Raw genomic sequence first — 72,089 nt, forward strand, 5'->3', positions numbered from 1 at the left:
ATATTGACCACTTTTTTGAACGTTCGACTGGTCTGGGGTCATCGTTTTTCATAATAAAATTGATTTTTTGGACTCTACCAAAAATAATTCAAAAAGTCAGTTGGATCAGGCCTCATGTTGAATAACCATTTTTTAAACCCTCACAGTGACCAAAATTGCCATTTTTACAGAGTTTTCGCTTACTCAAAAGCTTCAATTTTGACAAATTTCAGGCACAGAAATGACTTTAAACACACTTATTTTAGTTGAAAAAGTAATAATTCACATCCAACCGTCATTTAAAGTCAAAAGATTAAATGTTAAAATTTCATCAATAATGACCACTTTTTTGAACGTTCGACAGGTCTGGGGACATCGTTTTTTATCAGAAAATTGATTTTTTGGACTCTACCAAAAATTATTCAAAATGTCATTTGGATCGGGTCTCATGTTGAATAACCACTTTTTAAACCCTCACAGTTACCAAAATTGTCATTTTTACAGAGTTTTGCTTACTCAGAAGCTTCAATTTTGACCAATTTCAGGCACAGAAATGACTTTAAACACACTTATTTTAGTTGAAAAAATAATAATTCACATCCAACAGTAATTTAAAGTCAAAAGATTAAATGTTAAAATTTCATCAATATTGACCACTTTTTTGAACGTTCGACTGGTCTGGGGTCATCGTTTTTCATAATAAAATTGATTTTTTGGACTCTACCAAAAATAATTCAAAATGTCATTTGGATCGGGCCTCATGTTGAATAATCACTTGTTAAACCCTCACAGTTACCAAAATTGTCATTTTTACAGAGCTTTGCTTACTCAGAAGCTTCACTTTTGACCAATTTCAGGCACAGAAATCCCTTTAACACACTTATTTTAGTTGAAAAAGTAATAATTCACATCCAACAGTAATTTAAAGTCAAAAGATTAAATTTTAAAATGTAATCAATATTGACAATTTTTTGAACGTTCGACTGGTCCGGGGTCATCGTTTTTCATCATAAAATGGATTTTTTGGACTCTACCATAAATGATTCAAAATGTCATTTGGATCGGGCCTCATGTTGAATAACCACTTTTTAAACCCTCACAGTTACCAACATTTTAATTTTTACTGAGTTTTGCTTACTCAGAAGCTTTAATTTTGAAATTTCAGGCACAGAAATGACTTTAAACACACTTATTTTAGTTGAAAAAGTAATAATTCACACCCAACAGTCATTTAAAGTCAAAAGATTAAATGTTAAAATTTCATCAATATTGTCCACTTTTTGAACGTTCGACTGGTCCGGGGTCATCGTTTTTCATCATAAAATTGCTTTTTTTGGACTCTACCGAAAATGATTCAAAATGTCATTTAGATCGGGTCTCATGTTGAATATTCACTTTTTAAACCCTCACAGTTACCAAAATTGTAATTTTTACAGAGTTTTGCTTACTCAGAAGCTTCAATTTTGACCAATTTCAGGCACAGAAATGACTTTAAACACACTTATTTTAGTTGAAAAAGTAATATTTCACATCCAACAGTCATTTAAAGTCAAAAGATTAAATGTTAAAATTTCATCAATATTGACCACTTTTTTGAACGTTCGACTGGTCTGGGGTTATAGTTTTTCATCATAAAATTGATTTTTTGGACTCTACCAAAAATAATTTAAAATGTCATTTGGATCGGGCCTCATGTTGAATAATCACTTGTTAAACCCTCACAGTTACCAAAATTGTCATTTTTACAGAGCTTTGCTTACTCAGAAGCTTCACTTTTGACCAATTTCAGGCACAGAAATCACTTTAACACACTTATTTTAGTTGAAAAAGTAATAATTCACATCCAACAGTAATTTAAAGTCAAAAGATTAAATGTTAAAATTTCATCAATATTGACAATTTTTTGAACGTTAGACTGGTCCAGGGTCATTGTTTTTCATCATAAAATTGCTTTTTTTGGACTCTACCAAAAATGATTCAAAATGTCATTTGGATCGGGCCTCATGTTGAATAACCACTTTTTAAACCCTCACAGTGACCAAAATTGACATTTTTACAGAGTTTTGCTTACTCAGAAGCTTCAATTTTGACCAATTTCAGGCACAGAAATGACTTTAAACACACTTATTTTAGTTGAAAAAATAATAATTCACATCCAACAGTCATTTAAAGTCAAAAGATTAAATGTTCAAATTTCATCAATATTGACCACTTTTTTGAACGTTCGACTGGTCTGGGGTTATCGTTTTTATCATAAAATTGATTTTTTGGACTCTACCAAAAATAATTTAAAATGTCATTTGGATCGGGCCTCATGTTGAATAATCACTTGTTAAACCCTCACAGTTACCAAAATTGTCATTTTTACAGAGCTTTGCTTACTCAGAAGCTTCACTTTTGACCAATTTCAGGCACAGAAATCACTTTAAACACACTTATTTTAGTTGAAAAAGTAATAATGCACATCCAACAGTAATTTAAAGTCAAAAGATTAAATGTTAAAATGTCATCAATATTGACAATTTTTGTACGTTCGACTGGTCCGGGGTCATCGTTTTTCATAATAAAATAGATTTTTTTGGACTCTACCAAAAATAATTCAAAATGTCATTTGGATCGGGACAGATGTTGAATAACCACTTTTAAACCCTCACAGTGACCAAAATTGTCATTTTTACAGAGTTTTGCTTACTCAGAAGCTTTAATTTTGACATTTCAGGCACAGAAATGACTTTAAACACACTTATTTTAGTTGAAAAAGTAATAATTCACACCCAACAGTCATTTAAAGTCAAAAGATTAAATGTTAAAATTTCATCAATATTGACCACTTTTTGAACGTTCGACTGGTCCGGGGTCATCGTTTTTCATCATAAAATTGCTTTTTTTGGACTCTACCGAAAATGATTCAAAATGTCATTTAGATCGGGTCTCATGTTGAATAACCACTTTTTAAACCCTCACAGTTACCAAAATTGTAATTTTTACAGAGTTTTGCTTACTCAGAAGCTTCAATTTTGACCAATTTCAGGCACAGAAATTACTTTAAACACACTTATTTTAGTTGAAAAAGTAATATTTCACATCCAACAGTCATTTAAAGTCAAAAGATTAAATGTTAAAATTTCATCAATATTGACCACTTTTTTGAACGTTCGACTGGTCTGGGGTTATAGTTTTTCATCATAAAATTGATTTTTTGGACTCTACCAAAAATAATTTAAAATGTCATTTGGATCGGGCCTCATGTTGAATAATTACTTGTTAAACCCTCACAGTTACCAAAATTGTCATTTTTACAGAGCTTTGCTTACTCAGAAGCTTCACTTTTGACCAATTTCAGGCACAGAAATCACTTTAAACACACTTATTTTAGTTGAAAAAGTAATAATTCACATCCAACAGTAATTTAAAGTCAAAAGATTAAATGTTAAAATTTCATCAATATTGACAATTTTTTGAACGTTCGACTGGTCCGGGGTCATCGTTTTTCATCATAAAATTGCTTTTTTTGGACTCTACCAAAAATGATTCAAAATGTCATTTGGATCGGGCCTCATGTTGAAAACCACTTTTTAAACCCTCACAGTGACCAAAATTGACATTTTTACAGAGTTTTGCTTACTCAGAAGCTTCAATTTTGACCAATTTCAGGCACAGAAATGACTTTAAACCCACTTATTTTAGTTGAAAAAGTAATAATTCACATCCAACAGTCATTTAAAGTCAGAAGATTACATGTTCAAATTTCATCAATATTGACCACTTTTTTGAACGTTCGACTGGTCTGGGGTCATCGTTTTTCATAATAAAATTGATTTTTTGGACTCTACCAAAAATAATTCAAAAAGTCAGTTGGATCAGGCCTCATGTTGAATAACCATTTTTTAAACCCTCACAGTGACCAAAATTGCCATTTTTACAGAGTTTTCGCTTACTCAAAAGCTTCAATTTTGACAAATTTCAGGCACAGAAATGACTTTAAACACACTTATTTTAGTTGAAAAAGTAATAATTCACATCCAACCGTCATTTAAAGTCAAAAGATTAAATGTTAAAATTTCATCAATATTGACCACTTTTTTGAACGTTCGACAGGTCTGGGGACATCGTTTTTTATCAGAAAATTGATTTTTTGGACTCTACCAAAAATTATTCAAAATGTCATTTGGATCGGGTCTCATGTTGAATAACCACTTTTTAAACCCTCACAGTTACCAAAATTGTCATTTTTACAGAGTTTTGCTTACTCAGAAGCTTCAATTTTGACCAATTTCAGGCACAGAAATGACTTTAAACACACTTATTTTAGTTGAAAAAATAATAATTCACATCCAACAGTAATTTAAAGTCAAAAGATTAAATGTTAAAATTTCATCAATATTGACCACTTTTTTGAACGTTCGACTGGTCTGGGGTCATCGTTTTTCATAATAAAATTGATTTTTTGGACTCTACCAAAAATAATTCAAAATGTCATTTGGATCGGGCCTCATGTTGAATAATCACTTGTTAAACCCTCACAGTTACCAAAATTGTCATTTTTACAGAGCTTTGCTTACTCAGAAGCTTCACTTTTGACCAATTTCAGGCACAGAAATCCCTTTAACACACTTATTTTAGTTGAAAAAGTAATAATTCACATCCAACAGTAATTTAAAGTCAAAAGATTAAATTTTAAAATGTAATCAATATTGACAATTTTTTGAACGTTCGACTGGTCCGGGGTCATCGTTTTTCATCATAAAATGGATTTTTTGGACTCTACCATAAATGATTCAAAATGTCATTTGGATCGGGCCTCATGTTGAATAACCACTTTTTAAACCCTCACAGTTACCAACATTTTCATTTTTACTGAGTTTTGCTTACTCAGAAGCTTTAATTTTGAAATTTCAGGCACAGAAATGACTTTAAACACACTTATTTTAGTTGAAAAAGTAATAATTCACACCCAACAGTCATTTAAAGTCAAAAGATTAAATGTTAAAATTTCATCAATATTGTCCACTTTTTGAACGTTCGACTGGTCCGGGGTCATCGTTTTTCATCATAAAATTGCTTTTTTTGGACTCTACCGAAAATGATTCAAAATGTCATTTAGATCGGGTCTCATGTTGAATATTCACTTTTTAAACCCTCACAGTTACCAAAATTGTAATTTTTACAGAGTTTTGCTTACTCAGAAGCTTCAATTTTGACCAATTTCAGGCACAGAAATGACTTTAAACACACTTATTTTAGTTGAAAAAGTAATATTTCACATCCAACAGTCATTTAAAGTCAAAAGATTAAATGTTAAAATTTCATCAATATTGACCACTTTTTTGAACGTTCGACTGGTCTGGGGTTATAGTTTTTCATCATAAAATTGATTTTTTGGACTCTACCAAAAATAATTTAAAATGTCATTTGGATCGGGCCTCATGTTGAATAATCACTTGTTAAACCCTCACAGTTACCAAAATTGTCATTTTTACAGAGCTTTGCTTACTCAGAAGCTTCACTTTTGACCAATTTCAGGCACAGAAATCACTTTAACACACTTATTTTAGTTGAAAAAGTAATAATTCACATCCAACAGTAATTTAAAGTCAAAAGATTAAATGTTAAAATTTCATCAATATTGACAATTTTTTGAACGTTAGACTGGTCCAGGGTCATTGTTTTTCATCATAAAATTGCTTTTTTTGGACTCTACCAAAAATGATTCAAAATGTCATTTGGATCGGGCCTCATGTTGAATAACCACTTTTTAAACCCTCACAGTGACCAAAATTGACATTTTTACAGAGTTTTGCTTACTCAGAAGCTTCAATTTTGACCAATTTCAGGCACAGAAATGACTTTAAACACACTTATTTTAGTTGAAAAAATAATAATTCACATCCAACAGTCATTTAAAGTCAAAAGATTAAATGTTCAAATTTCATCAATATTGACCACTTTTTTGAACGTTCGACTGGTCTGGGGTTATCGTTTTTATCATAAAATTGATTTTTTGGACTCTACCAAAAATAATTTAAAATGTCATTTGGATCGGGCCTCATGTTGAATAATCACTTGTTAAACCCTCACAGTTACCAAAATTGTCATTTTTACAGAGCTTTGCTTACTCAGAAGCTTCACTTTTGACCAATTTCAGGCACAGAAATCACTTTAAACACACTTATTTTAGTTGAAAAAGTAATAATGCACATCCAACAGTAATTTAAAGTCAAAAGATTAAATGTTAAAATGTCATCAATATTGACAATTTTTGTACGTTCGACTGGTCCGGGGTCATCGTTTTTCATAATAAAATAGATTTTTTGGACTCTACCAAAAATAATTCAAAATGTCATTTGGATCGGGACAGATGTTGAATAACCACTTTTAAACCCTCACAGTGACCAAAATTGTCATTTTTACAGAGTTTTGCTTACTCAGAAGCTTCAATTTTGATCAATTTCAGGCACAGAAATGACTTTAAACACACTTATTTTAGTTGAAAAAGTAATAATTCACATCCAACAGTCATTTAAAGTAAAAAGATTAAATGTTAAAATTTCTTCAATATTGACCACTTTTTTGAACGTTCAACTGGACCAGGGTCATCATTTTCATCATAAAATTGATTTTTTGGACTCTACCAAAAATGATTTAAAATGTCATTTGGATCGGGCCTCATGTTGAATAACCACTTTTTAAACCCTCACAGTTACCAAAATTGTCATTTTTACAGAGTTTTGCTTACTCAGAAGCTTCAATTTTGACCAATTTCAGGCACAGAAATCACTTTAAACACACTTATTTTAGTTGAAAAAGTAATAATTCACATCCAACAGTAATTTAAAGTCAAAAGATTAAATTTTAAAATGTCATCAATATTGACAATTTTTTGAACGTTCGACTGGTCCGGGGTCATCGTTTTTCATCATAAAATTGATTTTTTGGACTCTACCAAAAATGATTCAAAATGTCATTTGGATCGGGCCTCATGTTGAATAACCACTTTTTAAACCCTCACAGTTACCAACATTTTCATTTTTACTGAGTTTTGCTTACTCAGAAGCTTCAATTTTGACCAATTTCAGGCACAGAAATGACTTTAAACACACTTATTTTAGTTTAAAAAGTAATATTTCACATCCAACAGTCATTTAAAGTCAAAAGGTTAAATGTTAAAATTTCATCAATATTGACCACTTTTTTGAACGTTCGACTGGTCTGGGGTTATAGTTTTTCATCATAAAATTGATTTTTTGGACTCTACCAAAAATTATTTAAAATGTCATTTGGATCGGGCCTCATGTTGAATAATCACTTGTTAAACCCTCACAGTTACCAAAATTGTCAATTTTACAGAGCTTTGCTTACTCAGAAGCTTCACTTTTGACCAATTTCAAGCACAGAAATCACTTTAACACACTTATTTTAGTTGAAAAAGTAATAATTCACATCCAACAATAATTTAAAGTCAAAAGATTAAATGTTAAAATTTCATCAATATTGACAATTTTTTGAACGTTAGACTGGTCCAGGGTCATTGTTTTTCATCATAAAATTGCTTTTTTTGGACTCTACCAAAAATTATTCAAAATGTCATTTGGATCGGGCCTCATGTTGAATAACCACTTTTTAAACCCTCACAGTGACCAAAATTGACATTTTTACAGAGTTTTGCTTACTCAGAAGCTTCAATTTTGACCAATTTCAGGCACAGAAATGACTTTAAACACACTTATTTTAGTTGAAAAAGTAATAATTCACATCCAACAGTCATTTAAAGTCAAAAGATTACATGTTCAAATTTCATCAATATTGACCATTTTTTGAACGTTCGACTGGTCCGGGGTCATCGTTTTTCATCATAAAATTGATTTTTTGGACTCTACCAAAAATGATTCAAAAAGTCAGTTGGATCAGGCCTCATGTTGAATAACCATTTTTTAAACCCTCACAGTGACCAAAATTGCCATTTTTACAGAGTTTTCGCTTACTCAAAAGCTTCAATTTTGACCAATTTCAGGCACAGAAATGACTTTAAACACACTTATTTTAGTTTAAAAAGTAATAATTCACATCCAACCGTCATTTAAAGTCAAAAGATTAAATGTTAAAATTTCATCAATATTGACCACTTTTTTGAACGTTCGACAGGTCTGGGGACATCGTTTTTTATCAGAAAATTGATTTTTTGGACTCTACCAAAAATTATTCAAAATGTCATTTGGATCGGGTCTCATGTTGAATAACCACTTTTTAAACCCTCACAGTTACCAAAATTGTCATTTTTACAGTTTTGCTTACTCAGAAGCTTCAATTTTGACCAATTTCAGGCACAGAAATGACTTTAAACACACTTATTTTAGTTGAAAAAGTAATAATTCACATCCAACAGTCATTTAAAGTCAAAAGATTACATGTTCAAATTTCATCAATATTGACCATTTTTTGAACGTTCGACTGGTCCGGGGTCATCGTTTTTCATCATAAAATTGATTTTTTGGACTCTACCAAAAATAATTTAAAATGTCATTTGGATCGGGCCTCATGTTGAATAATTACTTGTTAAACCCTCACAGTTACCAAAATTGTCATTTTTACAGAGCTTTGCTTACTCAGAAGCTTCACTTTTGACAAATTTCAGGCACAGAAATCACTTTAAACACACTTATTTTAGTTGAAAAAGTAATAATTCACATCCAACAGTAATTTAAAGTCAAAAGATTACATATTCAAATTTCATCAATATTGACCATTTTTTGAACGTTCGACTGGTCCGGGGTCATTGTTTTTCATCATAAAATTGATTTTTTGGACTCTACCAAAAATGATTCAAAAAGTCAGTTGGATCAGGCCTCATGTTGAATAACCATTTTTTAAACCTTCACAGTGACCAAAATTGCCATTTTTACAGAGTTTTCGCTTACTCAAAAGCTTCAATTTTGACCAATTTCAGGCACAGAAATGACTTTAAACACACTTATTTTAGTTGAAAAAGTAATAATTCACATCCAACCGTCATTTAAAGTCAAAAGATTAAATGTTAAAATTTCATCAATATTGACCACTTTTTTGAACGTTCGACAGGTCTGGGGACATCGTTTTTTATCAGAAAATTGATTTTTTGGACTCTACCAAAAATTATTCAAAATGTCATTTGGATCGGGTCTCATGTTGAATAACCACTTTTTAAACCCTCACAGTTACCAAAATTGTCATTTTTACAGAGTTTTGCTTACTCAGAAGCTTCAATTTTGACCAATTTCAGGCACAGAAATGACTTTAAACACACTTATTTTAGTTGAAAAAATAATAATTCACATCCAACAGTCATTTAAAGTAAAAAGATTAAATGTTAAAATTTCTTCAATATTGACCACTTTTTTGAACGTTCAACTGGACCGGGGTCATCGTTTTCATCATAAAATTGATTTTTTGGACCCTACCAAAAATGATTTAAAATGTCATTTGGATCGGGCCTCATGTTGAATAACCACTTTTTAAACCCTCACAGTTACCAAAATTGTAATTTTTACAGAGTTTTGCTTACTCAGAAGCTTCAATTTTGACCAATTTCAGGCACAGAAATGACTTTAAACACACTTATTTTAGTTGAAAAAGTAATATTTCACATCCAACAGTCATTTAAAGTCAAAAGATTAAATGTTAAAATTTCATCAATATTGACCACTTTTTTGAACTTTCGACTGGTCTGGGGATATAGTTTTTCATCATAAAATTGATTTTTTGGACTCTACCAAAAATAATTTAAAATGTCATTTGGATCGGGCCTCATGTTGAATAATCACTTGTTAAACCCTCACAGTTACCAAAATTGTCATTTTTACAGAGCTTTGCTTACTCAGAAGCTTCACTTTTGACCAATTTCAGGCACAGAAATCCCTTTAACACACTTATTTTAGTTGAAAAAGTAATAATTCACATCCAACAGTAATTTAAAGTCAAAAGATTAAATGTTAAAATTTCATCAATATTGACAATTTTTTTAACGTTAGACTGGTCCAGGGTCATCGTTTTTCATAATAAAATTGATTTTTTGGACTCTACCAAAAACAATTCAAAATGTCATTCGGATCGGGACAGATGTTGAATAACCACTTTTTAAACCCTCACAGTTACCAACATTTTCATTTTTACAGAGTTTTGCTTACTCAGAAGCTTCAATTTTGATCAATTTCAGGCACAGAAATGACTTTAAACACACTTATTTTAGTTGAAAAAGTAATAATTCACATCCAACAGTCATTTAAAGTAAAAAGATTAAATGTTAAAATTTCTTCAATATTGACCACTTTTTTGAACGTTCAACTGGACCGGGGTCATCGTTTTCATCATAAAATTGATTTTTTGGACTCTACCAAAAATGATTTAAAATGTCATTTGGATCGGGCCTCATGTTGAATAACCACTTTTTAAACCCTCACAGTTACCAAAATTGTAATTTTTACAGAGTTTTGCTTACTCAGAAGCTTCAATTTTGACCAATTTCAGGCACAGAAATCACTTTAAACACACTTATTTTAGTTGAAAAAGTAATAATTCACATCCAACAGTAATTTAAAGTCAAAAGATTAAATGTTAAAATTTCATCAATATTGACCACTTTTTTGAACTTTCGACTGGTCTGGGGATATAGTTTTTCATCATGAAATTGATTTTTTGGACTCTACCAAAAATAATTTAAAATGTCATTTGGATCGGGCCTCATGTTGAATAATCACTTGTTAAACCCTCACAGTTACCAAAATTGTCATTTTTACAGAGCTTTGCTTACTCAGAAGCTTCACTTTTGACCAATTTCAGGCACAGAAATCCCTTTAACACACTTATTTTAGTTGAAAAAGTAATAATTCACATCCAACAGTAATTTAAAGTCAAAAGATTAAATGTTAAAATTTCATCAATATTGACAATTTTTTTAACGTTAGACTGGTCCAGGGTCATTGTTTTTCATCATAAAATTGCTTTTTTTGGACTCTACCAAAAATGATTCAAAATGTCATTTGGATCGGGCCTCATGTTGAATAACCACTTTTTAAACCCTCACAGTGACCAAAATTGACATTTTTACAGAGTTTTGCTTACTCAGAAGCTTCAATTTTGACCAATTTCAGGCACAGAAATGACTTTAAACACACTTATTTTAGTTGAAAAAATAATAATTCACATCCAACAGTCATTTAAAGTCAAAAGATTAAATGTTAAAATTTCATCAATATTGACCACTTTTTTGAACTTTCGACTGGTCTGGGGATATAGTTTTTCATCATGAAATTGATTTTTTGGACTCTACCAAAAATAATTTAAAATGTCATTTGGATCGGGCCTCATGTTGAATAATCACTTGTTAAACCCTCACAGTTACCAAAATTGTCATTTTTACAGAGCTTTGCTTACTCAGAAGCTTCACTTTTGACCAATTTCAGGCACAGAAATCCCTTTAACACACTTATTTTAGTTTAAAAAGTAATAATTCACATCCAACCGTCATTTAAAGTCAAAAGATTAAATGTTAAAATTTCATCAATATTGACCACTTTTTTGAACGTTCGACAGGTCTGGGGACATCGTTTTTTATCAGAAAATTGATTTTTTGGACTCTACCAAAAATTATTCAAAATGTCATTTGGATCGGGTCTCATGTTGAATAACCACTTTTTAAACCCTCACAGTTACCAAAATTGTCATTTTTACAGTTTTGCTTACTCAGAAGCTTCAATTTTGACCAATTTCAGGCACAGAAATGACTTTAAACACACTTATTTTAGTTGAAAAAGTAATAATTCACATCCAACAGTCATTTAAAGTCAAAAGATTACATGTTCAAATTTCATCAATATTGACCATTTTTTGAACGTTCGACTGGTCCGGGGTCATCGTTTTTCATCATAAAATTGATTTTTTGGACTCTACCAAAAATAATTTAAAATGTCATTTGGATCGGGCCTCATGTTGAATAATTACTTGTTAAACCCTCACAGTTACCAAAATTGTCATTTTTACAGAGCTTTGCTTACTCAGAAGCTTCACTTTTGACAAATTTCAGGCACAGAAATCACTTTAAACACACTTATTTTAGTTGAAAAAGTAATAATTCACATCCAACAGTAATTTAAAGTCAAAAGATTAAATGTTAAAATTTCATCAATATTGACAATTTTTTGAACGTTCGACTGGTCCGGGGTCATCGTTTTTCATCATAAAATTGCTTTTTTTGGACTCTACCAAAAATGATTCAAAATGTCATTTGGATCGGGCCTCATGTTGAAAACCACTTTTTAAACCCTCACAGTTACCAAAATTGTAATTTTTACAGAGTTTTGCTTACTCAGAAGCTTCAATTTTGACCAATTTCAGGCACAGAAATGACTTTAAACACACTTATTTTAGTTGAAAAAGTAATATTTCACATCCAACAGTCATTTAAAGTCAAAAGATTAAATGTTAAAATTTCATCAATATTGACCACTTTTTTGAACTTTCGACTGGTCTGGGGATATAGTTTTTCATCATAAAATTGATTTTTTGGACTCTACCAAAAATAATTTAAAATGTCATTTGGATCGGGCCTCATGTTGAATAATCACTTGTTAAACCCTCACAGTTACCAAAATTGTCATTTTTACAGAGCTTTGCTTACTCAGAAGCTTCACTTTTGACCAATTTCAGGCACAGAAATCCCTTTAACACACTTATTTTAGTTGAAAAAGTAATAATTCACATCCAACAGTAATTTAAAGTCAAAAGATTAAATGTTAAAATTTCATCAATATTGACAATTTTTTTAACGTTAGACTGGTCCAGGGTCATCGTTTTTCATAATAAAATTGATTTTTTGGACTCTACCAAAAACAATTCAAAATGTCATTCGGATCGGGACAGATGTTGAATAACCACTTTTTAAACCCTCACAGTTACCAACATTTTCATTTTTACAGAGTTTTGCTTACTCAGAAGCTTCAATTTTGATCAATTTCAGGCACAGAAATGACTTTAAACACACTTATTTTAGTTGAAAAAGTAATAATTCACATCCAACAGTCATTTAAAGTCAAAAGATTAAATGTTAAAATTTCTTCAATATTGACCACTTTTTTGAACGTTCAACTGGACCGGGGTCATCGTTTTCATCATAAAATTGATTTTTTGGACTCTACCAAAAATGATTTAAAATGTCATTTGGATCGGGCCTCATGTTGAATAACCACTTTTTAAACCCTCACAGTTACCAAAATTGTAATTTTTACAGAGTTTTGCTTACTCAGAAGCTTCAATTTTGACCAATTTCAGGCACAGAAATCACTTTAAACACACTTATTTTAGTTGAAAAAGTAATAATTCACATCCAACAGTAATTTAAAGTCAAAAGATTAAATGTTAAAATTTCATCAATATTGACCACTTTTTTGAACTTTCGACTGGTCTGGGGATATAGTTTTTCATCATGAAATTGATTTTTTGGACTCTACCAAAAATAATTTAAAATGTCATTTGGATCGGGCCTCATGTTGAATAATCACTTGTTAAACCCTCACAGTTACCAAAATTGTCATTTTTACAGAGCTTTGCTTACTCAGAAGCTTCACTTTTGACCAATTTCAGGCACAGAAATCCCTTTAACACACTTATTTTAGTTGAAAAAGTAATAATTCACATCCAACAGTAATTTAAAGTCAAAAGATTAAATGTTAAAATTTCATCAATATTGACAATTTTTTTAACGTTAGACTGGTCCAGGGTCATTGTTTTTCATCATAAAATTGCTTTTTTTGGACTCTACCAAAAATGATTCAAAATGTCATTTGGATCGGGCCTCATGTTGAATAACCACTTTTTAAACCCTCACAGTGACCAAAATTGACATTTTTACAGAGTTTTGCTTACTCAGAAGCTTCAATTTTGACCAATTTCAGGCACAGAAATGACTTTAAACACACTTATTTTAGTTGAAAAAATAATAATTCACATCCAACAGTCATTTAAAGTCAAAAGATTAAATGTTAAAATTTCATCAATATTGACCACTTTTTTGAACGTTCGACTGGTCTGGGGTTATCGTTTTTCATCATAAAATTGATTTTTTGGACTCTACCAAAAATAATTTAAAATGTCATTTGGATCGGGCCTCATGTTGAATAATCACTTGTTAAACCCTCACAGTTACCAAAATTGTCATTTTTACAGAGCTTTGCTTACTCAGAAGCTTCACTTTTGACCAATTTCAGGCACAGAAATCACTTTAAACACACTTATTTTAGTTGAAAAAGTAATAATGCACATCCAACAGTAATTTAAAGTCAAAAGATTAAATGTTAAAATGTCATCAATATTGACAATTTTTTGTACGTTCGACTGTTCCGGGGTCATCGTTTTTCATAATAAAATAGATTTTTTGGACTCTACCAAAAATAATTCAAAATGTCATTTGGATCGGGACAGATGTTGAATAACCACTTTTTAAACCCTCACAGTGACCAAAATTGTCATTTTTACAGAGTTTTGCTTACTCAGAAGCTTCAATTTTGATCAATTTCAGGCACAGAAATGACTTTAAACACACTTATTTTAGTTGAAAAAGTAATAATTCACATCCAACAGTCATTTAAAGTAAAAAGATTAAATGTTAAAATTTCTTCAATATTGACCACTTTTTTGAACGTTCAACTGGACCAGGGTCATCATTTTCATCATAAAATTGATTTTTTGGACTCTACCAAAAATGATTCAAAATGTCATTTAGATCGGGACAGATGTTGAATAACCACTTTTTAAACCCTCACAGTGACCAAAATTGTCATTTTTACAGAGTTTTGCTTACTCAGAAGCTTCAATTTTGACCAATTTCAGGCACAGAAATGACTTTAAACACACTTATTTTAGTTGAAAAAGTAATATTTCACATCCAACAGTCATTTAAAGTCAAAAGATTAAATGTTAAAATTTCATCAATATTGACCACTTTTTTGAACGTTCGACTGGTCTGGGGTTATAGTTTTTCATCATAAAATTGATTTTTTGGACTCTACCAAAAATAATTTAAAATGTCATTTGGATCGGGCCTCATGTTGAATAATCACTTGTTAAACCCTCACAGTTACCAAAATTGTCATTTTTACAGAGCTTTGCTTACTCAGAAGCTTCACTTTTGACCAATTTCAGGCACAGAAATCACTTTAACACACTTATTTTAGTTGAAAAAGTAATAATTCACATCCAACAGTAATTTAAAGTCAAAAGATTAAATGTTAAAATTTCATCAATATTGACAATTTTTTTAACGTTAGACTGGTCCAGGGTCATTGTTTTTCATCATAAAATTGCTTTTTTTGGACTCTACCAAAAATGATTCAAAATGTCATTTGGATCGGGCCTCATGTTGAATAACCACTTTTTAAACCCTCACAGTGACCAAAATTTACATTTGTACAGAGTTTTGCTTACTCAGAAGCTTCAATTTTGACCAATTTCAGGCACAGAAATGACTTTAAACACACTTATTTTAGTTGAAAAAGTAATAATTCACATCCAACAGTCATTTAAAGTCAAAAGATTACATGTTCAAATTTCATCAATATTGACCATTTTTTGAACGTTCGACTGGTCCGGGGTCATCATTTTTCATCATAAAATTGATTTTTTGGACTCTACCAAAAATGATTCAAAAAGTCAGTTGGATCAGGCCTCATGTTGAATAACCATTTTTTAAACCCTCACAGTGACCAAAATTGCCATTTTTACAGAGTTTTCGCTTACTCAAAAGCTTCAATTTTGACCAATTTCAGGCACAGAAATGACTTTAAACACACTTATTTTAGTTTAAAAAGTAATAATTCACATCCAACCGTCATTTAAAGTCAAAAGATTAAATGTTAAAATTTCATCAATATTGACCACTTTTTTGAACGTTCGACAGGTCTGGGGACATCGTTTTTTATCAGAAAATTGATTTTTTGGACTCTACCAAAAATTATTCAAAATGTCATTTGGATCGGGTCTCATGTTGAATAACCACTTTTTAAACCCTCACAGTTACCAAAATTGTCATTTTTACAGTTTTGCTTACTCAGAAGATTCAATTTTGACCAATTTCAGGCACAGAAATGACTTTAAACACACTTATTTTAGTTGAAAAAGTAATAATTCACATCCAACAGTCATTTAAAGTCAAAAGATTCAATGTTAAAATTTCATCAATATTTACCACTTTTTTGAACGTTCGACTGGTCTGGGGTTATCGTTTTTCATCATAAAATTGATTTTTTGGACTCTACCAAAAATAATTTAAAATGTCATTTGGATCGGGCCTCATGTTGAATAATCACTTGTTAAACCCTCACAGTTACCAAAATTGTCATTTTTACAGAGCTTTGCTTACTCAGAAGCCTCACTTTTGACCAATTTCAGGCACAGAAATCACTTTAAACACACTTATTTTAGTTGAAAAGTAATAATTCACATCCAACAGTAATTTAAAGTCAAAAGATTAAATGTTAAAATGTCATCAATATTGACAATTTTTTGAACGTTCGTCTGGTCCGGGGTCATCGTTTTTCATCATAAAATTGCTTTTTTTGGACTCTACCAAAAATGATTCAAAATGTCATTTGGATCAGGCCTCATGTTGAATAACCACTTTTTAAACCCTCACAGTGACCAAAATTGACATTTTTACAGAGTTTTGCTGACTCAGAAGCTTCAATTTTGACCAATTTCAGGCACAGAAATGACTTTAAACCCACTTATTTTAGTTGAAAAAGTAATAATTCACATCAAACAGTCATTTAAAGTCAGAAGATTACATGTTCAAATTTCATCAATATTGACCATTTTTTGAACGTTGGACTGGTCCGGGGTCATCGTTTTTCATCATAAAATTGATTTTTTGGACTTTACCAAAAATTATTCAAAAAGTCAGTTGGATCAGGCCTCATGTTGAATAACGATTTTTTAAACCCTCACAGTGACCAAAATTACCATTTTTACAGAGTTTTCGCTTACTCAAAAGCTTCAATTTTGACAAATTTCAGGCACAGAAATGACTTTAAACACACTTATTTTAGTTGAAAAAGTAATAATTCACATCCAACCGTCATTTAAAGTCAAAAGATTAAATGTTAAAATTTCATCAATATTGACCACTTTTTTGAACGTTCGACAGGTCTGGGGACATCGTTTTTTATCAGAAAATTGATTTTTTGGACTCTACCAAAAATTATTCAAAATGTCATTTGGATCGGGTCTCATGTTGAATAACCACTTTTTAAACCCTCACAGTTACCAAAATTGTCATTTTTACAGAGTTTTGCTTAATCAAAAGCTTCAATTTTGACCAATTTCAGGCACAGAAATTACTTTAAACACACTTATTTTAGTTGAAAAAATAATAATTCACATCCAACAGTCATTTAAAGTCAAAAGATTACATGTTCAAATTTCATCAATATTGACCATTTTTTGAACGTTCGACTGGTCCGGGGTCATCGTTTTTCATCATAAAATTGCTTTTTTTGGACTCTACCAAAAATTATTCAAAATGTCATTTGGATCGGGCCTCATGTTGAAAACCACTTTTTAAACCCTCACAGTGACCAAAATTGACATTTTTACAGAGTTTTGCTTACTCAGAAGCTTCAATTTTGACCAATTTCAGGCACAGAAATGACTTTAAACCCACTTATTTTAGTTGAAAAAGTAATAATTCACATCCAACAGTCATTTAAAGTCAGAAGATTACATGTTCAAATTTCATCAATATTGACCACTTTTTTGAACGTTCGACTGGTCTGGGGTTATTGTTTTTCATCATAAAATTGATTTTTTGGACTCTACCAAAAATAATTTAAAATGTCATTTGGATCGGGCCTCATGTTGAATAATCACTTGTTAAACCCTCACAGTTACCAAAATTGTCATTTTTACAGAGCTTTGCTTACTCAGAAGCTTCACTTTTGACCAATTTCAGGCACAGAAATCACTTTAAACACACTTATTTTAGTTGAAAAAGTAATAATGCACATCCAACAGTAATTTAAAGTCAAAAGATTAAATGTTAAAATTTCATCAATATTGACAATTTTTTGTACGTTCGACTGGTCCGGGGTCATCGTTTTTCATAATAAAATTGATTTTTTGGACTCTACCAAAAATAATTCAAAATGTCATTTGGATCGGGACAGATGTTGAATAATCACTTGTTAAACCCTCACAGTTACCAAAATTGTCATTTTTACAGAGCTTTGCTTACTCAGAAGCTTCACTTTTGACCAATTTCAGGCACAGAAATCCCTTTAACACACTTATTTTAGTTGAAAAAGTAATAATTCACATCCAACAGTAATTTAAAGTCAAAAGATTAAATGTTAAAATTTCATCAATATTGACAATTTTTTTAACGTTAGACTGGTCCAGGGTCATTGTTTTTCATCATAAAATTGCTTTTTTTGGACTCTACCAAAAATGATTCAAAATGTCATTTGGATCGGGCCTCATGTTGAATAACCACTTTTTAAACCCTCACAGTGACCAAAATTGACATTTTTACAGAGTTTTGCTTACTCAGAAGCTTCAATTTTGACCAATTTCAGGCACAGAAATGACTTTAAACACACTTATTTTAGTTGAAAAAATAATAATTCACATCCAACAGTCATTTAAAGTCAAAAGATTAAATGTTAAAATTTCATCAATATTGACCACTTTTTTGAACGTTCGACTGGTCTGGGGTTATCGTTTTTCATCATAAAATTGATTTTTTGGACTCTACCAAAAATAATTTAAAATGTCATTTGGATCGGGCCTCATGTTGAATAATCACTTGTTAAACCCTCACAGTTACCAAAATTGTCATTTTTACAGAGCTTTGCTTACTCAGAAGCTTCACTTTTGACCAATTTCAGGCACAGAAATCACTTTAAACACACTTATTTTAGTTGAAAAAGTAATAATGCACATCCAACAGTAATTTAAAGTCAAAAGATTAAATGTTAAAATGTCATCAATATTGACAATTTTTTGTACGTTCGACTGTTCCGGGGTCATCGTTTTTCATAATAAAATAGATTTTTTGGACTCTACCAAAAATAATTCAAAATGTCATTTGGATCGGGACAGATGTTGAATAACCACTTTTTAAACCCTCACAGTGACCAAAATTGTCATTTTTACAGAGTTTTGCTTACTCAGAAGCTTCAATTTTGATCAATTTCAGGCACAGAAATGACTTTAAACACACTTATTTTAGTTGAAAAAGTAATAATTCACATCCAACAGTCATTTAAAGTAAAAAGATTAAATGTTAAAATTTCTTCAATATTGACCACTTTTTTGAACGTTCAACTGGACCAGGGTCATCATTTTCATCATAAAATTGATTTTTTGGACTCTACCAAAAATGATTCAAAATGTCATTTAGATCGGGTCTCATGTTGAATAACCACTTTTTAAACCCTCACAGTTACCAAAATTGTAATTTTTACAGAGTTTTGCTTACTCAGAAGCTTCAATTTTGACCAATTTCAGGCACAGAAATGACTTTAATCACACTTATTTTAGTTGAAAAAGTAATATTTCACATCCAACAGTCATTTAAAGTCAAAAGATTAAATGTTAAAATTTCATCAATATTGACCACTTTTTTGTACGTTCGACTGGTCCGGGGTCATCGTTTTTCATAATAAAATAGATTTTTTGGACTCTACCAAAAATAATTCAAAATGTCATTTGGATCGGGACAGATGTTGAATAACCACTTTTTAAACCCTCACAGTGACCAAAATTGTCATTTTTACAGAGTTTTGCTTACTCAGAAGCTTCAATTTTGATCAATTTCAGGCACAGAAATGACTTTAAACACACTTATTTTAGTTGAAAAAGTAATAATTCACATCCAACAGTCATTTAAAGTAAAAAGATTAAATGTTAAAATTTCTTCAATATTGACCACTTTTTTGAACGTTCAACTGGACCAGGGTCATCATTTTCATCATAAAATTGATTTTTTGGACTCTACCAAAAATGATTCAAAATGTCATTTAGATCGGGTCTCATGTTGAATAACCACTTTTTAAACCCTCACAGTTACCAAAATTGTAATTTGTACAGAGTTTTGCTTACTCAGAAGCTTCAATTTTGACCAATTTCAGGCACAGAAATGACTTTAAACACACTTATTTTAGTTGAAAAAGTAATATTTCACATCCAACAGTCATTTAAAGTCAAAAGATTAAATGTTAAAATTTCATCAATATTGACCACTTTTTTGAACGTTCGACTGGTCTGGGGTTATAGTTTTTCATCATAAAATTGATTTTTTGGACTCTACCAAAAATAATTTAAAATGTCATTTGGATCGGGCCTCATGTTGAATAATCACTTGTTAAACCCTCACAGTTACCAAAATTGTCATTTTTACAGAGCTTTGCTTACTCAGAAGCTTCACTTTTGACCAATTTCAGGCACAGAAATCACTTTAACACACTTATTTTAGTTGAAAAAGTAATAATTCACATCCAACAGTAATTTAAAGTCAAAAGATTAAATGTTAAAATTTCATCAATATTGACAATTTTTTTAACGTTAGACTGGTCCAGGGTCATTGTTTTTCATCATAAAATTGCTTTTTTTGGACTCTACCAAAAATGATTCAAAATGTCATTTGGATCGGGCCTCATGTTGAATAACCACTTTTTAAACCCTCACAGTGACCAAAATTTACATTTGTACAGAGTTTTGCTTACTCAGAAGCTTCAATTTTGACCAATTTCAGGCACAGAAATGACTTTAAACACACTTATTTTAGTTGAAAAAGTAATAATTCACATCCAACAGTCATTTAAAGTCAAAAGATTACATGTTCAAATTTCATCAATATTGACCATTTTTTGAACGTTCGACTGGTCCGGGGTCATCATTTTTCATCATAAAATTGATTTTTTGGACTCTACCAAAAATGATTCAAAAAGTCAGTTGGATCAGGCCTCATGTTGAATAACCATTTTTTAAACCCTCACAGTGACCAAAATTGCCATTTTTACAGAGTTTTCGCTTACTCAAAAGCTTCAATTTTGACCAATTTCAGGCACAGAAATGACTTTAAACACACTTATTTTAGTTTAAAAAGTAATAATTCACATCCAACCGTCATTTAAAGTCAAAAGATTAAATGTTAAAATTTCATCAATATTGACCACTTTTTTGAACGTTCGACAGGTCTGGGGACATCGTTTTTTATCAGAAAATTGATTTTTTGGACTCTACCAAAAATTATTCAAAATGTCATTTGGATCGGGTCTCATGTTGAATAACCACTTTTTAAACCCTCACAGTTACCAAAATTGTCATTTTTACAGTTTTGCTTACTCAGAAGATTCAATTTTGACCAATTTCAGGCACAGAAATGACTTTAAACACACTTATTTTAGTTGAAAAAGTAATAATTCACATCCAACAGTCATTTAAAGTCAAAAGATTCAATGTTAAAATGTCATCAATATTTACCACTTTTTTGAACGTTCGACTGGTCTGGGGTTATCGTTTTTCATCATAAAATTGATTTTTTGGACTCTACCAAAAATAATTTAAAATGTCATTTGGATCGGGTCTCATGTTGAATAACCACTTTTTAAACCCTCACAGTTACCAAAATTGTCATTTTTACAGTTTTGCTTACTCAGAAGATTCAATTTTGACCAATTTCAGGCACAGAAATGACTTTAAACACACTTATTTTAGTTGAAAAAGTAATAATTCACATCCAACAGTCATTTAAAGTAAAAAGATTAAATGTTAAAATTTCTTCAATATTGACCACTTTTTTGAACGTTCAACTGGACCAGGGTCATCATTTTCATCATAAAATTGATTTTTTGGACTCTACCAAAAATGATTCAAAATGTCATTTAGATCGGGTCTCATGTTGAATAACCACTTTTTAAACCCTCACAGTTACCAAAATTGTAATTTGTACAGAGTTTTGCTTACTCAGAAGCTTCAATTTTGACCAATTTCAGGCACAGAAATGACTTTAAACACACTTATTTTAGTTGAAAAAGTAATATTTCACATCCAACAGTCATTTAAAGTCAAAAGATTAAATGTTAAAATTTCATCAATATTGACCACTTTTTTGAACGTTCGACTGGTCTGGGGTTATAGTTTTTCATCATAAAATTGATTTTTTGGACTCTACCAAAAATAATTTAAAATGTCATTTGGATCGGGCCTCATGTTGAATAATCACTTGTTAAACCCTCACAGTTACCAAAATTGTCATTTTTACAGAGCTTTGCTTACTCAGAAGCTTCACTTTTGACCAATTTCAGGCACAGAAATCACTTTAACACACTTATTTTAGTTGAAAAAGTAATAATTCACATCCAACAGTAATTTAAAGTCAAAAGATTAAATGTTAAAATTTCATCAATATTGACAATTTTTTTAACGTTAGACTGGTCCAGGGTCATTGTTTTTCATCATAAAATTGCTTTTTTTGGACTCTACCAAAAATGATTCAAAATGTCATTTGGATCGGGCCTCATGTTGAATAACCACTTTTTAAACCCTCACAGTGACCAAAATTTACATTTGTACAGAGTTTTGCTTACTCAGAAGCTTCAATTTTGACCAATTTCAGGCACAGAAATGACTTTAAACACACTTATTTTAGTTGAAAAAGTAATAATTCACATCCAACAGTCATTTAAAGTCAAAAGATTACATGTTCAAATTTCATCAATATTGACCATTTTTTGAACGTTCGACTGGTCCGGGGTCATCATTTTTCATCATAAAATTGATTTTTTGGACTCTACCAAAAATGATTCAAAAAGTCAGTTGGATCAGGCCTCATGTTGAATAACCATTTTTTAAACCCTCACAGTGACCAAAATTGCCATTTTTACAGAGTTTTCGCTTACTCAAAAGCTTCAATTTTGACCAATTTCAGGCACAGAAATGACTTTAAACACACTTATTTTAGTTTAAAAAGTAATAATTCACATCCAACCGTCATTTAAAGTCAAAAGATTAAATGTTAAAATTTCATCAATATTGACCACTTTTTTGAACGTTCGACAGGTCTGGGGACATCGTTTTTTATCAGAAAATTGATTTTTTGGACTCTACCAAAAATTATTCAAAATGTCATTTGGATCGGGTCTCATGTTGAATAACCACTTTTTAAACCCTCACAGTTACCAAAATTGTCATTTTTACAGTTTTGCTTACTCAGAAGATTCAATTTTGACCAATTTCAGGCACAGAAATGACTTTAAACACACTTATTTTAGTTGAAAAAGTAATAATTCACATCCAACAGTCATTTAAAGTCAAAAGATTCAATGTTAAAATTTCATCAATATTTACCACTTTTTTGAACGTTCGACTGGTCTGGGGTTATCGTTTTTCATCATAAAATTGATTTTTTGGACTCTACCAAAAATAATTTAAAATGTCATTTGGATCGGGCCTCATGTTGAATAATCACTTGTTAAACCCTCACAGTTACCAAAATTGTCATTTTTACAGAGCTTTGCTTACTCAGAAGCCTCACTTTTGACCAATTTCAGGCACAGAAATCACTTTAAACACACTTATTTTAGTTGAAAAGTAATAATTCACATCCAACAGTAATTTAAAGTCAAAAGATTAAATGTTAAAATGTCATCAATATTGACAATTTTTTGAACGTTCGTCTGGTCCGGGGTCATCGTTTTTCATCATAAAATTGCTTTTTTTGGACTCTACCAAAAATGATTCAAAATGTCATTTGGATCAGGCCTCATGTTGAATAACCACTTTTTAAACCCTCACAGTGACCAAAATTGACATTTTTACAGAGTTTTGCTGACTCAGAAGCTTCAATTTTGACCAATTTCAGGCACAGAAATGACTTTAAACCCACTTATTTTAGTTGAAAAAGTAATAATTCACATCAAACAGTCATTTAAAGTCAGAAGATTACATGTTCAAATTTCATCAATATTGACCATTTTTTGAACGTTGGACTGGTCCGGGGTCATCGTTTTTCATCATAAAATTGATTTTTTGGACTCTACCAAAAATTATTCAAAAAGTCAGTTGGATCAGGCCTCATGTTGAATAACGATTTTTTAAACCCTCACAGTGACCAAAATTACCATTTTTACAGAGTTTTCGCTTACTCAAAAGCTTCAATTTTGACAAATTTCAGGCACAGAAATGACTTTAAACACACTTATTTTAGTTGAAAAAGTAATAATTCACATCCAACCGTCATTTAAAGTCAAAAGATTAAATGTTAAAATTTCATCAATATTGACCACTTTTTTGAACGTTCGACAGGTCTGGGGACATCGTTTTTTATCAGAAAATTGATTTTTTGGACTCTACCAAAAATTATTCAAAATGTCATTTGGATCGGGTCTCATGTTGAATAACCACTTTTTAAACCCTCACAGTTACCAAAATTGTCATTTTTACAGAGTTTTGCTTAATCAAAAGCTTCAATTTTGACCAATTTCAGGCACAGAAATTACTTTAAACACACTTATTTTAGTTGAAAAAATAATAATTCACATCCAACAGTCATTTAAAGTCAAAAGATTACATGTTCAAATTTCATCAATATTGACCATTTTTTGAACGTTCGACTGGTCCGGGGTCATCGTTTTTCATCATAAAATTGCTTTTTTTGGACTCTACCAAAAATTATTCAAAATGTCATTTGGATCGGGCCTCATGTTGAAAACCACTTTTTAAACCCTCACAGTGACCAAAATTGACATTTTTACAGAGTTTTGCTTACTCAGAAGCTTCAATTTTGACCAATTTCAGGCACAGAAATGACTTTAAACCCACTTATTTTAGTTGAAAAAGTAATAATTCACATCCAACAGTCATTTAAAGTCAGAAGATTACATGTTCAAATTTCATCAATATTGACCACTTTTTTGAACGTTCGACTGGTCTGGGGTTATTGTTTTTCATCATAAAATTGATTTTTTGGACTCTACCAAAAATAATTTAAAATGTCATTTGGATCGGGCCTCATGTTGAATAATCACTTGTTAAACCCTCACAGTTACCAAAATTGTCATTTTTACAGAGCTTTGCTTACTCAGAAGCTTCACTTTTGACCAATTTCAGGCACAGAAATCACTTTAAACACACTTATTTTAGTTGAAAAAGTAATAATGCACATCCAACAGTAATTTAAAGTCAAAAGATTAAATGTTAAAATTTCATCAATATTGACAATTTTTTGTACGTTCGACTGGTCCGGGGTCATCGTTTTTCATAATAAAATTGATTTTTTGGACTCTACCAAAAATAATTCAAAATGTCATTTGGATCGGGACAGATGTTGAATAACCACTTTTTAAACCCTCACAGTGACCAAAATTGTCATTTTTACAGAGTTTTGCTTACTCAGAAGCTTCAATTTTGATCAATTTCAGGCACAGAAATGACTTTAAACACACTTATTTTAGTTGAAAAAGTAATAATTCACATCCAACAGTAATTTAAAGTCAAAAGATTAAATGTTAAAATTTCATCAATATTGACCACTTTTTGAACGTTCGACTGGTCCGGGGTCATCGTTTTTCATCATAAAATTGCTTTTTTTGGACTCTACCGAAAATGATTCAAAATGTCATTTAGATCGGGTCTCATGTTGAATAACCACTTTTTAAACCCTCACAGTTACCAAAATTGTAATTTTAACAGAGTTTTGCTTACTCAGAAGCTTCAATTTTGACCAATTTCAGGCACAGAAATGACTTTAAACACACTTATTTTAGTTGAAAAAGTAATATTTCACATCCAACAGTCATTTAAAGTCAAAAGATTAAATGTTAAAATTTCATCAATATTGACCACTTTTTTGAACGTTCGACTGGTCCGGGGTTATCGTTTTTCATCATAAAATTGATTTTTTGGACTCTACCAAAAATAATTTAAAATGTCATTTGGATCGGGCCTCATGTTGAATAATCACTTGTTAAACCCTCACAGTTACCAAAATTGTCATTTTTACAGAGCTTTGCTTACTCAGAAGCTTCACTTTTGACCAATTTCAGGCACAGAAATCACTTTAACACACTTATTTTAGTTGAAAAAGTAATAATTCACATCCAACAGTAATTTAAAGTCAAAAGATTAAATGTTAAAATGTCATCAATATTGACAATTTTTTGAACGTTAGACGGGTCCAGGGTCATTGTTTTTCATCATAAAATTGCTTTTTTTGGACTCTACCAAAAATGATTCAAAATGTCATTTGGATCGGGCCTCATGTTGAATAACCACTTTTTAAACCCTCACAGTGACCAAAATTGACATTTTTACAGAGTTTTGCTTACTCAGAAGCTTCAATTTTGACCAATTTCAGGCACAGAAATGACTTTAAACACACTTATTTTAGTTGAAAAAGTAATAATTCACATCCAACAGTAATTTAAAGTCAAAAGATTAAATTTTAAAATGTAATCAATATTGACAATTTTTTGAACGTTCGACTGGTCCGGGGTCATCGTTTTTCATCATAAAATTGATTTTTTGGACTCTACCATAAATGATTCAAAATGTCATTTGGATCGGGCCTCATGTTGAATAACCACTTTTTAAACCCTCACAGTTACCAACATTTTCATTTTTACTGAGTTTTGCTTACTCAGAAGCTTTAATTTTGAAATTTCAGGCACAGAAATGACTTTAAACACACTTATTTTAGTTGAAAAAGTAATAATTCACACCCAACAGTCATTTAAAGTCAAAAGATTAAATGTTAAAATTTCATCAATATTGTCCACTTTTTGAACGTTCGACTGGTCCGGGGTCATCGTTTTTCATCATAAAATTGCTTTTTTTGGACTCTACCGAAAATGATTCAAAATGTCATTTAGATCGGGTCTCATGTTGAATTTTCACTTTTTAAACCCTCACAGTTACCAAAATTGTAATTTTTACAGAGTTTTGCTTACTCAGAAGCTTCAATTTTGACCAATTTCAGGCACAGAAATGACTTTAAACACACTTATTTTAGTTGAAAAAATAATAATTCACATCCAACAGTCATTTAAAGTCAAAAGATTAAATGTTCAAATTTCATCAATATTGACCACTTTTTTGAACGTTCGACTGGTCTGGGGTTATCGTTTTTATCATAAAATTGATTTTTTGGACTCTACCAAAAATAATTTAAAATGTCATTTGGATCGGGCCTCATGTTGAATAATCACTTGTTAAACCCTCACAGTTACCAAAATTGTCATTTTTACAGAGCTTTGCTTACTCAGAAGCTTCACTTTTGACCAATTTCAGGCACAGAAATCACTTTAAACACACTTATTTTAGTTGAAAAAGTAATAATGCACATCCAACAGTAATTTAAAGTCAAAAGATTAAATGTTAAAATGTCATCAATATTGACAATTTTTTGTACGTTCGACTGGTCCGGGGTCATCGTTTTTCATAATAAAATAGATTTTTTGGACTCTACCAAAAATAATTCAAAATGTCATTTGGATCGGGACAGATGTTGAATAACCACTTTTTAAACCCTCACAGTGACCAAAATTGTCATTTTTACAGAGTTTTGCTTACTCAGAAGCTTCAATTTTGATCAATTTCAGGCACAGAAATGACTTTAAACACACTTATTTTAGTTGAAAAAGTAATAATTCACATCCAACAGTCATTTAAAGTAAAAAGATTAAATGTTAAAATTTCTTCAATATTGACCACTTTTTTGAACGTTCAACTGGACCAGGGTCATCATTTTCATCATAAAATTGATTTTTTGGACTCTACCAAAAATGATTTAAAATGTCATTTGGATCGGGCCTCATGTTGAATAACCACTTTTTAAACCCTCACAGTTACCAAAATTGTCATTTTTACAGAGTTTTGCTTACTCAGAAGCTTCAATTTTGACCAATTTCAGGCACAGAAATCACTTTAAACACACTTATTTTAGTTAAAAAAGTAATAATTCACATCCAACAGTAATTTAAAGTCAAAAGATTAAATTTTAAAATGTCATCAATATTGACAATTTTTTGAACGTTCGACTGGTCCGGGGTCATCGTTTTTCATCATAAAATTGATTTTTTGGACTCTACCAAAAATGATTCAAAATGTCATTTGGATCGGGCCTCATGTTGAATAACCACTTTTTAAACCCTCACAGTTACCAACATTTTCATTTTTACTGAGTTTTGCTTACTCAGAAGCTTTAATTTTGAAATTTCAGGCACAGAAATGACTTTAAACACACTTATTTTAGTTGAAAAAGTAATAATTCACACCCAACAGTCATTTAAAGTCAAAAGATTAAATGTTAAAATTTCATCAATATTGACCACTTTTTGAACGTTCGACTGGTCCGGGGTCATCGTTTTTCATCATAAAATTGCTTTTTTTGGACTCTACCAAAAATGATTCAAAATGTCATTTGGATCGGGCCTCATGTTGAATAACCACTTTTTAAACCCTCACAGTGACCAAAATTGACATTTTTACAGAGTTTTGCTTACTCAGAAGCTTCAATTTTGACCAATTTCAGGCACAGAAATGACTTTAAACACACTTATTTTAGTTGAAAAAGTAATAATTCACATCCAACAGTAATTTAAAGTCAAAAGATTAAATTTTAAAATGTAATCAATATTGACAATTTTTTGAACGTTCGACTGGTCCGGGGTCATCGTTTTTCATCATAAAATTGATTTTTTGGACTCTACCATAAATGATTCAAAATGTCATTTGGATCGGGCCTCATGTTGAATAACCACTTTTTAAACCCTCACAGTTACCAACATTTTCATTTTTACTGAGTTTTGCTTACTCAGAAGCTTTAATTTTGAAATTTCAGGCACAGAAATGACTTTAAACACACTTATTTTAGTTGAAAAAGTAATAATTCACATCCAACAATAATTTAAAGTCAAAAGATTAAATGTTAAAATTTCATCAATATTGACAATTTTTTGAACGTTAGACTGGTCCAGGGTCATTGTTTTTCATCATAAAATTGCTTTTTTTGGACTCTACCAAAAATTATTCAAAATGTCATTTGGATCGGGCCTCATGTTGAATAACCACTTTTTAAACCCTCACAGTGACCAAAATTGACATTTTTACAGAGTTTTGCTTACTCAGAAGCTCCAATTTTGACCAATTTCAGGCACAGAAATGACTTTAAACACACTTATTTTAGTTGAAAAAGTAATAATTCACATCCAACAGTCATTTAAAGTCAAAAGATTACATGTTCAAATTTCATCAATATTGATCATTTTTTGAACGTTCGACTGGTCCGGGGTCATCGTTTTTCATCATAAAATTGATTTTTTGGACTCTACCAAAAATGATTCAAAAAGTCAGTTGGATCAGGCCTCATGTTGAATAACCATTTTTTAAACCCTCACAGTGACCAAAATTGCCAGTTTTTACAGAGTTTTCGCTTACTCAAAAGCTTCAATTTTGACCAATTTCAGGCACAGAAATGACTTTAAACACACTTATTTTAGTTTAAAAAGTAATAATTCACATCCAACCGTCATTTAAAGTCAAAAGATTAAATGTTAAAATTTCATCAATATTGACCACTTTTTTGAACGTTCGACAGGTCCGGGGTCATCGTTTTTCATCATAAAATTGATTTTTTGGACTCTACCAAAAATGATTCAAAATGTCATTTGGATCGGGCCTCATGTTGAATAACCACTTTTTAAACCCTCACAGTTACCAACATTTTCATTTTTACTGAGTTTTGCTTACTCAGAAGCTTTAATTTTGAAATTTCAGGCACAGAAATGACTTTAAACACACTTATTTTAGTTGAAAAAGTAATAATTCACACCCAACAGTCATTTAAAGTCAAAAGATTAAATGTTAAAATTTCATCAATATTGACCACTTTTTGAACGTTCGACTGGTCCGGGGTCATCGTTTTTCATCATAAAATTGCTTTTTTTGGACTCTACCAAAAATGATTCAAAATGTCATTTGGATCGGGCCTCATGTTGAATAACCACTTTTTAAACCCTCACAGTGACCAAAATTGACATTTTTACAGAGTTTTGCTTACTCAGAAGCTTCAATTTTGACCAATTTCAGGCACAGAAATGACTTTAAACACACTTATTTTAGTTGAAAAAGTAATAATTCACATCCAACAGTAATTTAAAGTCAAAAGATTAAATTTTAAAATGTAATCAATATTGACAATTTTTTGAACGTTCGACTGGTCCGGGGTCATCGTTTTTCATCATAAAATTGATTTTTTGGACTCTACCATAAATGATTCAAAATGTCATTTGGATCGGGCCTCATGTTGAATAACCACTTTTTAAACCCTCACAGTTACCAACATTTTCATTTTTACTGAGTTTTGCTTACTCAGAAGCTTTAATTTTGAAATTTCAGGCACAGAAATGACTTTAAACACACTTATTTTAGTTGAAAAAGTAATAATTCACATCCAACAATAATTTAAAGTCAAAAGATTAAATGTTAAAATTTCATCAATATTGACAATTTTTTGAACGTTAGACTGGTCCAGGGTCATTGTTTTTCATCATAAAATTGCTTTTTTTGGACTCTACCAAAAATTATTCAAAATGTCATTTGGATCGGGCCTCATGTTGAATAACCACTTTTTAAACCCTCACAGTGACCAAAATTGACATTTTTACAGAGTTTTGCTTACTCAGAAGCTCCAATTTTGACCAATTTCAGGCACAGAAATGACTTTAAACACACTTATTTTAGTTGAAAAAGTAATAATTCACATCCAACAGTCATTTAAAGTCAAAAGATTACATGTTCAAATTTCATCAATATTGATCATTTTTTGAACGTTGGACTGGTCCGGGGTCATCGTTTTTCATCATAAAATTGATTTTTTGGACTCTACCAAAAATGATTCAAAAAGTCAGTTGGATCAGGCCTCATGTTGAATAACCATTTTTTAAACCCTCACAGTGACCAAAATTGCCAGTTTTTACAGAGTTTTCGCTTACTCAAAAGCTTCAATTTTGACCAATTTCAGGCACAGAAATGACTTTAAACACACTTATTTTAGTTTAAAAAGTAATAATTCACATCCAACCGTCATTTAAAGTCAAAAGATTAAATGTTAAAATTTCATCAATATTGACCACTTTTTTGAACGTTCGACAGGTCTGGGGACATCGTTTTTTATCAGAAAATTGATTTTTTGGACTCTACCAAAAATTATTCAAAATGTCATTTGGATCGGGTCTCATGTTGAATAACCACTTTTTAAACCCTCACAGTTACCAAAATTGTCATTTTTACAGTTTTGCTTACTCAGAAGCTTCAATTTTGACCAATTTCAGGCACAGAAATGACTTTAAACACACTTATTTTAGTTGAAAAAATAATAATTCACATCCAACAGTCATTTAAAGTAAAAAGATTAAATGTTAAAATTTCATCAATATTGACCACTTTTTTGAACGTTCGACTGGTCTGGGGTTATAGTTTTTCATCATAAAATTGATTTTTTGGACTCTACCAAAAATAATTTAAAATGTCATTTGGATCGGGCCTCATGTTGAATAATCACTTGTTAAACCCTCACAGTTACCAAAATTGTCATTTTTACAGAGCTTTGCTTACTCAGAAGCTTCACTTTTGACCAATTTCAGGCACAGAAATCACTTTAACACACTTATTTTAGTTGAAAAAGTAATAATTCACATCCAACAGTAATTTAAAGTCAAAAGATTAAATGTTAAAATTTCATCAATATTGACAATTTTTTTAACGTTAGACTGGTCCAGGGTCATTGTTTTTCATCATAAAATTGCTTTTTTTGGACTCTACCAAAAATGATTCAAAATGTCATTTGGATCGGGCCTCATGTTGAATAACCACTTTTTAAACCCTCACAGTGACCAAAATTGACATTTTTACAGAGTTTTGCTTACTCAGAAGCTTCAATTTTGACCAATTTCAGGCACAGAAATGACTTTAAACACACTTATTTTAGTTGAAAAAATAATAATTCACATCCAACAGTCATTTAAAGTCAAAAGATTAAATGTTAAAATTTCATCAATATTGACCACTTTTTTGAACGTTCGACTGGTCTGGGGTTATCGTTTTTCATCATAAAATTGATTTTTTGGACTCTACCAAAAATAATTTAAAATGTCATTTGGATCGGGCCTCATGTTGAATAATCACTTGTTAAATCCTCACAGTTACCAAAATTGTCATTTTTACAGAGCTTTGCTTACTCAGAAGCTTCACTTTTGACCAATTTCAGGCACAGAAATCACTTTAAACACACTTATTTTAGTTGAAAAAGTAATAATGCACATCCAACAGTAATTTAAAGTCAAAAGATTAAATGTTAAAATGTCATTAATATTGACAATTTTTTGTACGTTCGACTGGTCCGGGGTCATCGTTTTTCATAATAAAATAGATTTTTTGGACTCTACCAAAAATAATTCAAAATGTCATTTGGATCGGGACAGATGTTGAATAACCACTTTTTAAACCCTCACAGTGACCAAAATTGTCATTTTTACAGAGTTTTGCTTACTCAGAAGCTTCAATTTTGATCAATTTCAGGCACAGAAATGACTTTAAACACACTTATTTTAGTTGAAAAAGTAATAATTCACATCCAACAGTCATTTAAAGTAAAAAGATTAAATGTTAAAATTTCTTCAATATTGACCACTTTTTTGAACGTTCAACTGGACCAGGGTCATCATTTTCATCATAAAATTGATTTTTTGGACTCTACCAAAAATGATTCAAAATGTCATTTAGATCGGGTCTCATGTTGAATAACCACTTTTTAAACCCTCACAGTTACCAAAATTGTAATTTTTACAGAGTTTTGCTTACTCAGAAGCTTCAATTTTGACCAATTTCAGGCACAGAAATGACTTTAAACACACTTATTTTAGTTGAAAAAGTAATATTTCACATCCAACAGTCATTTAAAGTCAAAAGATTAAATGTTAAAATTTCATCAATATTGACCACTTTTTTGAACGTTCGACTGGTCTGGGGTTATAGTTTTTCATCATAAAATTGATTTTTTGGACTCTACCAAAAATAATTTAAAATGTCATTTGGATCGGGCCTCATGTTGAATAATCACTTGTTAAACCCTCACAGTTACCAAAATTGTCATTTTTACAGAGCTTTGCTTACTCAGAAGCTTCACTTTTGACCAATTTCAGGCACAGAAATCACTTTAACACACTTATTTTAGTTGAAAAAGTAATAATTCACATCCAACAGTAATTTAAAGTCAAAAGATTAAATGTTAAAATTTCATCAATATTGACAATTTTTTGAACGTTAGACTGGTCCAGGGTCATTGTTTTTCATCATAAAATTGCTTTTTTTGGACTCTACCAAAAATGATTCAAAATGTCATTTGGATCGGGCCTCATGTTGAATAACCACTTTTTAAACCCTCACAGTGACCAAAATTGACATTTGTACAGAGTTTTGCTTACTCAGAAGCTTCAATTTTGACCAATTTCAGGCACAGAAATGACTTTAAACACACTTATTTTAGTTGAAAAAGTAATAATTCACATCCAACAGTCATTTAAAGTCAAAAGATTACATGTTCAAATTTCATCAATATTGACCATTTTTTGAACGTTCGACTGGTCCGGGGTCATCGTTTTTCATCATAAAATTGATTTTTTGGACTCTACCAAAAATGATTCAAAAAGTCAGTTGGATCAGGCCTCATGTTGAATAACCATTTTTTAAACCCTCACAGTGACCAAAATTGCCATTTTTACAGAGTTTTCGCTTACTCAAAAGCTTCAATTTTGACCAATTTCAGGCACAGAAATGACTTTAAACACACTTATTTTAGTTTAAAAAGTAATAATTCACATCCAACCGTCATTTAAAGTCAAAAGATTAAATGTTAAAATTTCATCAATATTGACCACTTTTTTGAACGTTCGACAGGTCTGGGGACATCGTTTTTTATCAGAAAATTGATTTTTTGGACTCTACCAAAAATTATTCAAAATGTCATTTGGATCGGGTCTCATGTTGAATAACCACTTTTTAAACCCTCACAGTTACCAAAATTGTCATTTTTACAGTTTTACTTACTCAGAAGCTTCAATTTTGACCAATTTCAGGCACAGAAATGACTTTAAACACACTTATTTTAGTTGAAAAAGTAATAATTCACATCCAACAGTCATTTAAAGTCAAAAGATTCAATGTTAAAATTTCATCAATATTTACCACTTTTTTGAACGTTCGACTGGTCTGGGGTTATCGTTTTTCATCATAAAATTGATTTTTTTGGACTCTACCAAATATAATTTAAAATGTCATTTGGATCGGGCCTCATGTTGAATAATCACTTGTTAAACCCTCACAGTTACCAAAATTGTCATTTTTACAGAGCTTTGCTTACTCAGAAGCCTCACTTTTGACCAATTTCAGGCACAGAAATCACTTTAAACACACTTATTTTAGTTGAAAAGTAATAATTCACATCCAACAGTAATTTAAAGTCAAAAGATTAAATGTTAAAATGTCATCAATATTGACAATTTTTTGAACGTTCGTCTGGTCCGGGGTCATCGTTTTTCATCATAAAATTGCTTTTTTTGGACTCTACCAAAAATGATTCAAAATGTCATTTGGATCAGGCCTCATGTTGAATAACCACTTTTTAAACCCTCACAGTGACCAAAATTGACATTTTTACAGAGTTTTGCTGACTCAGAAGCTTCAATTTTGACCAATTTCAGGCACAGAAATGACTTTAAACCCACTTATTTTAGTTGAAAAAGTAATAATTCACATCAAACAGTCATTTAAAGTCAGAAGATTACATGTTCAAATTTCATCAATATTGACTATTTTTTGAACGTTGGACTGGTCCGGGGTCATCGTTTTTCATCATAAAATTGATTTTTTGGACTCTACCAAAAATTATTCAAAAAGTCAGTTGGATCAGGCCTCATGTTGAATAACGATTTTTTAAACCCTCACAGTGACCAAAATTACCATTTTTACAGAGTTTTCGCTTACTCAAAAGCTTCAATTTTGACAAATTTCAGGCACAGAAATGACTTTAAACACACTTATTTTAGTTGAAAAAGTAATAATTCACATTCAACCGTCATTTAAAGTCAAAAGATTAAATGTTAAAATTTCATCAATATTGACCACTTTTTTGAACGTTCGACAGGTCTGGGGACATCGTTTTTTATCAGAAAATTGATTTTTTGGACTCTACCAAAAATTATTCAAAATGTCATTTGGATCGGGTCTCATGTTGAATAACCACTTTTTAAACCCTCACAGTTACCAAAATTGTCATTTTTACAGAGTTTTGCTTAATCAAAAGCTTCAATTTTGACCAATTTCAGGCACAGAAATTACTTTAAACACACTTATTTTAGTTGAAAAAATAATAATTCACATCCAACAGTCATTTAAAGTCAAAAGATTACATGTTCAAATTTCATCAATATTGACCATTTTTTGAACGTTCGACTGGTCCGGGGTCATCGTTTTTCATCATAAAATTGCTTTTTTTGGACTCTACCAAAAATTATTCAAAATGTCATTTGGATCGGGCCTCATGTTGAAAACCACTTTTTAAACCCTCACAGTGACCAAAATTGACATTTTTACAGAGTTTTGCTTACTCAGAAGCTTCAATTTTGACCAATTTCAGGCACAGAAATGACTTTAAACCCACTTATTTTAGTTGAAAAAGTAATAATTCACATCCAACAGTCATTTAAAGTCAGAAGATTACATGTTCAAATTTCATCAATATTGACCACTTTTTTGAACGTTCGACTGGTCTGGGGTTATTGTTTTTCATCATAAAATTGATTTTTTGGACTCTACCAAAAATAATTTAAAATGTCATTTGGATCGGGCCTCATGTTGAATAATCACTTGTTAAACCCTCACAGTTACCAAAATTGTCATTTTTACAGAGCTTTGCTTACTCAGAAGCTTCACTTTTGACCAATTTCAGGCACAGAAATCACTTTAAACACACTTATTTTAGTTGAAAAAGTAATAATGCACATCCAACAGTAATTTAAAGTCAAAAGATTAAATGTTAAAATTTCATCAATATTGACAATTTTTTGTACGTTCGACTGGTCCGGGGTCATCGTTTTTCATAATAAAATTGATTTTTTGGACTCTACCAAAAATAATTCAAAATGTCATTTGAATCGGGACAGATGTTGAATAACCACTTTTTAAATCCTCACAGTGACCAAAATTGTCATTTTTACAGAGTTTTGCTTACTCAGAAGCTTCAATTTTGATCAATTTCAGGCACAGAAATGACTTTAAACACACTTATTTTAGTTGAAAAAGTAATAATTCACATCCAACAGTAATTTAAAGTCAAAAGATTAAATGTTAAAATTTCATCAATATTGACCACTTTTTGAACGTTCGACTGGTCCGGGGTCATCGTTTTTCATCATAAAATTGCTTTTTTTGGACTCTACCGAAAATGATTCAAAATGTCATTTAGATCGGGTCTCATGTTGAATAACCACTTTTTAAACCCTCACAGTTACCAAAATTGTAATTTTTACAGAGTTTTGCTTACTCAGAAGCTTCAATTTTGACCAATTTCAGGCACAGAAATGACTTTAAACACACTTATTTTAGTTGAAAAAGTAATATTTCACATCCAACAGTCATTTAAAGTCAAAAGATTAAATGTTAAAATTTCATCAATATTGACCACTTTTTTGAACGTTCGACTGGTCTGGGGTTATAGTTTTTCATCATAAAATTGATTTTTTGGACTCTACCAAAAATAATTTAAAATGTCATTTGGATCGGGCCTCATGTTGAATAATCACTTGTTAAACCCTCACAGTTACCAAAATTGTCATTTTTACAGAGCTTTGCTTACTCAGAAGCTTCACTTTTGACCAATTTCAGGCACAGAAATCACTTTAACACACTTATTTTAGTTGAAAAAGTAATAATTCACATCCAACAGTAATTTAAAGTCAAAAGATTAAATGTTAAAATTTCATCAATATTGACAATTTTTTGAACGTTAGACTGGTCCAGGGTCATTGTTTTTCATCATAAAATTGCTTTTTTTGGACTCTACCAAAAATGATTCAAAATGTCATTTGGATCGGGCCTCATGTTGAATAACCACTTTTTAAACCCTCACAGTGACCAAAATTGACATTTTTACAGAGTTTTGCTTACTCAGAAGCTTCAATTTTGACCAATTTCAGGCCCAGAAATGACTTTAAACACACTTATTTTAGTTGAAAAAGTAATAATTCACATCCAACAGTCATTTAAAGTCAAAAGATTACATGTTCAAATTTCATCAATATTGACCATTTTTTGAACGTTCGACTGGTCCGGGGTCATCGTTTTTCATCATAAAATTGATTTTTTGGACTCTACCAAAAATGATTCAAAAAGTCAGTTGGATCAGGCCTCATGTTGAATAACCATTTTTTAAACCCTCACAGTGACCAAAATTGCCATTTTTACAGAGTTTTCGCTTACTCAAAAGCTTCAATTTTGACCAATTTCAGGTACAGAAATGACTTTAAACACACTTATTTTAGTTTAAAAAGTAATAATTCACATCCAACCGTCATTTAAAGTCAAAAGATTAAATGTTAAAATTTCATCAATATTGACCACTTTTTTGAACGTTCGACAGGTCTGGGGACATCGTTTTTTATCAGAAAATTGATTTTTTGGACTCTACCAAAAATTATTCAAAATGTCATTTGGATCGGGTCTCATGTTGAATAACCACTTTTTAAACCCTCACAGTTACCAAAATTGTCATTTTTACAGTTTTGCTTACTCAGAAGCTTCAATTTTGACCAATTTCAGGCACAGAAATGACTTTAAACACACTTATTTTAGTTGAAAAAGTAATAATTCACATCCAACCGTCATTTAAAGTCAAAAGATTAAATGTTAAAATTTCATCAATATTGACCACTTTTTTGAACGTTCGACAGGTCTGGGGACATTGTTTTTCATCATAAAATTGCTTTTTTTGGACTCTACCAAAAATGATTCAAAATGTCATTTGGATCGGGCCTCATGTTGAATAACCACTTTTTAAACCCTCACAGTGACCAAAATTGACATTTTTACAGAGTTTTGCTTACTCAGAAGCTTCAATTTTGACCAATTTCAGGCCCAGAAATGACTTTAAACACACTTATTTTAGTTGAAAAAGTAATAATTCACATCCAACCGTCATTTAAAGTCAAAAGATTAAATGTTAAAATTTCATCAATATTGACCACTTTTTTGAACGTTCGACAGGTCTGGGGACATTGTTTTTCATCATAAAATTGCTTTTTTTGGACTCTACCAAAAATGATTCAAAATGTCATTTGGATCGGGCCTCATGTTGAAAACCACTTTTTAAACCCTCACAGTGACCAAAATTGACATTTTTACAGAGTTTTGCTTACTCAGAAGCTTCAATTTTGACCAATTTCAGGCACAGAAATGACTTTAAACCCACTTATTTTAGTTGAAAAAGTAATAATTCACATCCAACAGTCATTTAAAGTCAGAAGATTACATGTTCAAATTTCATCAATATTGACCACTTTTTTGAACGTTCGACTGGTCTGGGGTTATTGTTTTTCATCATAAAATTGATTTTTTGGACTCTACCAAAAATAATTTAAAATGTCATTTGGATCGGGCCTCATGTTGAATAATCACTTGTTAAACCCTCACAGTTACCAAAATTGTCATTTTTACAGAGCTTTGCTTACTCAGAAGCTTCACTTTTGACCAATTTCAGGCACAGAAATCACTTTAAACACACTTATTTTAGTTGAAAAAGTAATAATGCACATCCAACAGTAATTTAAAGTCAAAAGATTAAATGTTAAAATTTCATCAATATTGACAATTTTTTGTACGTTCGACTGGTCCGGGGTCATCGTTTTTCATAATAAAATTGATTTTTTGGACTCTACCAAAAATAATTCAAAATGTCATTTGAATCGGGACAGATGTTGAATAACCACTTTTTAAATCCTCACAGTGACCAAAATTGTCATTTTTACAGAGTTTTGCTTACTCAGAAGCTTCAATTTTGATCAATTTCAGGCACAGAAATGACTTTAAACACACTTATTTTAGTTGAAAAAGTAATAATTCACATCCAACAGTAATTTAAAGTCAAAAGATTAAATGTTAAAATTTCATCAATATTGACCACTTTTTGAACGTTCGACTGGTCCGGGGTCATCGTTTTTCATCATAAAATTGCTTTTTTTGGACTCTACCGAAAATGATTCAAAATGTCATTTAGATCGGGTCTCATGTTGAATAACCACTTTTTAAACCCTCACAGTTACCAAAATTGTAATTTTTACAGAGTTTTGCTTACTCAGAAGCTTCAATTTTGACCAATTTCAGGCACAGAAATGACTTTAAACACACTTATTTTAGTTGAAAAAGTAATATTTCACATCCAACAGTCATTTAAAGTCAAAAGATTAAATGTTAAAATTTCATCAATATTGACCACTTTTTTGAACGTTCGACTGGTCTGGGGTTATAGTTTTTCATCATAAAATTGATTTTTTGGACTCTACCAAAAATAATTTAAAATGTCATTTGGATCGGGCCTCATGTTGAATAATCACTTGTTAAACCCTCACAGTTACCAAAATTGTCATTTTTACAGAGCTTTGCTTACTCAGAAGCTTCACTTTTGACCAATTTCAGGCACAGAAATCACTTTAACACACTTATTTTAGTTGAAAAAGTAATAATTCACATCCAACAGTAATTTAAAGTCAAAAGATTAAATGTTAAAATTTCATCAATATTGACAATTTTTTGAACGTTAGACTGGTCCAGGGTCATTGTTTTTCATCATAAAATTGCTTTTTTTGGACTCTACCAAAAATGATTCAAAATGTCATTTGGATCGGGCCTCATGTTGAATAACCACTTTTTAAACCCTCACAGTGACCAAAATTGACATTTTTACAGAGTTTTGCTTACTCAGAAGCTTCAATTTTGACCAATTTCAGGCCCAGAAATGACTTTAAACACACTTATTTTAGTTGAAAAAGTAATAATTCACATCCAACAGTCATTTAAAGTCAAAAGATTACATGTTCAAATTTCATCAATATTGACCATTTTTTGAACGTTCGACTGGTCCGGGGTCATCGTTTTTCATCATAAAATTGATTTTTTGGACTCTACCAAAAATGATTCAAAAAGTCAGTTGGATCAGGCCTCATGTTGAATAACCATTTTTTAAACCCTCACAGTGACCAAAATTGCCATTTTTACAGAGTTTTCGCTTACTCAAAAGCTTCAATTTTGACCAATTTCAGGTACAGAAATGACTTTAAACACACTTATTTTAGTTTAAAAAGTAATAATTCACATCCAACCGTCATTTAAAGTCAAAAGATTAAATGTTAAAATTTCATCAATATTGACCACTTTTTTGAACGTTCGACAGGTCTGGGGACATCGTTTTTTATCAGAAAATTGATTTTTTGGACTCTACCAAAAATTATTCAAAATGTCATTTGGATCGGGTCTCATGTTGAATAACCACTTTTTAAACCCTCACAGTTACCAAAATTGTCATTTTTACAGTTTTGCTTACTCAGAAGCTTCAATTTTGACCAATTTCAGGCACAGAAATGACTTTAAACACACTTATTTTAGTTGAAAAAGTAATAATTCACATCCAACCGTCATTTAAAGTCAAAAGATTAAATGTTAAAATTTCATCAATATTGACCACTTTTTTGAACGTTCGACAGGTCTGGGGACATTGTTTTTCATCATAAAATTGCTTTTTTTGGACTCTACCAAAAATGATTCAAAATGTCATTTGGATCGGGCCTCATGTTGAATAACCACTTTTTAAACCCTCACAGTGACCAAAATTGACATTTTTACAGAGTTTTGCTTACTCAGAAGCTTCAATTTTGACCAATTTCAGGCCCAGAAATGACTTTAAACACACTTATTTTAGTTGAAAAAGTAATAATTCACATCAAACAGTCATTTAAAGTCAGAAGATTACATGTTCAAATTTCATCAATATTGACTATTTTTTGAACGTTGGACTGGTCCGGGGTCATCGTTTTTCATCATAAAATTGATTTTTTGGACTCTACCAAAAATTATTCAAAAAGTCAGTTGGATCAGGCCTCATGTTGAATAACGATTTTTTAAACCCTCACAGTGACCAAAATTACCATTTTTACAGAGTTTTCGCTTACTCAAAAGCTTCAATTTTGACAAATTTCAGGCACAGAAATGACTTTAAACACACTTATTTTAGTTGAAAAAGTAATAATTCACATTCAACCGTCATTTAAAGTCAAAAGATTAAATGTTAAAATTTCATCAATATTGACCACTTTTTTGAACGTTCGACAGGTCTGGGGACATCGTTTTTTATCAGAAAATTGATTTTTTGGACTCTACCAAAAATTATTCAAAATGTCATTTGGATCGGGTCTCATGTTGAATAACCACTTTTTAAACCCTCACAGTTACCAAAATTGTCATTTTTACAGAGTTTTGCTTAATCAAAAGCTTCAATTTTGACCAATTTCAGGCACAGAAATTACTTTAAACACACTTATTTTAGTTGAAAAAATAATAATTCATATCCAACAGTCATTTAAAGTCAAAAGATTACATGTTCAAATTTCATCAATATTGACCATTTTTTGAACGTTCGACTGGTCCGGGGTCATCGTTTTTCATCATAAAATTGCTTTTTTTGGACTCTACCAAAAATTATTCAAAATGTCATTTGGATCGGGCCTCATGTTGAAAACCACTTTTTAAACCCTCACAGTGACCAAAATTGACATTTTTACAGAGTTTTGCTTACTCAGAAGCTTCAATTTTGACCAATTTCAGGCACAGAAATGACTTTAAACCCACTTATTTTAGTTGAAAAAGTAATAATTCACATCCAACAGTCATTTAAAGTCAGAAGATTACATGTTCAAATTTCATCAATATTGACCACTTTTTTGAACGTTCGACTGGTCTGGGGTTATTGTTTTTCATCATAAAATTGATTTTTTGGACTCTACCAAAAATAATTTAAAATGTCATTTGGATCGGGCCTCATGTTGAATAATCACTTGTTAAACCCTCACAGTTACCAAAATTGTCATTTTTACAGAGCTTTGCTTACTCAGAAGCTTCACTTTTGACCAATTTCAGGCACAGAAATCACTTTAAACACACTTATTTTAGTTGAAAAAGTAATAATGCACATCCAACAGTAATTTAAAGTCAAAAGATTAAATGTTAAAATTTCATCAATATTGACAATTTTTTGTACGTTCGACTGGTCCGGGGTCATCGTTTTTCATAATAAAATTGATTTTTTGGACTCTACCAAAAATAATTCAAAATGTCATTTGAATCGGGACAGATGTTGAATAACCACTTTTTAAATCCTCACAGTGACCAAAATTGTCATTTTTACAGAGTTTTGCTTACTCAGAAGCTTCAATTTTGATCAATTTCAGGCACAGAAATGACTTTAAACACACTTATTTTAGTTGAAAAAGTAATAATTCACATCCAACAGTAATTTAAAGTCAAAAGATTAAATGTTAAAATTTCATCAATATTGACCACTTTTTGAACGTTCGACTGGCCCGGGGTCATCGTTTTTCATCATAAAATTGCTTTTTTTGGACTCTACCGAAAATGATTCAAAATGTCATTTAGATCGGGTCTCATGTTGAATAACCACTTTTTAAACCCTCACAGTTACCAAAATTGTAATTTTTACAGAGTTTTGCTTACTCAGAAGCTTCAATTTTGACCAATTTCAGGCACAGAAATGACTTTAAACACACTTATTTTAGTTGAAAAAGTAATATTTCACATCCAACAGTCATTTAAAGTCAAAAGATTAAATGTTAAAATTTCATCAATATTGACCACTTTTTTGAACGTTCGACTGGTCTGGGGTTATAGTTTTTCATCATAAAATTGATTTTTTGGACTCTACCAAAAATAATTTAAAATGTCATTTGGATCGGGCCTCATGTTGAATAATCACTTGTTAAACCCTCACAGTTACCAAAATTGTCATTTTTACAGAGCTTTGCTTACTCAGAAGCTTCACTTTTGACCAATTTCAGGCACAGAAATCACTTTAACACACTTATTTTAGTTGAAAAAGTAATAATTCACATCCAACAGTAATTTAAAGTCAAAAGATTAAATGTTAAAATTTCATCAATATTGACAATTTTTTGAACGTTAGACTGGTCCAGGGTCATTGTTTTTCATCATAAAATTGCTTTTTTTGGACTCTACCAAAAATGATTCAAAATGTCATTTGGATCGGGCCTCATGTTGAATAACCACTTTTTAAACCCTCACAGTGACCAAAATTGACATTTTTACAGAGTTTTGCTTACTCAGAAGCTTCAATTTTGACCAATTTCAGGCCCAGAAATGACTTTAAACACACTTATTTTAGTTGAAAAAGTAATAATTCACATCCAACAGTCATTTAAAGTCAAAAGATTACATGTTCAAATTTCATCAATATTGACCATTTTTTGAACGTTCGACTGGTCCGGGGTCATCGTTTTTCATCATAAAATTGATTTTTTGGACTCTACCAAAAATGATTCAAAAAGTCAGTTGGATCAGGCCTCATGTTGAATAACCATTTTTTAAACCCTCACAGTGACCAAAATTGCCATTTTTACAGAGTTTTCGCTTACTCAAAAGCTTCAATTTTGACCAATTTCAGGTACAGAAATGACTTTAAACACACTTATTTTAGTTTAAAAAGTAATAATTCACATCCAACCGTCATTTAAAGTCAAAAGATTAAATGTTAAAATTTCATCAATATTGACCACTTTTTTGAACGTTCGACAGGTCTGGGGACATCGTTTTTTATCAGAAAATTGATTTTTTGGACTCTACCAAAAATTATTCAAAATGTCATTTGGATCGGGTCTCATGTTGAATAACCACTTTTTAAACCCTCACAGTTACCAAAATTGTCATTTTTACAGTTTTGCTTACTCAGAAGCTTCAATTTTGACCAATTTCAGGCACAGAAATGACTTTAAACACACTTATTTTAGTTGAAAAAGTAATAATTCACATCCAACCGTCATTTAAAGTCAAAAGATTAAATGTTAAAATTTCATCAATATTGACCACTTTTTTGAACGTTCGACAGGTCTGGGGACATTGTTTTTTATCAGAAAATAGATTTTTTGGACTCTACCAAAAATAATTTAAAATGTCATTTGGATCGGGCCTCATGTTGAATAATCACTTGTTAAACCCTCACAGTTACCAAAATTGTCATTTTTACAGAGCTTTGCTTACTCAGAAGCTTCACTTTTGACCAATTTCAGGCACAGAAATCACTTTAAACACACTTATTTTAGTTGAAAAGTAATAATTCACATCCAACAGTAATTTAAAGTCAAAAGATTAAATGTTAAAATTTCATCAATATTGACCACTTTTTGAACGTTCGACTGGTCCGGGGTCATCGTTTTTCATCATAAAACTGCTTTTTTTGGACTCTACCGAAAATGATTCAAAATGTCATTTAGATCGGGTCTCATGTTGAATAACCACTTTTTAAACCCTCACAGTTACCAAAATTGTAATTTTTACAGAGTTTTGCTTACTCAGAAGCTTCAATTTTGACCAATTTCAGGCACAGAAATGACTTTAAACACACTTATTTTAGTTGAAAAAGTAATATTTCACATCCAACAGTCATTTAAAGTCAAAAGATTAAATGTTAAAATTTCATCAATATTGACCACTTTTTTGAACGTTCGACTGGTCTGGGGTTATAGTTTTTCATCATAAAATTGATTTTTTGGACTCTACCAAAAATAATTTAAAATGTCATTTGGATCGGGCCTCATGTTGAATAATCACTTGTTAAACCCTCACAGTTACCAAAATTGTCATTTTTACAGAGCTTTGCTTACTCAGAAGCTTCACTTTTGACCAATTTCAGGCACAGAAATCACTTTAAACACACTTATTTTAGTTGAAAAAGTAATAATGCACATCCAACAGTAATTTAAAGTCAAAAGATTAAATGTTAAAATTTCATCAATATTGACAATTTTTTGTACGTTCGACTGGTCCGGGGTCATCGTTTTTCATAATAAAATTGATTTTTTGGACTCTACCAAAAATAATTCAAAATGTCATTTGGATCGGGACAGATGTTGAATAACCACTTTTTAAACCCTCACAGTGACCAAAATTGTCATTTTTACAGAGTTTTGCTTACTCAGAAGCTTCAATTTTGATCAATTTCAGGCACAGAAATGACTTTAAACACACTTATTTTAGTTGAAAAAGTAATATTTCACATCCAACAGTCATTTAAAGTCAAAAGATTAAATGTTAAAATTTCATCAATATTGACCACTTTTTTGAACGTTCGACTGGTCTGGGGTTATCGTTTTTCATCATAAAATTGATTTTTTGGACTCTACCAAAAATAATTTAAAATGTCATTTGGATCGGGCCTCATGTTGAATAATCACTTGTTAAACCCTCACAGTTACCAAAATTGTCATTTTTAGAGAGCTTTGCTTACTCAGAAGCTTCACTTTTGACCAATTTCAGGCACAGAAATCACTTTAACACACTTATTTTAGTTGAAAAAGTAATAATTCACATCCAACAGTAATTTAAAGTCAAAAGATTAAATGTTAAAATTTCATCAATATTGACAATTTTTTGAACGTTAGACTGGTCCAGGGTCATTGTTTTTCATCATAAAATTGCTTTTTTTGGACTCTACCAAAAATGATTCAAAATGTCATTTGGATCGGGCCTCATGTTGAATAACCACTTTTTAAACCCTCACAGTGACCAAAATTGACATTTTTACAGAGTTTTGCTTACTCAGAAGCTTCAATTTTGACCAATTTCAGGCACAGAAATGACTTTAAACACACTTATTTTAGTTGAAAAAGTAATAATTCACATCCAACAGTCATTTAAAGTCAAAAGATTACATGTTCAAATTTCATCAATATTGACCATTTTTTGAACGTTCGACTGGTCCGGGGTCATCGTTTTTCATCATAAAATTGATTTTTTGGACTCTACCAAAAATGATTCAAAAAGTCAGTTGGATCAGGCCTCATGTTGAATAACCATTTTTTAAACCCTCACAGTGACCAAAATTGCCATTTTTACAGAGTTTTCGCTTACTCAAAAGCTTCAATTTTGACCAATTTCAGGTACAGAAATGACTTTAAACACACTTATTTTAGTTTAAAAAGTAATAATTCACATCCAACCGTCATTTAAAGTCAAAAGATTAAATGTTAAAATTTCATCAATATTGACCACTTTTTTGAACGTTCGACAGGTCTGGGGACATCGTTTTTTATCAGAAAATTGATTTTTTGGACTCTACCAAAAATTATTCAAAATGTCATTTGGATCGGGTCTCATGTTGAATAACCACTTTTTAAACCCTCACAGTTACCAAAATTGTCATTTTTACAGTTTTGCTTACTCAGAAGCTTCAATTTTGACCAATTTCAGGCACAGAAATGACTTTAAACACACTTATTTTAGTTGAAAAAGTAATAATTCACATCCAACAGTCATTTAAAGTCAAAAGATTCAATGTTAAAATTTCATCAATATTTACCACTTTTTTGAACGTTCGACTGGTCTGGGGTTATCGTTTTTCATCATAAAATTGATTTTTTGGACTCTACCAAAAATAATTTAAAATGTCATTTGGATCGGGCCTCATGTTGAATAATCACTTGTTAAACCCTCACAGTTACCAAAATTGTCATTTTTACAGAGCTTTGCTTACTCAGAAGCTTCACTTTTGACCAATTTCAGGCACAGAAATCACTTTAAACACACTTATTTTAGTTGAAAAGTAATAATTCACATCCAACAGTAATTTAAAGTCAAAAGATTAAATGTTAAAATGTCATCAATATTGACAATTTTTTGAACGTTCGTCTGGTCCGGGGTCATCGTTTTTCATCATAAAATTGCTTTTTTTGGACTCTACCAAAAATGATTCAAAATGTCATTTGGATCAGGCCTCATGTTGAATAACCACTTTTTAAACCCTCACAGTGACCAAAATTGACATTTTTACAGAGTTTTGCTTACTCAGAAGCTTCAATTTTGACCAATTTCAGGCACAGAAATGACTTTAAACCCACTTATTTTAGTTGAAAAAGTAATAATTCACATCAAACAGTCATTTAAAGTCAGAAGATTACATGTTCAAATTTCATCAATATTGACCATTTTTTGAACGTTCGACTGGTCCGGGGTCATCGCTTTTCATCATAAAATTGATTTTTTGGACTCTACCAAAAATGATTCAAAAAGTCAGTTGGATCAGGCCTCATGTTGAATAACCATTTTTTAAACCCTCACAGTGACCAAAATTACCATTTTTACAGAGTTTTCGCTTACTCAAAAGCTTCAATTTTGACAAATTTCAGGCACAGAAATGACTTTAAACACACTTATTTTAGTTGAAAAAGTAATAATTCACATCCAACCGTCATTTAAAGTCAAAAGATTAAATGTTAAAATTTCATCAATATTGACCACTTTTTTGAACGTTCGACAGGTCTGGGGACATTGTTTTTTATCAGAAAATAGATTTTTTGGACTCTACCAAAAATTATTCAAAATGTCATTTGGATCGGGTCTCATGTTGAATAACCACTTTTTAAACCCTCACAGTTACCAAAAGTGTCATTTTTACAGAGTTTTGCTTAATCAAAAGCTTCAATTTTGACCAATTTCAGGCACAGAAATGACTTTAAACACACTTATTTTAGTTGAAAAAATAATAATTCACATCCAACAGTCATTTAAAGTCAAAAGATTAAATGTTAAAATTTCATCAATATTGACCACTTTTTTGAACGTTCGACTGGTCTGGGGTTATTGTTTTTCATCATAAAATTGATTTTTTGGACTCTACCAAAAATAATTTAAAATGTCATTTGGATCGGGCCTCATGTTGAATAATCACTTGTTAAACCCTCACAGTTACCAAAATTGTCATTTTTACAGAGCTTTGCTTACTCAGAAGCTTCACTTTTGACCAATTTCAGGCACAGAAATCACTTTAAACACACTTATTTTAGTTGAAAAGTAATAATTCACATCCAACAGTAATTTAAAGTCAAAAGATTAAATGTTAAAATGTCATCAATATTGACAATTTTTTGAACGTTCGTCTGGTCCGGGGTCATCATTTTTCATCATAAAATTGCTTTTTTTGGACTCTACCAAAAATGATTCAAAATGTCATTTGGATCAGGCCTCATGTTGAATAACCACTTTTTAAACCCTCACAGTGACCAAAATTGACATTTTTACAGAGTTTTGCTTACTCAGAAGCTTCAATTTTGACCAATTTCAGGCACAGAAATGACTTTAAACCCACTTATTTTAGTTGAAAAAGTAATAATTCACATCAAACAGTCATTTAAAGTCAGAAGATTACATGTTCAAATTTCATCAATATTGACCATTTTTTGAACGTTGGACTGGTCCGGGGTCATCGTTTTTCATCATAAAATTGATTTTTTGGACTCTACCAAAAATTATTCAAAAAGTCAGTTGGATCAGGCCTCATGTTGAATAACCTTTTTGTAAACCCTCACAGTGACCAAAATTACCATTTTTACAGAGTTTTCGCTTACTCAAAAGCTTCAATTTTGACAAATTTCAGGCACAGAAATGACTTTAAACACACTTATTTTAGTTGAAAAAGTAATAATTCACATCCAACCGTCATTTAAAGTCAAAAGATTAAATGTTAAAATTTCATCAATATTGACCACTTTTTTGAACGTTCGACAGGTCTGGGGACATTGTTTTTTATCAGAAAATAGATTTTTTTGACTCTACCAAAAATTATTCAAAATGTCATTTGGATCGGGTCTCATGTTGAATAACCACTTTTTAAACCCTCACAGTTACCAAAATTGTCATTTTTACAGAGTTTTGCTTAATCAAAAGCTTCAATTTTGACCAATTTCAGGCACAGAAATGACTTTAAACACACTTATTTTAGTTGAAAAAATAATATTTCACATCCAACAGTCATTTAAAGTCAAAAGATTAAATGTTAAAATTTCATCAATATTGACCACTTTTTTGAACGTTCGACTGGTCTGGGGTTATTGTTTTTCATCATAAAATTGATTTTTTGGACTCTACCAAAAATAATTTAAAATGTCATTTGGATCGGGCCTCATGTTGAATAATCACTTGTTAAACCCTCACAGTTACCAAAATTGTCATTTTTACAGAGCTTTGCTTACTCAGAAGCTTCACTTTTGACCAATTTCAGGCACAGAAATCACTTTAAACACACTTATTTTAGTTGAAAAAGTAATAATGCACATCCAACAGTAATTTAAAGTAAAAAGATTAAATGTTAAAATTTCTTCAATATTGACCACTTTTTTGAACGTTCAACTGGACAGGGGTCATCGTTTTCATCATAAAATAGATTTTTGGGACTCTACCAAAAATGATTTAAAATGTCATTTGGATCGGGCCTCATGTTGAATAACCACTTTTTAAACCCTCACAGTGACCAAAATTGTCATTTTTACAGGGTTTTGCTTACTCAGAAGCTTCAATTTTGATCAATTTCAGGCACAGAAATGACTTTAAACACACTTATTTTAGTTGAAAAAGTAATAATTCACGTCCAACAGTCATTTAAAGTAAAAAGATTAAATGTTAAAATTTCTTCAATATTGACCACTTTTTTGAACGTTCAACTGGACCGGGGTCATCGTTTTCATCATAAAATAGATTTTTGGGACTCTACCAAAAATGATTTAAAATGTCATTTGGATCGGGCCTCATGTTGAATAACCACTTTTTAAACCCTCACAGTTACCAAAATTGTCATTTTTACAGAGTTTTGCTTACTCAGAAGCTTCAATTTTGACCAATTTCAGGCACAGAAATCACTTTAAACACACTTATTTTAGTTGAAAAAGTAATAATTCACATCCAACAGTAATATAAAGTCAAAAGATTAAATTTTAAAATGTCATCAATATTGACAATTTTTGGAACGTTCGACTGGTCCGGGGTCATCGTTTTTCATCATAAAATTGCTTTTTTTGGACTCTACCGAAAATGATTCAAAATGTCATTTGGATCGGGCCTCATGTTGAATAACCACTTTTTAAACCCTCACAGTGACCAAAATTGTCATTTTTACAGAGTTTTGCTTACTCAGAAGCTTCAATTTTGACCAATTTCAGGCACAGAAATGACTTTAAACACACTTATTTTAGTTGAAAAATTAATAATTCACATCCAATAGATATTTAAAGTCAAAAGATTAAATGTTAAAGTTTCATCAATATTGACCACTTTTTTGAACGTTCGACTGGTCTGGGGTTATCGTTTTTCATCATAAAATTGATTTTTTGGACTCTACCAAAAATAATTCAAAATGTCATTTGGATCGGGCCTCATGTTAAATAATCACTTGTTAAACCCTCACAATTACCAAAATTGTCATTTTTACAGAGCTTTGCTTACTCAGAAGCTTCACTTTTGACCAATTTCAGGCACAGAAATCACTTTAAACACACTTATTTTAGTTGAAAAAGTAATAATTCACATCCAACAGTAATTTAAAGTCAAAAGATTAAATGTTAAAATGTCATCAATATTGACAATTTTTTGAACGTTCGACTGGTCCGGGGTCATCGTTTTTCATCATAAAATTGCTTTTTTTGGACTCTACCAAAAATGATTCAAAATGTCATTTGGATCGGGCCTCATGTTGAATAACCACTTTTTAAACCCTCACAGTGACCAAAATTGACATTTTTACAGAGTTTTTCTTACTCAGAAGCTTCAATTTTGTCCAATTTCAGGCACAGAAATGACTTTAAACACACTTATTTTAGTTGAAAAAGTAATAATTCACATCCAACAGTCATTTAAAGTCAAAAGATTACATGTTCAAATTTCATCAATATTGACCATTTTTTGAACGTTCGACTGGTCCGGGGTCATTGTTTTTCATCATAAAATTGATTTTTTGGACTCTACCAAAAATGATTCAAAAAGTCAGTTGGATCAGGCCTCATGTTGAATAACCATTTTTTAAACCCTCACAGTGACCAAAATTGCCATTTTTACAGAGTTTTTGCTTACTCAAAAGCTTCAATTTTGACCAATTTCAGGCACAGAAATGACTTTAAACACACTTATTTTAGTTGAAAAAGTAATAATTCACATCCAACCGTCATTTAAAGTCAAAAGATTAAATGTTAAAATTTCATCAATATTGACCACTTTTTTGAACGTTCGACAGGTCTGGGGACATCGTTTTTTATCAGAAAATTGATTTTTTTGGACTCTACCAAAAATTATTCAAAATGTCATTTGGATCGGGTCTCATGTTGAATAACCACTTTTTAAACCCTCACAGTGACCAAAATTGTCATTTTTACAGAGTTTTACTTTATCAAAAGCTTCAATTTTGACCAATTTCAGGCACAGAAATGACTTTAAACACACTTATTTTAGTTGAAAAAATAATAATTCACATCCAACAGTCATTTAAAGTCAAAAGATTAAATGTTAAAATTTCATCAATATTGACCACTTTTTTGAACGTTCGACTGGTCTGGGGTTATTGTTTTTCATCATAAAATTGATTTTTTGGACTCTACCAAAAATAATTTAAAATGTCATTTGGATCGGGCCTCATGTTGAATAATCACTTGTTAAACCCTCACAGTTACCAAAATTGTCATTTTTACAGAGCTTTGCTTACTCAGAAGCTTCACTTTTGACCAATTTCAGGCACAGAAATCACTTTAAACACACTTATTTTAGTTGAAAAAGTAATAATGCACATCCAACAGTAATTTAAAGTCAAAAGATTAAATGTTAAAATTTCATCAATATTGACAATTTTTTGTACGTTCGACTGGTCCGGGGTCATCGTTTTTCATAATAAAATTGATTTTTTGGACTCTACCAAAAATAATTTAAAATGTCATTTGGATCGGGCCTCATGTTGAATAACCACTTTTTAAACCCTCACAGTTACCAAAATTGTCATTTCTACAGAGTTTTGCTTACTCAGAAGCTTCACTTTTGACCAATTTCAGGCACAGAAATCACTTCAAACACACTTATTTTAGTTGAAAAAGTAATAATTCACATCCAATAGATATATAAAGTCAAAAGATTAAATGTTAAAGTTTCATCAATATTGACCACTTTTTTGAACGTTCGACTGGTCTGGGGTTATCGTTTTTCATCATAAAATTGATTTTTTGGACTCTACCAAAAATAATTCAAAATGTCATTTGGATCGGGCCTCATGTTGAATAATCACTTGTTAAACCCTCACAGTTACCAAAATTGTCATTTTTACAGAGCTTTGCTTACTCAGAAGCTTCACTTTTGACCAATTTCAGGCACAGAAATCACTTCAAACACACTTATTTTAGTTGAAAAAGTAATAATTCACATCCAACAGTAATTTAAAGTCAAAAGATTAAATGTTAAAATGTCATCAATATTGACAATTTTTTGAACGTTCGACTGGTCCGGGGTCATCGTTTTTCATCATAAAATTGCTTTTTTTGGACTCTACCAAAAATGATTCAAAATGTCATTTGGATCGGGCCTCATGTTGAATAACCACTTTTTAAACCCTCACAGTGACCAAAATTGACATTTTTACAGAGTTTTTCTTACTCAGAAGCTTCAATTTTGACCAATTTCAGGCACAGAAATGACTTTAAACACACTTATTTTAGTTGAAAAAGTAATAATTCACATCCAACAGTCATTTAAAGTCAAAAGATTACATGTTCAAATTTCATCAATATTGACCATTTTTTGAACGTTCGACTGGTCCGGGGTCATTGTTTTTCATCATAAAATTGATTTTTTGGACTCTACCAAAAATGATTCAAAAAGTCAGTTGGATCAGGCCTCATGTTGAATAACCATTTTTTAAACCCTCACAGTGACCAAAATTGCCATTTTTACAGAGTTTTCGCTTACTCAAAAGCTTCAATTTTGACCAATTTCAGGCACAGAAATGACTTTAAACACACTTATTTTAGTTGAAAAAGTAATAATTCACATCCAACCGTCATTTAAAGTCAAAAGATTAAATGTTAAAATTTCATCAATATTGACCACTTTTTTGAACGTTCGACAGGTCTGGGGACATCGTTTTTTATCAGAAAATTGATTTTTTGGGACTCTACCAAAAATTATTCAAAATGTCATTTGGATCGGGTCTCATGTTGAATAACCACTTTTTAAACCCTCACAGTGACCAAAATTGTCATTTTTACAGAGCTTTGCTTACTCAGCAGCTTCAATTTTGACCAATATCAGGCACAGAAATGACTTTAAACACACTTATATTAGTTGAAAAAGTAATAATTCACATCCAACAGTAATTTAAAGTCAAAAGATTAAATTTTAAAATGTAATCAATATTGACAATTTTTTGAACGTTCGACTGGTCCGGGGTCATCGTTTTTCATCATAAAATTGATTTTTTGGACTCTACCATAAATGATTCAAAATGTCATTTGGATCGGGCCTCATGTTGAATAACCACTTTTTAAACCCTCACAGTTACCAACATTTTCATTTTTACTGAGTTTTGCTTACTCAGAAGCTTTAATTTTGAAATTTCAGGCACAGAAATGACTTTAAACACACTTATTTTAGTTGAAAAAGTAATAATTCACATCCAACAATAATTTAAAGTCAAAAGATTAAATGTTAAAATTTCATCAATATTGACAATTTTTTGAACGTTAGACTGGTCCAGGGTCATTGTTTTTCATCATAAAATTGCTTTTTTTGGACTCTACCAAAAATTATTCAAAATGTCATTTGGATCGGGCCTCATGTTGAATAACCACTTTTTAAACCCTCACAGTTACCAACATTTTCATTTTTACTGAGTTTTGCTTACTCAGAAGCTTTAATTTTGAAATTTCAGGCACAGAAATGACTTTAAACACACTTATTTTAGTTGAAAAAGTAATAATTCACACCCAACAGTCATTTAAAGTCAAAAGATTAAATGTTAAAATTTCATCAATATTGACCACTTTTTGAACGTTCGACTGGTCCGGGGTCATCGTTTTTCATCATAAAATTGCTTTTTTTGGACTCTACCAAAAATGATTCAAAATGTCATTTGGATCGGGCCTCATGTTGAATAACCACTTTTTAAACCCTCACAGTGACCAAAATTGACATTTTTACAGAGTTTTGCTTACTCAGAAGCTTCAATTTTGACCAATTTCAGGCACAGAAATGACTTTAAACACACTTATTTTAGTTGAAAAAGTAATAATTCACATCCAACAGTAATTTAAAGTCAAAAGATTAAATTTTAAAATGTAATCAATATTGACAATTTTTTGAACGTTCGACTGGTCCGGGGTCATCGTTTTTCATCATAAAATTGATTTTTTGGACTCTACCATAAATGATTCAAAATGTCATTTGGATCGGGCCTCATGTTGAATAACCACTTTTTAAACCCTCACAGTTACCAACATTTTCATTTTTACTGAGTTTTGCTTACTCAGAAGCTTTAATTTTGAAATTTCAGGCACAGAAATGACTTTAAACACACTTATTTTAGTTGAAAAAGTAATAATTCACATCCAACAATAATTTAAAGTCAAAAGATTAAATGTTAAAATTTCATCAATATTGACAATTTTTTGAACGTTAGACTGGTCCAGGGTCATTGTTTTTCATCATAAAATTGCTTTTTTTGGACTCTACCAAAAATTATTCAAAATGTCATTTGGATCGGGCCTCATGTTGAATAACCACTTTTTAAACCCTCACAGTGACCAAAATTGACATTTTTACAGAGTTTTGCTTACTCAGAAGCTCCAATTTTGACCAATTTCAGGCACAGAAATGACTTTAAACACACTTATTTTAGTTGAAAAAGTAATAATTCACATCCAACAGTCATTTAAAGTCAAAAGATTACATGTTCAAATTTCATCAATATTGATCATTTTTTGAACGTTGGACTGGTCCGGGGTCATCGTTTTTCATCATAAAATTGATTTTTTGGACTCTACCAAAAATGATTCAAAAAGTCAGTTGGATCAGGCCTCATGTTGAATAACCATTTTTTAAACCCTCACAGTGACCAAAATTGCCAGTTTTTACAGAGTTTTCGCTTACTCAAAAGCTTCAATTTTGACCAATTTCAGGCACAGAAATGACTTTAAACACACTTATTTTAGTTTAAAAAGTAATAATTCACATCCAACCGTCATTTAAAGTCAAAAGATTAAATGTTAAAATTTCATCAATATTGACCACTTTTTTGAACGTTCGACAGGTCTGGGGACATCGTTTTTTATCAGAAAATTGATTTTTTGGACTCTACCAAAAATTATTCAAAATGTCATTTGGATCGGGTCTCATGTTGAATAACCACTTTTTAAACCCTCACAGTTACCAAAATTGTCATTTTTACAGTTTTGCTTACTCAGAAGCTTCAATTTTGACCAATTTCAGGCACAGAAATGACTTTAAACACACTTATTTTAGTTGAAAAAATAATAATTCACATCCAACAGTCATTTAAAGTAAAAAGATTAAATGTTAAAATTTCATCAATATTGACCACTTTTTTGAACGTTCGACTGGTCTGGGGTTATAGTTTTTCATCATAAAATTGATTTTTTGGACTCTACCAAAAATAATTTAAAATGTCATTTGGATCGGGCCTCATGTTGAATAATCACTTGTTAAACCCTCACAGTTACCAAAATTGTCATTTTTACAGAGCTTTGCTTACTCAGAAGCTTCACTTTTGACCAATTTCAGGCACAGAAATCACTTTAACACACTTATTTTAGTTGAAAAAGTAATAATTCACATCCAACAGTAATTTAAAGTCAAAAGATTAAATGTTAAAATTTCATCAATATTGACAATTTTTTTAACGTTAGACTGGTCCAGGGTCATTGTTTTTCATCATAAAATTGCTTTTTTTGGACTCTACCAAAAATGATTCAAAATGTCATTTGGATCGGGCCTCATGTTGAATAACCACTTTTTAAACCCTCACAGTGACCAAAATTGACATTTTTACAGAGTTTTGCTTACTCAGAAGCTTCAATTTTGACCAATTTCAGGCACAGAAATGACTTTAAACACACTTATTTTAGTTGAAAAAATAATAATTCACATCCAACAGTCATTTAAAGTCAAAAGATTAAATGTTAAAATTTCATCAATATTGACCACTTTTTTGAACGTTCGACTGGTCTGGGGTTATCGTTTTTCATCATAAAATTGATTTTTTGGACTCTACCAAAAATAATTTAAAATGTCATTTGGATCGGGCCTCATGTTGAATAATCACTTGTTAAATCCTCACAGTTACCAAAATTGTCATTTTTACAGAGCTTTGCTTACTCAGAAGCTTCACTTTTGACCAATTTCAGGCACAGAAATCACTTTAAACACACTTATTTTAGTTGAAAAAGTAATAATGCACATCCAACAGTAATTTAAAGTCAAAAGATTAAATGTTAAAATGTCATTAATATTGACAATTTTTTGTACGTTCGACTGGTCCGGGGTCATCGTTTTTCATAATAAAATAGATTTTTTGGACTCTACCAAAAATAATTCAAAATGTCATTTGGATCGGGACAGATGTTGAATAACCACTTTTTAAACCCTCACAGTGACCAAAATTGTCATTTTTACAGAGTTTTGCTTACTCAGAAGCTTCAATTTTGATCAATTTCAGGCACAGAAATGACTTTAAACACACTTATTTTAGTTGAAAAAGTAATAATTCACATCCAACAGTCATTTAAAGTAAAAAGATTAAATGTTAAAATTTCTTCAATATTGACCACTTTTTTGAACGTTCAACTGGACCAGGGTCATCATTTTCATCATAAAATTGATTTTTTGGACTCTACCAAAAATGATTCAAAATGTCATTTAGATCGGGTCTCATGTTGAATAACCACTTTTTAAACCCTCACAGTTACCAAAATTGTAATTTTTACAGAGTTTTGCTTACTCAGAAGCTTCAATTTTGACCAATTTCAGGCACAGAAATGACTTTAAACACACTTATTTTAGTTGAAAAAGTAATATTTCACATCCAACAGTCATTTAAAGTCAAAAGATTAAATGTTAAAATTTCATCAATATTGACCACTTTTTTGAACGTTCGACTGGTCTGGGGTTATAGTTTTTCATCATAAAATTGATTTTTTGGACTCTACCAAAAATAATTTAAAATGTCATTTGGATCGGGCCTCATGTTGAATAATCACTTGTTAAACCCTCACAGTTACCAAAATTGTCATTTTTACAGAGCTTTGCTTACTCAGAAGCTTCACTTTTGACCAATTTCAGGCACAGAAATCACTTTAACACACTTATTTTAGTTGAAAAAGTAATAATTCACATCCAACAGTAATTTAAAGTCAAAAGATTAAATGTTAAAATTTCATCAATATTGACAATTTTTTGAACGTTAGACTGGTCCAGGGTCATTGTTTTTCATCATAAAATTGCTTTTTTTGGACTCTACCAAAAATGATTCAAAATGTCATTTGGATCGGGCCTCATGTTGAATAACCACTTTTTAAACCCTCACAGTGACCAAAATTGACATTTGTACAGAGTTTTGCTTACTCAGAAGCTTCAATTTTGACCAATTTCAGGCACAGAAATGACTTTAAACACACTTATTTTAGTTGAAAAAGTAATAATTCACATCCAACAGTCATTTAAAGTCAAAAGATTACATGTTCAAATTTCATCAATATTGACCATTTTTTGAACGTTCGACTGGTCCGGGGTCATCGTTTTTCATCATAAAATTGATTTTTTGGACTCTACCAAAAATGATTCAAAAAGTCAGTTGGATCAGGCCTCATGTTGAATAACCATTTTTTAAACCCTCACAGTGACCAAAATTGCCATTTTTACAGAGTTTTCGCTTACTCAAAAGCTTCAATTTTGACCAATTTCAGGCACAGAAATGACTTTAAACACACTTATTTTAGTTTAAAAAGTAATAATTCACATCCAACCGTCATTTAAAGTCAAAAGATTAAATGTTAAAATTTCATCAATATTGACCACTTTTTTGAACGTTCGACAGGTCTGGGGACATCGTTTTTTATCAGAAAATTGATTTTTTGGACTCTACCAAAAATTATTCAAAATGTCATTTGGATCGGGTCTCATGTTGAATAACCACTTTTTAAACCCTCACAGTTACCAAAATTGTCATTTTTACAGTTTTACTTACTCAGAAGCTTCAATTTTGACCAATTTCAGGCACAGAAATGACTTTAAACACACTTATTTTAGTTGAAAAAGTAATAATTCACATCCAACAGTCATTTAAAGTCAAAAGATTCAATGTTAAAATTTCATCAATATTTACCACTTTTTTGAACGTTCGACTGGTCTGGGGTTATCGTTTTTCATCATAAAATTGATTTTTTTGGACTCTACCAAATATAATTTAAAATGTCATTTGGATCGGGCCTCATGTTGAATAATCACTTGTTAAACCCTCACAGTTACCAAAATTGTCATTTTTACAGAGCTTTGCTTACTCAGAAGCCTCACTTTTGACCAATTTCAGGCACAGAAATCACTTTAAACACACTTATTTTAGTTGAAAAGTAATAATTCACATCCAACAGTAATTTAAAGTCAAAAGATTAAATGTTAAAATGTCATCAATATTGACAATTTTTTGAACGTTCGTCTGGTCCGGGGTCATCGTTTTTCATCATAAAATTGCTTTTTTTGGACTCTACCAAAAATGATTCAAAATGTCATTTGGATCAGGCCTCATGTTGAATAACCACTTTTTAAACCCTCACAGTGACCAAAATTGACATTTTTACAGAGTTTTGCTGACTCAGAAGCTTCAATTTTGACCAATTTCAGGCACAGAAATGACTTTAAACCCACTTATTTTAGTTGAAAAAGTAATAATTCACATCAAACAGTCATTTAAAGTCAGAAGATTACATGTTCAAATTTCATCAATATTGACTATTTTTTGAACGTTGGACTGGTCCGGGGTCATCGTTTTTCATCATAAAATTGATTTTTTGGACTCTACCAAAAATTATTCAAAAAGTCAGTTGGATCAGGCCTCATGTTGAATAACGATTTTTTAAACCCTCACAGTGACCAAAATTACCATTTTTACAGAGTTTTCGCTTACTCAAAAGCTTCAATTTTGACAAATTTCAGGCACAGAAATGACTTTAAACACACTTATTTTAGTTGAAAAAGTAATAATTCACATTCAACCGTCATTTAAAGTCAAAAGATTAAATGTTAAAATTTCATCAATATTGACCACTTTTTTGAACGTTCGACAGGTCTGGGGACATCGTTTTTTATCAGAAAATTGATTTTTTGGACTCTACCAAAAATTATTCAAAATGTCATTTGGATCGGGTCTCATGTTGAATAACCACTTTTTAAACCCTCACAGTTACCAAAATTGTCATTTTTACAGAGTTTTGCTTAATCAAAAGCTTCAATTTTGACCAATTTCAGGCACAGAAATTACTTTAAACACACTTATTTTAGTTGAAAAAATAATAATTCACATCCAACAGTCATTTAAAGTCAAAAGATTACATGTTCAAATTTCATCAATATTGACCATTTTTTGAACGTTCGACTGGTCCGGGGTCATCGTTTTTCATCATAAAATTGCTTTTTTTGGACTCTACCAAAAATTATTCAAAATGTCATTTGGATCGGGCCTCATGTTGAAAACCACTTTTTAAACCCTCACAGTGACCAAAATTGACATTTTTACAGAGTTTTGCTTACTCAGAAGCTTCAATTTTGACCAATTTCAGGCACAGAAATGACTTTAAACCCACTTATTTTAGTTGAAAAAGTAATAATTCACATCCAACAGTCATTTAAAGTCAGAAGATTACATGTTCAAATTTCATCAATATTGACCACTTTTTTGAACGTTCGACTGGTCTGGGGTTATTGTTTTTCATCATAAAATTGATTTTTTGGACTCTACCAAAAATAATTTAAAATGTCATTTGGATCGGGCCTCATGTTGAATAATCACTTGTTAAACCCTCACAGTTACCAAAATTGTCATTTTTACAGAGCTTTGCTTACTCAGAAGCTTCACTTTTGACCAATTTCAGGCACAGAAATCACTTTAAACACACTTATTTTAGTTGAAAAAGTAATAATGCACATCCAACAGTAATTTAAAGTCAAAAGATTAAATGTTAAAATTTCATCAATATTGACAATTTTTTGTACGTTCGACTGGTCCGGGGTCATCGTTTTTCATAATAAAATTGATTTTTTGGACTCTACCAAAAATAATTCAAAATGTCATTTGAATCGGGACAGATGTTGAATAACCACTTTTTAAATCCTCACAGTGACCAAAATTGTCATTTTTACAGAGTTTTGCTTACTCAGAAGCTTCAATTTTGATCAATTTCAGGCACAGAAATGACTTTAAACACACTTATTTTAGTTGAAAAAGTAATAATTCACATCCAACAGTAATTTAAAGTCAAAAGATTAAATGTTAAAATTTCATCAATATTGACCACTTTTTGAACGTTCGACTGGTCCGGGGTCATCGTTTTTCATCATAAAATTGCTTTTTTTGGACTCTACCGAAAATGATTCAAAATGTCATTTAGATCGGGTCTCATGTTGAATAACCACTTTTTAAACCCTCACAGTTACCAAAATTGTAATTTTTACAGAGTTTTGCTTACTCAGAAGCTTCAATTTTGACCAATTTCAGGCACAGAAATGACTTTAAACACACTTATTTTAGTTGAAAAAGTAATATTTCACATCCAACAGTCATTTAAAGTCAAAAGATTAAATGTTAAAATTTCATCAATATTGACCACTTTTTTGAACGTTCGACTGGTCTGGGGTTATAGTTTTTCATCATAAAATTGATTTTTTGGACTCTACCAAAAATAATTTAAAATGTCATTTGGATCGGGCCTCATGTTGAATAATCACTTGTTAAACCCTCACAGTTACCAAAATTGTCATTTTTACAGAGCTTTGCTTACTCAGAAGCTTCACTTTTGACCAATTTCAGGCACAGAAATCACTTTAACACACTTATTTTAGTTGAAAAAGTAATAATTCACATCCAACAGTAATTTAAAGTCAAAAGATTAAATGTTAAAATTTCATCAATATTGACAATTTTTTGAACGTTAGACTGGTCCAGGGTCATTGTTTTTCATCATAAAATTGCTTTTTTTGGACTCTACCAAAAATGATTCAAAATGTCATTTGGATCGGGCCTCATGTTGAATAACCACTTTTTAAACCCTCACAGTGACCAAAATTGACATTTTTACAGAGTTTTGCTTACTCAGAAGCTTCAATTTTGACCAATTTCAGGCCCAGAAATGACTTTAAACACACTTATTTTAGTTGAAAAAGTAATAATTCACATCCAACAGTCATTTAAAGTCAAAAGATTACATGTTCAAATTTCATCAATATTGACCATTTTTTGAACGTTCGACTGGTCCGGGGTCATCGTTTTTCATCATAAAATTGATTTTTTGGACTCTACCAAAAATGATTCAAAAAGTCAGTTGGATCAGGCCTCATGTTGAATAACCATTTTTTAAACCCTCACAGTGACCAAAATTGCCATTTTTACAGAGTTTTCGCTTACTCAAAAGCTTCAATTTTGACCAATTTCAGGTACAGAAATGACTTTAAACACACTTATTTTAGTTTAAAAAGTAATAATTCACATCCAACCGTCATTTAAAGTCAAAAGATTAAATGTTAAAATTTCATCAATATTGACCACTTTTTTGAACGTTCGACAGGTCTGGGGACATCGTTTTTTATCAGAAAATTGATTTTTTGGACTCTACCAAAAATTATTCAAAATGTCATTTGGATCGGGTCTCATGTTGAATAACCACTTTTTAAACCCTCACAGTTACCAAAATTGTCATTTTTACAGTTTTGCTTACTCAGAAGCTTCAATTTTGACCAATTTCAGGCACAGAAATGACTTTAAACACACTTATTTTAGTTGAAAAAGTAATAATTCACATCCAACCGTCATTTAAAGTCAAAAGATTAAATGTTAAAATTTCATCAATATTGACCACTTTTTTGAACGTTCGACAGGTCTGGGGACATTGTTTTTCATCATAAAATTGCTTTTTTTGGACTCTACCAAAAATGATTCAAAATGTCATTTGGATCGGGCCTCATGTTGAATAACCACTTTTTAAACCCTCACAGTGACCAAAATTGACATTTTTACAGAGTTTTGCTTACTCAGAAGCTTCAATTTTGACCAATTTCAGGCCCAGAAATGACTTTAAACACACTTATTTTAGTTGAAAAAGTAATAATTCACATCAAACAGTCATTTAAAGTCAGAAGATTACATGTTCAAATTTCATCAATATTGACTATTTTTTGAACGTTGGACTGGTCCGGGGTCATCGTTTTTCATCATAAAATTGATTTTTTGGACTCTACCAAAAATTATTCAAAAAGTCAGTTGGATCAGGCCTCATGTTGAATAACGATTTTTTAAACCCTCACAGTGACCAAAATTACCATTTTTACAGAGTTTTCGCTTACTCAGAAGCTTCAATTTTGACAAATTTCAGGCACAGAAATGACTTTAAACACACTTATTTTAGTTGAAAAAGTAATAATTCACATTCAACCGTCATTTAAAGTCAAAAGATTAAATGTTAAAATTTCATCAATATTGACCACTTTTTTGAACGTTCGACAGGTCTGGGGACATCGTTTTTTATCAGAAAATTGATTTTTTGGACTCTACCAAAAATTATTCAAAATGTCATTTGGATCGGGTCTCATGTTGAATAACCACTTTTTAAACCCTCACAGTTACCAAAATTGTCATTTTTACAGAGTTTTGCTTAATCAAAAGCTTCAATTTTGACCAATTTCAGGCACAGAAATTACTTTAAACACACTTATTTTAGTTGAAAAAATAATAATTCATATCCAACAGTCATTTAAAGTCAAAAGATTACATGTTCAAATTTCATCAATATTGACCATTTTTTGAACGTTCGACTGGTCCGGGGTCATCGTTTTTCATCATAAAATTGCTTTTTTTGGACTCTACCAAAAATTATTCAAAATGTCATTTGGATCGGGCCTCATGTTGAAAACCACTTTTTAAACCCTCACAGTGACCAAAATTGACATTTTTACAGAGTTTTGCTTACTCAGAAGCTTCAATTTTGACCAATTTCAGGCACAGAAATGACTTTAAACCCACTTATTTTAGTTGAAAAAGTAATAATTCACATCCAACAGTCATTTAAAGTCAGAAGATTACATGTTCAAATTTCATCAATATTGACCACTTTTTTGAACGTTCGACTGGTCTGGGGTTATTGTTTTTCATCATAAAATTGATTTTTTGGACTCTACCAAAAATAATTTAAAATGTCATTTGGATCGGGCCTCATGTTGAATAATCACTTGTTAAACCCTCACAGTTACCAAAATTGTCATTTTTACAGAGCTTTGCTTACTCAGAAGCTTCACTTTTGACCAATTTCAGGCACAGAAATCACTTTAAACACACTTATTTTAGTTGAAAAAGTAATAATGCACATCCAACAGTAATTTAAAGTCAAAAGATTAAATGTTAAAATTTCATCAATATTGACAATTTTTTGTACGTTCGACTGGTCCGGGGTCATCGTTTTTCATAATAAAATTGATTTTTTGGACTCTACCAAAAATAATTCAAAATGTCATTTGAATCGGGACAGATGTTGAATAACCACTTTTTAAATCCTCACAGTGACCAAAATTGTCATTTTTACAGAGTTTTGCTTACTCAGAAGCTTCAATTTTGATCAATTTCAGGCACAGAAATGACTTTAAACACACTTATTTTAGTTGAAAAAGTAATAATTCACATCCAACAGTAATTTAAAGTCAAAAGATTAAATGTTAAAATTTCATCAATATTGACCACTTTTTGAACGTTCGACTGGTCCGGGGTCATCGTTTTTCATCATAAAATTGCTTTTTTTGGACTCTACCGAAAATGATTCAAAATGTCATTTAGATCGGGTCTCATGTTGAATAACCACTTTTTAAACCCTCACAGTTACCAAAATTGTAATTTTTACAGAGTTTTGCTTACTCAGAAGCTTCAATTTTGACCAATTTCAGGCACAGAAATGACTTTAAACACACTTATTTTAGTTGAAAAAGTAATATTTCACATCCAACAGTCATTTAAAGTCAAAAGATTAAATGTTAAAATTTCATCAATATTGACCACTTTTTTGAACGTTCGACTGGTCTGGGGTTATAGTTTTTCATCATAAAATTGATTTTTTGGACTCTACCAAAAATAATTTAAAATGTCATTTGGATCGGGCCTCATGTTGAATAATCACTTGTTAAACCCTCACAGTTACCAAAATTGTCATTTTTACAGAGCTTTGCTTACTCAGAAGCTTCACTTTTGACCAATTTCAGGCACAGAAATCACTTTAACACACTTATTTTAGTTGAAAAAGTAATAATTCACATCCAACAGTAATTTAAAGTCAAAAGATTAAATGTTAAAATTTCATCAATATTGACAATTTTTTGAACGTTAGACTGGTCCAGGGTCATTGTTTTTCATCATAAAATTGCTTTTTTTGGACTCTACCAAAAATGATTCAAAATGTCATTTGGATCGGGCCTCATGTTGAATAACCACTTTTTAAACCCTCACAGTGACCAAAATTGACATTTTTACAGAGTTTTGCTTACTCAGAAGCTTCAATTTTGACCAATTTCAGGCCCAGAAATGACTTTAAACACACTTATTTTAGTTGAAAAAGTAATAATTCACATCCAACAGTCATTTAAAGTCAAAAGATTACATGTTCAAATTTCATCAATATTGACCATTTTTTGAACGTTCGACTGGTCCGGGGTCATCGTTTTTCATCATAAAATTGATTTTTTGGACTCTACCAAAAATGATTCAAAAAGTCAGTTGGATCAGGCCTCATGTTGAATAACCATTTTTTAAACCCTCACAGTGACCAAAATTGCCATTTTTACAGAGTTTTCGCTTACTCAAAAGCTTCAATTTTGACCAATTTCAGGTACAGAAATGACTTTAAACACACTTATTTTAGTTTAAAAAGTAATAATTCACATCCAACCGTCATTTAAAGTCAAAAGATTAAATGTTAAAATTTCATCAATATTGACCACTTTTTTGAACGTTCGACAGGTCTGGGGACATCGTTTTTTATTAGAAAATTGATTTTTTGGACTCTACCAAAAATTATTCAAAATGTCATTTGGATCGGGTCTCATGTTGAATAACCACTTTTTAAACCCTCACAGTTACCAAAATTGTCATTTTTACAGTTTTGCTTACTCAGAAGCTTCAATTTTGACCAATTTCAGGCACAGAAATGACTTTAAACACACTTATTTTAGTTGAAAAAGTAATAATTCACATCCAACCGTCATTTAAAGTCAAAAGATTAAATGTTAAAATTTCATCAATATTGACCACTTTTTTGAACGTTCGACAGGTCTGGGGACATTGTTTTTTATCAGAAAATAGATTTTTTGGACTCTACCAAAAATAATTTAAAATGTCATTTGGATCGGGCCTCATGTTGAATAATCACTTGTTAAACCCTCACAGTTACCAAAATTGTCATTTTTACAGAGCTTTGCTTACTCAGAAGCTTCACTTTTGACCAATTTCAGGCACAGAAATCACTTTAAACACACTTATTTTAGTTGAAAAGTAATAATTCACATCCAACAGTAATTTAAAGTCAAAAGATTAAATGTTAAAATTTCATCAATATTGACCACTTTTTGAACGTTCGACTGGTCCGGGGTCATCGTTTTTCATCATAAAACTGCTTTTTTTGGACTCTACCGAAAATGATTCAAAATGTCATTTAGATCGGGTCTCATGTTGAATAACCACTTTTTAAACCCTCACAGTTACCAAAATTGTAATTTTTACAGAGTTTTGCTTACTCAGAAGCTTCAATTTTGACCAATTTCAGGCACAGAAATGACTTTAAACACACTTATTTTAGTTGAAAAAGTAATATTTCACATCCAACAGTCATTTAAAGTCAAAAGATTAAATGTTAAAATTTCATCAATATTGACCACTTTTTTGAACGTTCGACTGGTCTGGGGTTATAGTTTTTCATCATAAAATTGATTTTTTGGACTCTACCAAAAATAATTTAAAATGTCATTTGGATCGGGCCTCATGTTGAATAATCACTTGTTAAACCCTCACAGTTACCAAAATTGTCATTTTTACAGAGCTTTGCTTACTCAGAAGCTTCACTTTTGACCAATTTCAGGCACAGAAATCACTTTAAACACACTTATTTTAGTTGAAAAAGTAATAATGCACATCCAACAGTAATTTAAAGTCAAAAGATTAAATGTTAAAATTTCATCAATATTGACAATTTTTTGTACGTTCGACTGGTCCGGGGTCATCGTTTTTCATAATAAAATTGATTTTTTGGACTCTACCAAAAATAATTCAAAATGTCATTTGGATCGGGACAGATGTTGAATAACCACTTTTTAAACCCTCACAGTGACCAAAATTGTCATTTTTACAGAGTTTTGCTTACTCAGAAGCTTCAATTTTGATCAATTTCAGGCACAGAAATGACTTTAAACACACTTATTTTAGTTGAAAAAGTAATATTTCACATCCAACAGTCATTTAAAGTCAAAAGATTAAATGTTAAAATTTCATCAATATTGACCACTTTTTTGAACGTTCGACTGGTCTGGGGTTATCGTTTTTCATCATAAAATTGATTTTTTGGACTCTACCAAAAATAATTTAAAATGTCATTTGGATCGGGCCTCATGTTGAATAATCACTTGTTAAACCCTCACAGTTACCAAAATTGTCATTTTTAGAGAGCTTTGCTTACTCAGAAGCTTCACTTTTGACCAATTTCAGGCACAGAAATCACTTTAACACACTTATTTTAGTTGAAAAAGTAATAATTCACATCCAACAGTAATTTAAAGTCAAAAGATTAAATGTTAAAATTTCATCAATATTGACAATTTTTTGAACGTTAGACTGGTCCAGGGTCATTGTTTTTCATCATAAAATTGCTTTTTTTGGACTCTACCAAAAATGATTCAAAATGTCATTTGGATCGGGCCTCATGTTGAATAACCACTTTTTAAACCCTCACAGTGACCAAAATTGACATTTTTACAGAGTTTTGCTTACTCAGAAGCTTCAATTTTGACCAATTTCAGGCACAGAAATGACTTTAAACACACTTATTTTAGTTGAAAAAGTAATAATTCACATCCAACAGTCATTTAAAGTCAAAAGATTACATGTTCAAATTTCATCAATATTGACCATTTTTTGAACGTTCGACTGGTCCGGGGTCATCGTTTTTCATCATAAAATTGATTTTTTGGACTCTACCAAAAATGATTCAAAAAGTCAGTTGGATCAGGCCTCATGTTGAATAACCATTTTTTAAACCCTCACAGTGACCAAAATTGCCATTTTTACAGAGTTTTCGCTTACTCAAAAGCTTCAATTTTGACCAATTTCAGGTACAGAAATGACTTTAAACACACTTATTTTAGTTTAAAAAGTAATAATTCACATCCAACCGTCATTTAAAGTCAAAAGATTAAATGTTAAAATTTCATCAATATTGACCACTTTTTTGAACGTTCGACAGGTCTGGGGACATCGTTTTTTATCAGAAAATTGATTTTTTGGACTCTACCAAAAATTATTCAAAATGTCATTTGGATCGGGTCTCATGTTGAATAACCACTTTTTAAACCCTCACAGTTACCAAAATTGTCATTTTTACAGTTTTGCTTACTCAGAAGCTTCAATTTTGACCAATTTCAGGCACAGAAATGACTTTAAACACACTTATTTTAGTTGAAAAAGTAATAATTCACATCCAACAGTCATTTAAAGTCAAAAGATTCAATGTTAAAATTTCATCAATATTTACCACTTTTTTGAACGTTCGACTGGTCTGGGGTTATCGTTTTTCATCATAAAATTGATTTTTTGGACTCTACCAAAAATAATTTAAAATGTCATTTGGATCGGGCCTCATGTTGAATAATCACTTGTTAAACCCTCACAGTTACCAAAATTGTCATTTTTACAGAGCTTTGCTTACTCAGAAGCTTCACTTTTGACCAATTTCAGGCACAGAAATCACTTTAAACACACTTATTTTAGTTGAAAAGTAATAATTCACATCCAACAGTAATTTAAAGTCAAAAGATTAAATGTTAAAATGTCATCAATATTGACAATTTTTTGAACGTTCGTCTGGTCCGGGGTCATCGTTTTTCATCATAAAATTGCTTTTTTTGGACTCTACCAAAAATGATTCAAAATGTCATTTGGATCAGGCCTCATGTTGAATAACCACTTTTTAAACCCTCACAGTGACCAAAATTGACATTTTTACAGAGTTTTGCTTACTCAGAAGCTTCAATTTTGACCAATTTCAGGCACAGAAATGACTTTAAACCCACTTATTTTAGTTGAAAAAGTAATAATTCACATCAAACAGTCATTTAAAGTCAGAAGATTACATGTTCAAATTTCATCAATATTGACCATTTTTTGAACGTTCGACTGGTCCGGGGTCATCGCTTTTCATCATAAAATTGATTTTTTGGACTCTACCAAAAATGATTCAAAAAGTCAGTTGGATCAGGCCTCATGTTGAATAACCATTTTTTAAACCCTCACAGTGACCAAAATTACCATTTTTACAGAGTTTTCGCTTACTCAAAAGCTTCAATTTTGACAAATTTCAGGCACAGAAATGACTTTAAACACACTTATTTTAGTTGAAAAAGTAATAATTCACATCCAACCGTCATTTAAAGTCAAAAGATTAAATGTTAAAATTTCATCAATATTGACCACTTTTTTGAACGTTCGACAGGTCTGGGGACATTGTTTTTTATCAGAAAATAGATTTTTTGGACTCTACCAAAAATTATTCAAAATGTCATTTGGATCGGGTCTCATGTTGAATAACCACTTTTTAAACCCTCACAGTTACCAAAAGTGTCATTTTTACAGAGTTTTGCTTAATCAAAAGCTTCAATTTTGACCAATTTCAGGCACAGAAATGACTTTAAACACACTTATTTTAGTTGAAAAAATAATAATTCACATCCAACAGTCATTTAAAGTCAAAAGATTAAATGTTAAAATTTCATCAATATTGACCACTTTTTTGAACGTTCGACTGGTCTGGGGTTATTGTTTTTCATCATAAAATTGATTTTTTGGACTCTACCAAAAATAATTTAAAATGTCATTTGGATCGGGCCTCATGTTGAATAATCACTTGTTAAACCCTCACAGTTACCAAAATTGTCATTTTTACAGAGCTTTGCTTACTCAGAAGCTTCACTTTTGACCAATTTCAGGCACAGAAATCACTTTAAACACACTTATTTTAGTTGAAAAGTAATAATTCACATCCAACAGTAATTTAAAGTCAAAAGATTAAATGTTAAAATGTCATCAATATTGACAATTTTTTGAACGTTCGTCTGGTCCGGGGTCATCATTTTTCATCATAAAATTGCTTTTTTTGGACTCTACCAAAAATGATTCAAAATGTCATTTGGATCAGGCCTCATGTTGAATAACCACTTTTTAAACCCTCACAGTGACCAAAATTGACATTTTTACAGAGTTTTGCTTACTCAGAAGCTTCAATTTTGACCAATTTCAGGCACAGAAATGACTTTAAACCCACTTATTTTAGTTGAAAAAGTAATAATTCACATCAAACAGTCATTTAAAGTCAGAAGATTACATGTTCAAATTTCATCAATATTGACCATTTTTTGAACGTTGGACTGGTCCGGGGTCATCGTTTTTCATCATAAAATTGATTTTTTGGACTCTACCAAAAATTATTCAAAAAGTCAGTTGGATCAGGCCTCATGTTGAATAACCATTTTTTAAACCCTCACAGTGACCAAAATTACCATTTTTACAGAGTTTTCGCTTACTCAAAAGCTTCAATTTTGACAAATTTCAGGCACAGAAATGACTTTAAACACACTTATTTTAGTTGAAAAAGTAATAATTCACATCCAACCGTCATTTAAAGTCAAAAGATTAAATGTTAAAATTTCATCAATATTGACCACTTTTTTGAACGTTCGACAGGTCTGGGGACATTGTTTTTTATCAGAAAATAGATTTTTTTGACGCTACCAAAAATTATTCAAAATGTCATTTGGATCGGGTCTCATGTTGAATAACCACTTTTTAAACCCTCACAGTTACCAAAATTGTCATTTTTACAGAGTTTTGCTTAATCAAAAGCTTCAATTTTGACCAATTTCAGGCACAGAAATGACTTTAAACACACTTATTTTAGTTGAAAAAATAATATTTCACATCCAACAGTCATTTAAAGTCAAAAGATTAAATGTTAAAATTTCATCAATATTGACCACTTTTTTGAACGTTCGACTGGTCTGGGGTTATTGTTTTTCATCATAAAATTGATTTTTTGGACTCTACCAAAAATAATTTAAAATGTCATTTGGATCGGGCCTCATGTTGAATAATCACTTGTTAAACCCTCACAGTTACCAAAATTTTCATTTTTACAGAGCTTTGCTTACTCAGAAGCTTCACTTTTGACCAATTTCAGGCACAGAAATCACTTTAAACACACTTATTTTAGTTGAAAAAGTAATAATGCACATCCAACAGTAATTTAAAGTAAAAAGATTAAATGTTAAAATTTCTTCAATATTGACCACTTTTTTGAACGTTCAACTGGACAGGGGTCATCGTTTTCATCATAAAATAGATTTTTGGGACTCTACCAAAAATGATTTAAAATGTCATTTGGATCGGGCCTCATGTTGAATAACCACTTTTTAAACCCTCACAGTGACCAAAATTGTCATTTTTACAGGGTTTTGCTTACTCAGAAGCTTCAATTTTGATCAATTTCAGGCACAGAAATGACTTTAAACACACTTATTTTAGTTGAAAAAGTAATAATTCACGTCCAACAGTCATTTAAAGTAAAAAGATTAAATGTTAAAATTTCTTCAATATTGACCACTTTTTTGAACGTTCAACTGGACCGGGGTCATCGTTTTCATCATAAAATAGATTTTTGGGACTCTACCAAAAATGATTTAAAATGTCATTTGGATCGGGCCTCATGTTGAATAACCACTTTTTAAACCCTCACAGTTACCAAAATTGTCATTTTTACAGAGTTTTGCTTACTCAGAAGCTTCAATTTTGACCAATTTCAGGCACAGAAATCACTTTAAACACACTTATTTTAGTTGAAAAAGTAATAATTCACATCCAACAGTAATATAAAGTCAAAAGATTAAATTTTAAAATGTCATCAATATTGACAATTTTTGGAACGTTCGACTGGTCCGGGGTCATCGTTTTTCATCATAAAATTGCTTTTTTTGGACTCTACCGAAAATGATTCAAAATGTCATTTGGATCGGGCCTCATGTTGAATAACCACTTTTTAAACCCTCACAGTGACCAAAATTGTCATTTTTACAGAGTTTTGCTTACTCAGAAGCTTCAATTTTGACCAATTTCAGGCACAGAAATGACTTTAAACACACTTATTTTAGTTGAAAAATTAATAATTCACATCCAATAGATATTTAAAGTCAAAAGATTAAATGTTAAAGTTTCATCAATATTGACCACTTTTTTGAACGTTCGACTGGTCTGGGGTTATCGTTTTTCATCATAAAATTGATTTTTTGGACTCTACCAAAAATAATTCAAAATGTCATTTGGATCGGGCCTCATGTTAAATAATCACTTGTTAAACCCTCACAATTACCAAAAT

The sequence above is a fragment of the Lissotriton helveticus genome, chromosome 10, assembly GCF_964261635.1.
Source record: "Lissotriton helveticus chromosome 10, aLisHel1.1, whole genome shotgun sequence".
Taxonomy (NCBI): domain Eukaryota; kingdom Metazoa; phylum Chordata; class Amphibia; order Caudata; family Salamandridae; genus Lissotriton; species Lissotriton helveticus.